This window comes from Lathamus discolor, chromosome 4 (assembly GCF_037157495.1).
Source record: "Lathamus discolor isolate bLatDis1 chromosome 4, bLatDis1.hap1, whole genome shotgun sequence".
In the NCBI taxonomy this organism is placed as follows: domain Eukaryota; kingdom Metazoa; phylum Chordata; class Aves; order Psittaciformes; family Psittacidae; genus Lathamus; species Lathamus discolor.
In genome coordinates, this window is record NC_088887.1 from 90747230 (window position 1) to 90819318 (window position 72089).

Here is a 72089-nt window from a genome sequence, read left to right on the forward strand (position 1 = left end):
AGAATTTATAGAACATTCTAACTTTAAAGGGATTACTTATTTTTTCTTGGTTGTGGGTTATTTTTTGATTTTGTGGCTTGGTTTTGGTTTTTGGTTTTCTTTTTGTTTTTTTTTTTTTTTTATTATGCTAAATTTAAAATTGGGCAAGAAGTGGAAATTCTTGTGATCTGTCTAAAAGGCTCAATTTTCAAGTGGGCAGAAGAAAGCTGTGATTAATAGAGAGTTTTCACTGTTTATTCTTTTCCATGGTATTGATTGCTATTATCCTCTCTACTGTGAATCCAAGTCAGTGACTGAGTCATAACTTCAGCATATGCTATGAAAAAGAACAAGTCAAAAACTGCTAGGCTGGGCAAAAAGCCACCAATCTCCCAAATGCCTTATCCCAATTTTTTTTTCAATCTTCATCAGTTATTTCGGTTCATGAAGCTAACCTTAGTTAAAGGAGCATAAAAACCATTTCAAATTGATCTCTGCTGTAATTTCTGCTCTTCCCAGGGACAGTAATTTCCAAAGAAAATGAGCCACAATAAAACTTACAGGAACAAAAGACTATGCAGTCTCAAGTTCTGCTCAAGTTGTTTTAAGAGAATAGTGAGCCCAGAGCAAGTTCACATACCTGGAAAGCTACAAAACCTTCTCAGGCTTTTTAGAGATTAAATCTTAAGGATATTTTTAACAGCAAAATTGGAGTGGTTTTTTTTTTTTCCCCGCATAAAACCAAACTTTGCTATTTAAAATAAGCCAAGACTATTCCCAAAATAGCATACTTTATATATATTTTTTACAGATGACAATCTCAATAAAAACTTCAGAGATCCATTTTAATTTTCATGAATTCCCCCAAACTATGACTTTTTAAATTATCTTAAGTCTTACAAGCAATTTTCATGGAAAAATTTGCAACTGGATCCAAGCCAAAGCCACCCGATTGTAACCAAGAGCTAGCAGCATTGAACTAACACTTTTGCATCACGTGTAAGCTATTTACATGAGATGATGGCAGTATTCTCTTTCTAGAGAAGAAAACCTTCAGACTGTGGTTGTTCTGCATTCAGTTTAATCTCCAGGATAGTGGTGTTGGACTCCAAAAGGAAGGAGACATCATTTTTTACCGACATCAAAGATGTTTACTTTTATACTTCTTATAAAAGATAGATATTTTGAACAATTTTAATACAAATATTGGTGTGGTGCCGTTACAGTACTGCCTGTAATATAATAAACTTATTTCAAATAAAATTATTTGCAACAGAGGCATAGCATAACTGGGATTAAAGTTATCAACCTTTATTCAAAGTTTAGATGCAGCATGACAATTACAAGGGCTTCTTTAAAAACTCAAAATCTAACCGTATCAATCATTAAAGCAGGAAAAATTTAAGAGTTTAACTCTGTTTTAGAAGATGGGCAATCAATTAAGTGGTACTGTGGCAAAATCCAATGCACTTTTTGAAAAGTGCCTACAAGTTTCTGGAAAACTAAATAAAAACCAGATTTTTCGAATTCCAGCTAAGCACATCTGCTTATTACCACATGCTGTGCTGTTTTTCTCTTCACGACAAAATACATTTTCTTACAAAGAAGTGTATAACAAATTTGTATGAGTTACTAATATAAAATAGAAAGTTCTAGTTATTCCAGGCTTTGGTACTGGCACATTTGAAATACAGAGCAGTATTTTAAAATAATATTTTAATTAAATAATTGAACTTATTTAACTTTATTTTTATTAATTTGTTTTCAAGAAAAGAATCAAAATGGAAATAGGAAAATTAATGGTTAGTTACTTCATTTACCTCTATATGGTTATATAACATTTAATTTACATAATTTTACTGTACTTTTATATAGTTCTTGTTTCATTTACTAAAACATGGTGGGATTTAAACACACACAGAAAAACATTTCAGTCCCAAACACTGAAACAAAACCGAGCAAGTATGCCAAAACTATTCATTGAACAGTACAGGCTTCATAAGGAGGTAAACAAATAGCTAAAAGTATAGAAATAGATAAATAAACAGAGTAGATAAAAGAAATAAGACTGTAAAAAGTACTAGGTACCCCTTCATATAGTATCTTTTTATAGGTAATACTTGGGGATGTGCAGGGCATTGTCAGGTGCAAAAGGGTATATTGTATGAACAGGGCCAGCTAATAGATACAGAAAGATTGACTGTGTATGAGCAAGAGTAATGTAGGTTAAACATTTACTCATTCCTGCACTGCAAGTTTAGTAATGGTCACTAGCAAAATATGCTTATAACTACTGACAAAATTAGTCTCTTTGGTAAAGCGATTATTTTAAATGCAGTTCCCTAAGGAAAATATTGCCAATGATGTATTTAGGGGGGATTTTTTTTTACTTCTTTTTGTAATAAAATGCCAAAAATAGTTAAAAAAAATAATTTAGAAGTAAGGATTACTAAAAATTTTGAATGATAATTCTTCTGTCCTTGTTGGGTTTTGTTGTTATCATTATCAGTCCCAACAATTTCAAAGGGCAATAATGAACTAGTCAATATAAACAAAACTAGTTGAATTGCTTGTTGATGTATGTGCTATGTTCCTACTGACTCTATAAAATGACAGGGAACGTTGTGTATTTTCTTCTCTTCAATGTATTAATGTATTTAAAATCTTATTTTTATTGGCCATTTTGCTAGATTTACACATGAATAAAGTTGCCATTTGACCTGCAAAGCTTCTCCTGTCTTCTCAATTACAACAATTCAAGAATTTTACCGAAGTAATTTAGAGACGTTGAGCCTATTATAACATAACACAATATTCAATTTAAATAGTTTGCTTTTATTGCTTTAGGAATTGGTGTATCTTTTTATTCCCTAAAGAAGACACATAGGAAGATGGGTAAACTAGCAAAGATAATTTAGGAAAATGTTTTCGTATCACGCAGTGCACAAAATACAGATTTTCCTATTAAACAACTTACCAAGAAGTTAAACAAATAATTTGATCGTAAAATGAAAATAGCCAGGGATATTCCTCTCTCCATCTACCTCCCTGACTCTGTGCCTCTTCCTATCTCTTGGACAACTTGAGCAGAGACGACAGGTACATCAAAATGTGTTGTTTTTACATTCAATCTGCCCAATTACTTTGCCTGAAGCTTTAGAAAACTTAAAAGGGCATAGACCTTTTGCTAAGTCTTTTTTTCCCAGTAATCAATTTCACTTTTTTAATCTTGGAAAAAAATATGAGAATTAAAACCTGAAGTTATTAATAATAATAATTTGATAGATTTCAATGTATCCATAAGACTCACACTATAAGCTCTATACGTAAGATGACACTGAGATTGTTTATACCACCAGTGAACTTAGGACAGGTGGTATTTATACATCTGGAACCTTAACTCCGACAATTTAATTTTATATTTGCATTAAAAGAGACCTTTTAATCATTTTCAAGTGTTTAAGGGATGTCATGCAAAACCTCCAGATGGTAATAGCAGTTGTTTGTCTGATAAAAATAATGCCTGTTTTAAAATGGTATAAATCCTTAGCTGCGCTACTGATAGCTCCATTTGCTTTGTAAACTCTATCTGGAGATAAAAACTTACATTTACTTTTGAAAAAAAACCTATACTCTTAGTCTTTAAAAATCACTATGACTTTTACTATCTTCATTGAAGTGAGGATAGAAAAGAAACAAAAAAGCTGTATTTTTTTTTCACGTTCTTTCATAAAGGATGATATTTGGTGTTTTTTCTCTACCTGTCCTCATCCAAACTTAAGAGATCTTATGTCAGTCAGTCCGCTGCACCAGACTTATAATAAATGAAAACTGGAATGCTTTGATTGAAACCATCTGCCCTATTCCGTGCAAAAAAAGGGAATGCTGTGAAATAATGACATCTTATTCATGTATTTCATTTATGTCACTCACTAAGAGGATATGCATAACATGCTACCAAGAAGTCTGAGGATAGGTATCCAGGGTGACTTTTTTCTAAGGCTTTGCTGTTAACTGGAGATTTTCTCTTTACTTGACAGCAGCCCAATTCTCTTTGCATTTAAGTTAATCAAAGGCTTCCATTTCAATGAGTAAGTGCTGGAGTGAACTATCTGCTGTCCAGGTTACATCTTTGGTGAGGAATTATCTTCTGTTATGTAAATACTTTTGTTAATTCCTCTCAAGTTTTCATTACCTGATTAAGGTTAGTCACCCTGCAGAAGATCACAGCTGTATTCTACCATCTATTACAACAGTAACAAACATCTATAATCTGCAGCTATAGACTACAAATACTGGTGTCAGTAGCAATCTCTCTTCCCTGGCTATAGGATTAATTATCGCACACCCCAGTTATTACCCAGATCATGAAAAAGGCCTGCTAAGTTTTAACCACAATTCAACTTGGAAAAATATTGGTATAAGCTGTATTTGCACTGAAATGAGCCCAAGACTTCCACAGCAGAAGCCTTTGAAGAAGTATTGAAGTGTTTTGTTTTCATTTGGTATGCCTGAGATGGGCAGCATGAGAGAAAACTGTCAATTTTTCTTCAACTTCATTATTATAATACTCAAAAAATGCAGTCAAAGTTCAATTCCCTGCTTTTCTTTGTCTATAGAAGATCACGGAATCTCCAGCATGCCTGGAGAAGGACCTATACAGACTGTGGCAGTTCTCCTAAGTGTCTCTTCAGAACAAAACTCTGTAAGATATCTCACTCCTGGCTGCTACAGATGGGTCCTCATCCCTGAAGCTTGCAACAAAGTCAGGATTCTGTTTCTGTCTGTGTGCAGTAGGGCAGGGAGGATGTCTGGAAGTCTGAATCTGGAAAAGGGGTATATACTGCAAAGGGTTTACTTGTGGAAATGCCGTGCATCTGTGTGGAGATCAGACTAGTTATTCATCATGACACAGTTTTATTTCAGAAACCATTAAACCAGTGTTCTACGAAAAGCTTTGCAATTCTTTCTTTTTTTTTTTATGACAATTCTTAATGTAAACATAAATTCAAGGGTATAAAAAGAGAAGGAACAGGAAATCCAGCATTTGGTAAATCAGAGATATGTACACTGAAGAGAGAAAAAAAACTTTTTTCTCATTATATTTTTTTTCTCAAAACTAATGTAGACATAAATAATAATCTAAAAGCTATTTATCTGAAGTTCATAGAATGCTAGAATGGTTTGGGTTGGAAAGGACCATAAAGATCATCTAATTCCAATCTCCCTGCCATGGGACACCTTCAAGTAGACCAGGTTTCTCAAAGTCTCATCTAACCTGGCCTTGAACACTTCCAGGGATGGGGCATAGTTGTCTTATTATAGGAAATGGTCTCAAACCAGTCACAGATGTCACCTTCTGCACATCATTGTGAGTTAATTTTCTTCCTGTGTTTTCTTAGCATTCCTTATTTTTGTAGTAGCAATGGCATGTATCTCATTTTGTTCAGAATAACAGATCTCTGATATAGATTATACTTAACAGTCTCCTGTGAGTTTTAATTCTTTATTTCAAGCCAATGAAACATTAATAAATACTCCAGTGAATATGCTCTTTCTGCTGCCATCAAGCAAGGAATTTAACAGTCCAATTTCCTGGGAACATTTTATCTCTTTATCATTTCATATTGCCTTGGAAGCAAAAATTGAAAAAACATAATTTTATATTATCAGGTAAAATTGAAAAATGAAAAGTGCTAACTGTTATGTAAATAAAGTAAGACACTATGCTGATCTTGTTTTATTTGCTTTAGCCCTCAGGATACTTTTACCAACAATAATGAAATTTTATTCCTTAACACTAAGTGAAACTATGCATTTAGATAGTATCTAGCTGATACTGTGCTTAATATCTTCTCTGCTAGTAAAAGAAGCAAGCTGCCAATCTGGATTGAAAACAAAAATGCAGTGCAGTTTGTCATGCATGTTAGGAGAGCTGGGCAGAAACTGGATGATAATAATGCTGTCTCAGAGATTTGTTCATTTTGTGTAATGTACGGAAAAACAAATGTCCCCTCTGGAAAATAAGCCTTTGAAATTACAGTTTACCTCTCCAGCAACATTTTTCTTCTTATCCATGCTTGAAATAGACCAGTGATTTTGATAATTCCAGCTGTATAGTATGAGAATATGATGGAATTTCAAGGGGTATTTCAAAATTGCCATGTACTGGCTCTGTTTATTACGTGTATTGACAGTATCACAGAGATAGGATAAACCAAACTGTTCTAGATTAAGACAGTGTTTGTGATGTGCCTCCAGAGCTACCTATTGTAAATCTATTTTAGTTTTGGTGCTTAAAATCTCCCACTGTCAACTTCAGTCCTCGTCCTCATGCTGAGTATCACCTGATGTCATAAATATTAGTTTCTAGAGTGAAGGATCTGTGAATCTTATAATTTAGTCTTTCACAGTTTTGCTCTCTTAGAATCATGAGTAATTTTCAGCACTAGTTTACAAAATAGAGATGCAGCTCAGAGAGCAAGTGAGATATATTGAACCTCTGTGTAGGTGTATGCATCTCAGGAGAACTACCTGTGAGCCGGGGAAGAGTGGTGGAGATCACGTATGGCCAAAAATAAGAATCAAACCAAGCTAATAGAGAACTGTGCAGCCAGATTCCTAACTCTTTCCAAAAATCAGAGAAAATCCCTAAGTAGGCACAAAGATCCTTATATGTGGACTTTTATTTTGGAAAGAAAACAAGTAGTGAAAAAAACCCTGTGGCAATACTGCCAGATTCCTCAGTTTGGAACGCTGCAGTTTGGGGTAACCTTATAGACATTAGATTTAACAGATATACCAAGTAGTACAGATTTTTCTGTCTCTGTCAGTAGCAGTACATAGTTCTACTATGTGGAAACCAGTAGTCCAACTTTAATGTTAAAAAAATATATGTATTTTAGACAGAACAACCTAAGCTTAGCTATCAACAGCTGCATCACTAGCTGTTCTGTTTTTATTGAGGAATTCTTCATAACTTTCAAGTTAGCCATCATTTCAGGCATGAGGAGTTAGTCATCTCCTAAGAATAAGCATTTATCTGAAAATAACTTTTTTCATTTACGTAAAAATGGGAAGATTTTTCTGGACACATATTTATAGACACATCTGAAAATTAAATCCAAATATATCCCAAAGTGTCATTCAACAGAAAAAAAAAATAGAATAAAATCCTGTTACTCTAAATGCAAAATATTAACAATTTTAAACCAATATGATGACTGATCCTTGTTTATTTATTTAGTATATTTAGGAGTATGAAGCATTCTAAACCATTTGAAACATATGAATCATCGAAAGATAAGTTTCTTTTCAATAGCACTGAATCTTCTTCAGCTCCTTTCAGTATTACTTCAATATCCTTTCAATATTACTGGGATTTGTAAATTTCTAGGCAAATTGAGGCAACTCTTTGTAAATCCTATAAATTGGCCAAATATTTTTACAAGCATAAACTGAGTTTTCAAAAAGACATGATGTTGACCTATTTTGCTGGTTACTTAGCTTGTTCTGAGACTGGCTATCAGACTAGATCAGCACAGAGATCTCACTATCTAACATAATAGAAAAGGCCAAAACAAATTTCTAATCACAGAATCACAGAATCCCAAGGGTTGGAAGGGACCTCAAAAGATCATCTAGTCCAACCCCCCCGCAAGAGCAGGGTAACCTACAGTACATCACTAATCAATCATATGTTTTAATAATAATTTAAATCTACATTTTTCCAAACAAATTTAATTTCCAGTTTTCCCATGAATATACCTAACACTTCATCATTGTACTTCAGAAAATTTTGTTTTAATTAAATATAATTAAATATTGAGAATTTCAATTTAAAAAACCACAAATGCAATCAAACCAAAACCCTTGGATATTATTTTCAAGATGAAGTACTAATGCTTAACTGAGAGCTAAGTTTTCTTGTATCTGAACTCTGAAATTTTAAAATCAGCTGATACTTATTTATGGACAACATCTCTTATGTTTCATTACCATATTGAAGTTCTTCCTTGTAAGATACAGAAGAGCTGGAAGCTGTTAAAACTTGTTAAAAATTATTTTATAGTTCAATGAATTCCTAGACTTAATGTTGAATTTGCAGAAACTTGTGAGTAGAAAATACAAATGAAAGCAGTTTATAACAGAAATAATTCTGATACTTTAAATGCAGCTTATTTTTACAACCACAAATTGATAAAAATATGCTAATTGTTTAAAAACCATTCCAAGAGAAAATAGAATAGTAAATGTTCCCCAAGAATAAAATTAATTGAAATGTTGAAACGTGAAAAATTACATATGACTTGACGTAATAATAATTTTAGCTTTAAAGCTGCCCAGCAAGTTCAGAGGAACCCTGAGAGAGGCAACAGAATTTTTTCATATATGGCTATAATAATAGAATAGAATTCTAAAGGAATGCAATGACAGTCTATCATAGAGTAAGCCTTAATTAGATTTTTGTAATGTCTGGATATTATGTTATTATAAAGTTCTTAAAGAATCGCTTCTTCGGCGGCGAAGTGATTCAGAGCAGCCCTATGGGAGTACCTTAAAAAGGCCAGGTGGATTTCCTAGGCACACCTACAGGTTGGGCAGAGAAGGACTTGAGGGTATTGGTCGATGAGAAAATGAACATGAGCTGGCAGTGTGTGCTTGCAGCCCAGAAAGCCAACCATATCCTGGGCTGCATCAGAAGGAGCATGACCAGCAGGTTGAAGAAGGTGATCTCACCCCTCTACTCTGCTCTTGTGAGACCTCACTTGGAGTACTGTGTACAGTTCTGTTGTCCTCAACATAAAAAGGACATGGCACTGTTGGAACAAGTCCAGAGGAGGGCCAAGAGGATGATCAGGGGACTGGAGCACCTCCCGTATGAAGACAGTCTGAGAAAGTTGAGGCTGTTCAGCCTGGAGAAGAGAAGGCTGCGTGGAGACCTCATAGCAGCCTGCTAGTATCTGAAGGGTGCCTATAAGGACGCTGGAGATGGACTCTTCATTAGAGACGATAGTGATAAGACAAGGGGGAATGTTTTTAAACTTAAACAGGAGAGATTTAGGTTAGATATAAGGAAGAAGTTCTTTACTGTGAGGGTGGTGAGGCACTGGAACAGGTTGCCCAAGGATGTTGTGAATGTTCCAGCCATGGAAGTGTTCAAGGCTGGATTGGACAGGGATTTGAGCAACCTGGTCTACTGTGAGGCGTCTCTGCTCATTGCAGGGGGCCTGGAACTTGATGATCTTAAGGTCCTTTTCAACCCTATTCTATGATTTTATGACTCTAAAAAATCTAGATAAGAATTATAGCCTGGACAAGTTCCTGTGTGATGTACTGTAGGTTACCCTGCTCTTGCGGGGGGGTTGGACTAGATGATCTTTTGAGGTCCCTTCCAACCCTTGGGATTCTGTGATTCTGTGATTCTGTGATTATGCAGAGTATAGTAAGGTGAGCTATAAAATTAGCTGTGCTGAAAAGAAAAAAAAAAAAAAAAAGAAGGCAAAGGTTTCAAATTTAACATGAGATATGTGCAATTTTAAATGACATCAGCCTCAGCCAATAATATTCACATAGTATAGATAAAAGGTCAGTCAGAAACTCAGCAACTTAAAATGCAAAAGGCCAAAGGAAGAGAAAGGTAGAGGGAAACTGTACCTTCCACATAATTTTACAGTGTGGAATTACCAGAATAAAACAGGTGTCAATGAAACTAAATTACTCTAATATGTCACTGAAAAAGATGGAAAAGAAGAACATAAAATGCTCAAATTGGTTTTTAAAATCGATTTGTCCCCTTTTTTCCACTGATCTTTTGGCTCTGAAAATCATTGTATAAACTTGGCATCTAGGAAACTAGATGCAGGCAGTTTAATGAAAGGAACGCCTGCAACTTTTACACCTTACCTTATCTTTGAGGAGACCTTACAGCAGCCCTCCAGTCCCTAAAAGGGGCCCACAAGAAAGCTGGAGAGGGACTTTTTACAAGGACATATAGTGATAGGACAACAGGAATGACTTTAAGCTGAAAGGTCGTAGATTTAGTTTAGAAATTAGGAAGAAATTCTCAGAGTGTTGTGAGGCACTGGAACAGGGTTCCCAGAGAAGCTGGGGGTGTCCCATCCCTGGAATTTTGGAAGGCCAGGTTGGATGGAGCATTGAGCAACCTGGTCTAGTGGAGGATGTCCTTGCTCTACCACGGGGGGTTGGAACTAGATGATCTTTAAGGTCATCTGTTCCAACGCAAGCCATTCTATGATTCTAAGATTTATGTTAACTCAAGGTGTATTCCTTTGTATTATAAAGATGTATAGATATCTATAGATAGAATCATAGAATGGTTAGGGTTGGAAAGGACCTTAAGACTATCTATCTAGTTCCAACACCCATGACATGGGCCCGAACACCTCCTGCTAGACCATGTCGCTGTCATGGTTTGAACCCAACCACAAACCTCGTCCACTCACTCCCCCCCTTCTTGCCCTCCCCCTGCTCCTGGAGGGACGGAGAGGAGAATCAAAAAAGAATGCAACTCCCACGGGTTGAGATAAGAACAGTTTAGTAACTAAGGTATAACATAGATCACTACTGCTACCACCAATAATAATAATGATAAAAGAAATAACAAGAGGAAAGAATACAACACCTTAACACCAGCCGACCAATAACTCACCCCACTCCCCCCAGCCAAGCACCAACCGATACCTCCTCCAACCCTGCAGTCCCAACCCTTCCGGGTCACTCCAAGTTACATCCTGGGCATGACGTGCTGTGGTATGGAATACCTCTTTGGCTAGTTTGGGTCAGGTGTCCTGTCTCTGCTTCCTCCCGGCCTCCCCTCCTCCCTGGCAGAGCATGAGGCTCAGAAAGTCCTTGGCCAGACCAAACATTCGAGCAGCAACTGAAAACGTCGGCGTTATCACCACTGTTCCAAGGCCAAAAGATCAAAACACAGCACTGCACTAGCTCCTAAGAAGGAGAAGAATGACTGCTGCTGCTCAACCCAGGACAGTCGCCCAAGTCCCTGTTCAACCTGGCCATACGCAGATATGCAGATATGCCATAGCAGATTCACATAGCAGGATAATGTGGAGGTATCCACTGTAGATTAGATGAATTTAATGCAATTGTAAAACGGAACATGTGCAAAAAATTGAGAAAATTAGCCTCTACTCTTCAGTTAAACTTCAAAGTCAAGCTACCTCACACAAGAATTCTTTGGATGCCTTTGAAATAAATGACAAAATGAAAAATGACAGATGAAAAACTATGCTTATATTATTTTCAAGGGTGCAGGGAGTGTCAGGGCCCAATTGGTTAGATACTGTACTTAGAGAGAAGGTAGCATGCTACCCTAGAGTATTTGCCTTCCACTTTAGAAAGGTAAAGGCCTCAAGGAAATAAAAAAACTCTATTTGAATGGGTTCTACTAAGGATGTATAAAAGGAAAACAGGAGAGAACAAAAGAAAACCAGTATGTCACAGACAATACGTATTTCACCTCAGCAGAAAATCTAATTCTGTTCTTGTTTACATAGCAATAGCAGAAGATACCTTTCTGAACTGAAAAAAAAAACAAAACACTACCAAGTTTATTCTTGGCATTATTCTGTCAGTTCATAGAATGGTATACAGAATACAGTGGATCCAAAGTTGGGTTTTGTGACCTGTGGTGGTGAAGGAATTGACAACTAGGGCCAGCTGCCTGTGGCTGTGAATGTCAGAGGGAATTGTACTCACTCAATGAGTTTCACATGAATATCTGAGTTCACTATTTTGGCTTAAAGGAATAGATGTTGCCACAGCTGCACTGCTAGCTAACTTGTTTAATTTTAGATTAATAAGTTTGAAAGGCAAAAAAGGGGAAAGAATATATCAGCTTGAGAATAAATTATTAAAAAACAAGGTTAGATGCCAACTATCTCTGCTTTCTACAATGAGGCCAAAAATACTTTAAAATTTTAGAGATCATTTGAAAAATGCTGGATAGCTGTGGGTTTTATTCTTTGCCAGATACAATGAGCTGTGTTCAATAGAAGCTATTTCTGACTTTGAGTAGCTGCTGAGTGTAATATGTCATAGTTTCCATCACTATGAGTAGAGGCTAAGAAAACGATCCAGTGTCAGTGGGAAAAGTAAAAGCTATCCTCTCATTAAGCCTCTTTGCTTTCATGCTTCTCTTTCTCTTTTTGTTTTCCTTAAGTTGGAAAAGACGTATTAAATCCTGACTGCTCTTTCTCAGATGTTCGGATTTAAAAAAGCCAACGAAACAAGAACCCCCTCCCCCAAAACCTGTAATGGAGAAAAGGTTGTTAAATCCTGAGTTCTCTGCTATTTCTCAAAACTAAATAAAATATTAGGAGTTGTTTTCATTGTCCATGATTTTGAAGTCCATAAAGTATCCATAAGCTCATAAGCTTATTCTAAAGACCTCTGGAACTCAAGAGGCAGGGCATGAGGTTCAAACCAGAGACTTAATCTTTGTGACATTATCTTTAAATCCTGCAATCTCTTCCTATAAAGCTGCCAGAGGTTACGCTGGGAATTCTAATTCAATAAAATACTAGGATCCAGCCAGAGCCCAACCAGAGTATGTTTCACTCTCTAAACCAAAATTGCATTATAAACACTGTTGTAAGGTCAGGTTTACGGAGCTTGCTCCTTCTGCTCTGCTTCATGTTGTGTATGCATGATCGAACATACAGGATATATCCAACCTCAGACAGTTAACAAACATGCCACAGCTATATCACTAAGATAAAACTTTCCATTACACATTTGACAGTCATTTATTGTCACCTGCTCTTTGGCAATGACGGGAGTGCTCACTAAATACATTCCTCATGAAGATTGTTCCCTTAACTGTTTGAGAGATTCTCTGGCTGGCACAGCAGCTTTAAGAATACAGCGTGCATTTTCACAGTACTCTGTGGCTTTTCAGAAAGTACTGACTACATATTAAAGTTAGGCTTCAACGGCTTTCAGAACTATAACGATTTTATTCTTCCCTTGGCATTATATGGAAGCAGCTCCATCTTGTCTGGCTGATGCTGTGCTTCTCACAGAGATACTACCAATCATAAATCTAACTTTTGTAAAAGGCAGACAAGTGAGAGTCTTCTGAAAAATAATAGCTGTAAGTATTATTTTGCTTCTTATGTCAGAAGCTGGTTTGGTTGCTTGGGGTTTTTTGTTTTGTGGTTTAGCTTTGTGCTTTTTTTAAGGGTGAAATAACCTTCTGGGAAATATTCATATTTTGTAATGGTTGGTAACAAGAAATAAAAACATTATTTAATCCTCGTATTTTTAAAAAGTTTATCTAAATAAGGCCTACCATCTGAAAAGATCCTTCGGCTGATAGACTTTCTACAAAACAAGGAGCCTGGTTACCACGACGTAAATAGACTCATTATTCACTCTAACTTCATTGCAGTCAACACCAAAGAAACACTATCTAAGTATCTCATTTGTAGTTATTTATAACTCTGTGTGGCTTTTTCTTCTTACTTTTTATTCTTCAAAGCAATTTTTCCTCCCCTGTTCCAAATCTTTTTGAACTCAGAGGCATTTCTGTTTTGTTGGCACTGCAATTTTATCACAATACTCTTTAAAAATGCATGGAAAATGATTCACTGTTCCAAGGCTATTGAATCACCAGCCTTATACAGATAGACAGTTTTTCTCATCCTGTTGATTTTTAAGGTTTTAACAGAAAAATTTAAAATATTTTCTATTCAAAAATATTAATTATAAAACAATCAGAGCTGCTAGTTATCATCAGTGTATTTTCTTACTGAATCCCATAATAAATGAAAACATTTGTAAATAAAGTCACAATAAATTTTACTGTGTGATAAATGTGCTATTGTTACTGAACAAAAAAGAAGGCATATTTCATCTTCATGATGTTGACTCATTTAAACTTTTTAAGTATATGAATATTGGTCAGTTTTTAGGCACTTGGATTAAATCCAATTTCATGTCGATGGATATGTGCATAGAGAGCAATAGAGAGAGGAAGAGACAAGACAAAATACAAGACAGTGGCAAAGATAAGAACAGATTTAAGGGAGTTTGTGTTGCTGGTAGTGTACAACACTTCTATAAGCTAGAACTTAGATTATAAAGTTAAAAAATGAGGAGCACATCATTAACAATCATTTGTAAGCAGTTTCTTTGAAGTGATTTTCAGCCATTACATAAGGACTGTGTGGGTAAGGGCAAGAAAGAGTCCAAATTCAGCAAGACAGCAATGAAATGCAGTAAGGTTAAGACCACACTGTTTTCTTGCTATTTTCTGTGTTGTTCGTGATGTAGTAGAGAAATTCTGTGTTGTTCCTTGTGCAACATATAAATGAAGCAGAGATCCCTCAGAACTGCTTAAAACACAACACTGATTCATAATCAAAAGACATTTATCATTTGAAAAATTTTAGTTGTCATATAAGTGCGAAACAAATGGCCATGTAAATAAGGTCTGTCTCAGCAGTGACTGAATTCTTGACTGGAAATGTCTACATTAACAGCATGGCTAGCAATACTAGTGGTTCAGTACCAACAAGCTAAAATATAGCTCTGCAGAAGACCTATGAGATTGAAAGCTGAAAGTGAATTGGCAAAGGTGGCCATACACATACTGAGCTGTCTTCACTTACCTAGCATATAGCTAATTTATCTCCAGAAAGCAACTACAGGAAATCAATATTTCTTTTAGTCAATAGATTACTATCTAAATTTTGCTGTGCTTTAAAAAAATCAGTCTTCAAACATTGATATAAACAGATACGTATGTGTGAATATATTTAGCTTGGCAAGAAAACTGTTTTGCATATTTTCCTTTATAATAAAAAAGAAAGAATATAAATAAAGAAATACAGAAATAATCATTATTATTGCTTAGGGATTTGTTATTATCAATGAAAATAAAAATTTTAATTTCTGATAGAATTTTTTAAGAAGATTTTCTTTAGAAATAATTCATTTGAATTTAAGGAAAAGTGCTAAGGAAATGGAGCACTCACAGAATGAAAAAAGTGGTAGAACAAACAAAACTTCCTGTCAAATATTAAATTTTTTTCTAGCTTTCATAGAATATTTTCAACCAGCCCTGCTGACAAATCACTGATGATGACTGCTGCCCCTGTATGTTTTCAGGTGAAAGAAATAAAGAAGAAAGAGGATATCTCCTGTAATTAGATGAGTTTGCAGGGAGGCACAAATAGTCTATATAGGTTTTGGTGAGACATATGGTAAATACCAGTTATGTATTTTTATTTGTGCTTTAGATTTATCAGTCTTTGCTATACTCAAAAAACAATATCTTTTGCAAATTTGTAAACTCATTCAATTCATATTAAACATAGCAAAGTTAGCTTTAAAACATTATCTTGGCACAATTTCCTATGAAAGAAAACAATGCTTATCACGAACAGGTTGCAAAAGAGGACAAGAGGTAATAGGCTTAAACTGCAGCAAGAAGATTCAGTCTTGACATTAGTAAAACCTCTCTAACAGTGAAGATCAGAAATAGATTTCTTCTAGAAGCTGTAAAAAAGTTATCCTTCTTGGCTTTTAAGACTCTATTACACAAACATTTGTCACGGGTGAAGCTCCCATCTATGGTAGATTTGCTTTAGGGATGACAGTTAGAGCTAGGGAGTAAGCCAACTGTTTAGGAGTATGAAGGATCAGGATATAGGTCCAGTTGGGTTTCCTTAGCATAAATTTTGTGCCTAAGCTTTGAAAGTCTGCTGATAAAGATCTCATAGAAAAAATATCACACTTACTATGGAATACTTTAAATGTTCCTTTGTCAGATACTGAGTGACAAGAGTTTGGAGGTTTTTGGTGTGTGTGCTGCTAGAACACAGTGACTAAATTCCCACAGTTTATGATTAACCATATTTGGTAAAATTATAAAGAAAAGACTTGAAATTCAACAAATAAATGTATCAGCAAGTGCATTCAGCAATGCAAAATAAACTAAGAAACACTCATTTGATTTGCCTCTATTGCAGCAAAGAGGATTCCAGAAGAGACATGATGATTTGCTCTCACCCAAAGACAGAAAGATCTTGACAGAAAAGATAGAAATACTTAAACTGATGACTGATAGGGTGATCATCAGGGTAATTATATCCAAATTGCTTGCATGCTCTGTTAAAGAAACTGTTGTTCTGGCAGTCAAGTGTAGTTTGTGTGCTGCACCAAAACTCTTACTTAGGTCCATTGAGGGGTTCCATTCTTGATCTCACTGCCTGGCCTTCTTTCCATAAGTAACATAAGACTAACCTTGAGGTAGAATTCATGCTCATTGTTTGTGACTGCATGTCTTTTGAACAAAAGAAAAGGCTTTGTTTACTAAGGCAGGAAGAGAAGGATGACAGCCTTATGGAAATAATCTGCTTGTTCTCCCAGAAGAATGTTAACAGCTTTTATATTGCACCACATGTGTGCGTCATCTCTAAACCAGCAATTAATTTACTCTTCTTTCAGAAATGAATGTACTGTAGCAGGAAATTTATAAGAAGAATTTAAGGGGAAAGTAAATCAATCTTATCTTCAGCCAACAAGTAATATTATACACTAACAGGGGCCATAGAGGACTTGTCCAACATTGCTGCTTGCTAAAGAGGAAGGTATTGATTTGTGTTTGCCTTTTTATATTAACAGTAAAAAGTCTACAGCACTTTCACACATCATAGGATAAGGCTTAAGGGTGTCAAAAAGCAATATACAAACCTCAAAAGCTTTGTAGCTTTGATTTGTGAAAGCTATCTATTCTATAATTCTATTCTATGCACATTTTGAGCGCTTATTTAAAGTTTTTTCTGCATGATCCATCTTCCTTCAAACCAAGAGAACTTTCTTCTGTCATTGACCTTCTGATCTCTTCTTAACAGATTATTTTTCGCTTTCTAACCAGTCCCACTCACCTTTCTGCTCTATGATACCAGAGTATACCGAGAAGGATCTTACACATAACCTTTTTCTTTATACAACCCATTTATGTTTGATGTCCTTGGGCATGTAGTTACTGGCCTCAGTTTGTCAAGCAAAACACAAAAATACCAAGATATTTTACTACTGGTATAGCAATGTGTTTTGATATAAATTTCTAGGATACAACAAGATAGCAGGATTATTTACTATATGATATATATGTCAACTAACTAAACACATGCCTAATACTCTTACTTATTGTTCATAAGTCAGATATATATGCAAATGTTAGCCCTCCGAAATTAGTCTTCAGCCAGGACCATCTGTTTTCTTGCTGAAGAAAAATTATTTGCATTATTATTGGTAAACTCCCACATGCCCATAAGGTCAGGAATTTTTTAATGTATCTCAAGTTGTATATTTAGCTGAAAAGTATTCAATTTCCACTGTAAGCTGAATTACATGCTATGGTCATAGAGTAAGAAAGCCAATAAGCAGATTTACAAAATTCACCAATATATTTCAGATTGTACCAGGTGAAAGAAGATGTCTCCAAAGAAACTGCAGTTCAAATATTAATAAGTAAAGGTAACATTTTGACTAATGAATAAATATGAGAATGCATCCTTTAATATGCAATTTGTGAATGGAAAGAAAGAAAGAAAAGATTTCTCAATTAACAGCTTAGCTACAGGATATTCATGCCCTGGCTGAGAAGCTAACATGTTCTAGAGAAAAAAATCAATTTTGCAATCTTTGTCTTATACACTTTTAAAAACTTATGTTTGCAAAATCACCACATATTCTAGCAGGAATGAGTTTCTAAGCACCTCTAATGCTAGGAACAAATGGAACAAGACAGAACTTAGTGGGCATATCCTCCATCACAGAATCAACTAGAAGGAGTTGTACATGTATCTGAGAAACATTAAAAGTGGTATAAACTAGTGTTTTATTCTTTGGCTTAATTAATGAAAAAAATACAGGTTTATTTACTTAATTTCTCTAGCAGATGATAGTCACTGGTGCCTATTTTAGATAACAGCATCCTGTCTAGCCTTCAGCTGGTCAGGCTGCCTCAGTTTCCTAGAAATGTAGAAATCCCTTGTCATAAGATTTAAGGGAAAGCCGCTTCTGCAGCAGCTGGATGATGGATGCCATACTGTAAGGCACAGAAAATCGTAGAATTATAAAATGATTTGGGTTGGAAGGGACCTTGAAGATCACCTAGTTCCAATCTTACTGCCACAGGCAGGGGCGCCTTCCATTAGACCAGCTTGCTCAAAGCCCCATCCAACCTGACATTGAACACTTCCAGGGAGGAGGCATCCACAGGTTCTCTGGGCAACCTGTGCCAGTGTCTCACCACCCTCATAGTAAATAAATTCTTCCTAATATCTAATCCAAATCTATCCTCTCTCTCACTTTGAAGGCATTAACCCCTGTCCTATCTCTACCTGCCTTTGTATAAAGTATCCATCCAGACTTCTTTTTGGCCCCCTTCAGGTACTTGGAGGCTGCCATAAGGTATCCTTTGAACCTTCTGTTCTCCAGGCTGAAGAACCCCAACTCCCTCAACCTGTCTTCCCAGGAAAGGTGTTTCCTCTGATCATATTTGTGTCTCTCCGCTGGACCTGCTCCAACAGTTACATGGCTGCCTTATACTGGGGGCCACAGAGCGGGACGTAGTACTGCTGGTGGGGTCTCACAAGAGTGGAGTAGAGGGGAACACTGAAAACCTATGTCTAAGAACTGAGTCCTACCCTAGGTGATTAATTTAGGGTGAACTGCATTTTCCTTTAAGCTTGGGGCAAAATTCCACTGCCCTATGGCCTCCTAATGCCATTACAGGTATTTCAAAGCATCCTGCTTGATCTCTAGTGGCCACTCCAGAAAATTAATGGCTTTCTCTTAAGTCTTCTGTCACATTTGGTAGCTTATGCAGATACGTGTCCCATAACATCCCCCTACCCTACTTTATATAACTCGTTAGCTACATTGAGACAACTGAATCCTAACTTTGCTCTTCTGAGCTGGCTAAATTAGACAGATTCTCGGGCAGCTGAGTCTTATATTTGGTCAACTGAATTAAACTTTAATATGTCTTCTCATTCTTTCCATTTACTATCAGGAAACTGCAGCATTACTCTCGTGGGGTTCACAAGCTAATACCGTAGCTAACTTAATCTCTGACATAATAACTGAACGGCAAGACTCAATGTTTGTAGATGGAAGACAGACACATGGGAGAAAGGGTTGGTTGGGTACACTCATGTGAACAGGAACATAAAAGCAGCAAACTGAACTTGTCACTCATGTATCCCATCAGCATGATTTACCCTGTTGTCAGTAAGGGATGTTGTGATTGACAACTACAGGAAGCCCTCATAGCACAAGCAAGCTGCATGAAGATAGTATTTCAGGGAAATTTTCCAGGCTTACACTGGAATTACACTATGAAAATTGGAAGTCAAGAAGAGTTGATATACATATATATGAGAATGAAATTTTAAATTTTCAGGTAATGAAGCTACCATAATTCAGTTCACATCATCTGACCTTTGCATCTGAATCTTGGGCATTACTGGTGCATAAATGGTGTAGGTCTCAGTGAAATGAGACACAGGATTCATCATTTTAAACACATTTACCACAAAGTGGGAAAGCAACTGAAAACAAATTATTCTTCACTGTAAGACTCGGCTCTCACTCTGAGAACACCTAGTCATATACACATATTGTCCTTCATTTTGTCTTATAGAAGACATAGAGATTAGGCTAAAAAATGTGTTTCTTTACTTTTATATAATTTCAAGTTAGATATTCACCCTGTGTAGCATTTATTAAACATAGCCTTTTGCAAACTGTGAGGTAGACAGTGCATTCATTCCACTATATTCTCAAGGCTCAGAGGTTGTGTGTGCTTCAGCTCAAGAATGCTTGTCTTTGATTTGTCTGCATTTCTGAAAAGGTGACTGGCAAAAGATATTTCAATTTTGCAATGCTGATGAACTGAATTGGGGTTATGTTTGACTGATACCCCACTTAAAAGCACTGGGGTAAGTCACTGTTCTTTTAGACTGTGCTGGTATTGCTACAGCAGCTGCTGCTGGAACTTCTTTAGTGTTCCATTAATCCTCTAAAAGACAGGTGTGCTTTATAGTAACACCTACGCACATACAAAAAAAAAGGAATAAAAATAAAACTGTAAATCTTGACTGATTGTGATAATGTGATAGAACTATAAGAGGTGAAATCCATTTTATTTTATTAATGCTCATTTAAAATTAACGTGTTTGATGCCTTTTCGATATGTCCATTGTAAATAACCTATCTTATAAGGTTGTGGTGTTAGATTTCTAAGCACCTTATAAGAAACTATTACTCTCCCCATTTTACAGACTTGCAGACTGCAGCAAAGATTGGTGCAGTGACTTGCCTAGCATAGGGTCAGCTCTCTCAATATTACTGCTATAATCCATTTTGAAGCATTGGTAAATTTCTGTGTTGGAGTTGCCTGCAGCCATTATACATGAAAATTGCGCACTAATAGAGTTTTTACCAGCTTGTGACAGCCAAAGTGCTCCCTCTTACAGTGTTCTGGAAGCAATTTAGTAGGTAACTCCTCATGACTGTGACAGCCACAGGTAATTCCCATGTGGTAGTTCTGTTTTCCTTGCTACTTGCAGGAATACAAATACAAGTAATCAAAGGAAAGTTAGGAAACAGAAGCAATGTTTCAGAAAGTGTCTTGCAGTGCCCCTCATTACTGGATATGTCGCTTACAGGCAATATACTCATTAAATTCCCATTGTGAAACTCAACTCAACATGTCAGAGGAAATCTGCTGTATGAAATCAAAAATACAGTGTTCTAGCATGGTTATTTGATACTTTGTCTGAATGTTGACTTAGCATTTTGATGTTATTCCATGATGTTATAGTGCCAGTACTGAATCATATGCATTGCACCCCCTAAAACAATCATACCTATTTTTAGAGGTCAACTAAACCCGACAATGACTAATATGTAGTATGTTCTGTTCTAGTATAAGTTTAGGAATATATAGAGTGACCGTAGTGCTTTTTTAGTAGTTTTAAACTAAGACAACTAGTAATGTTTACTGTCATGAGCAAAGATAAAACTTTGGCTCCAAAATTGCCATCCAAACTAAAACTCCAGACCTGAATCCCATGTTACCACATTAGTTGAGGTTTGGCTCTAATTTCTTTTAAATTTGAACAAAAATTATGAGTTCTCCTTTAGAAACCTCCTTTTCCTTCAGGAAAATTTTACCTATTTTTTGGTAAATCCTAGTCACATTTGTGACTCAAGCAGTCATCCATTTTCATATTTCAATGAAGCAGAACTCAATTCCTCATTCTTTTTTCACATGGACTACATAGTTGGACCCCAAAACACTAATCTAGGTCTAAAAAGGCATACCTTCAGAGTCTTGAGTGACTGAAATATTTCATTCATTAAGCATAAACTGTGCTATCTTAAATAGTACATGAGTTAATGATAGACAAGATACCATTAAGAAAATACAATATTTCTGATGTGTCGTGATCTGTATTGGTCTGCTGAACATAAAGGCTCAACTAGTCTGCAGTTTCCACCACTTCTATGATTTTTGTCTTTGAGAAATATAAGAGAGTGCTAGTTCCACTCGTTAGAACAGCAATGTCTGCCTGAGTTCATCTGTAAGGTAGAATATATCTGTGGGTCTATTTGTAGCTTTAAAAGTGAAGTTGCACTTCCTGAAGAAGTTGCTTCTGGTCACACTACTTTATGTCATGACAGAGTTTGCCCAAGAGAAATAAAAAATTATCTGTTGATTGAAAACAGCTTGTGATTGCTGATCTCTTCTCCCCAGTATCCAGTGACAGAACTTGTGGGAAGTGTTCAAAGCTGAATAAGCTGAGTGTTAGACTTGACATCAGGAAGCATTGCTTTACTGAGGGGGCTGTCAAACACTGGAACAGGCTTCCAGGAGAGGTGGTTGATGCCCCAAGTTTATCAGTGTTTAAGAGGAATTTGAAAAAAGCCCTTGACATACTTTAGCTTCTGGTCAGCTCAAATTGGCCAGGCAGCTAGACTAGATAATCACTGTAGGTCCCTTCTAACTGTAAATATTCTAGTCTAGTCGAGTCTAGTCTATACATTTCCCCCTTTGTTTCTGAATCATATAATAGTTAGGGTTAGAAAGGACCTTAAGATCATCTAGTTCCAACCCCTCTCCCATGGGCAGGGACACCTCACACTAAACCACGTCACCCAAGGCTCTGTCCAACCTGGCCTTGAACACTGCTAGGGATGAAGTATTCACAGCTTCCCTGGGCAACCCATTCCAATGCCTCACCACTGTTACAGTAAAGAACTTCTTCCTTATATCCAATCTAAACTTCCCCTGTCTAAGTTTTAACTCATCACCCCTTGTCCTATCACTAGAGTCCCTAATGAATAATCCATCCCCAGCATCCCTATAGCCCCCATAGGTCTCCACGCAGCCTTCTCTTCTCCAGGCTGAACAGCCCCAACTTTCTCAGCCTATCTTCATACAGGAGGTGCTCCAGTCCCCTGATTATTCTTGTGGTCCTCCTCTGGACCTGTTCCAACAGTTCCATGCCCCTTTTGTATTGATGACACCAGAACTGCACACAGTACTCCAAGTGAGGTCTCACGAGAGCAGAGGGGCAGGATCTTCTGCTTCGACCTGCTGGTCACACTACAAATTTAAATTGGATCCTGTATTCTGTAGGAAGACAGTGCAATTAATAAAGCTCATATCCATACTCAAATCCAATTTATGAGTTGAATCCCACCAGTTTCCAGTTTCAGCATAAGTCCTTTGAAGTAAGCAGAAAGCAAAAGTTTTCGAAGCAGTAATAATAACAAAGCATATCACAGATGTCAGATTTCAAAGTGGAAAAATAAATTGAGACAACTGAAAACATAATTTTTTATACAAATAGATAATTTTATGCACAAATATTTGCTATGGAGATAACAGCATTGTACAAGTTAGTGCTGCAGACTTCCAATAGGTGACGCTGACAGATGTCTACAATTTATTCCTTTTCCTATGTTATTTCCCCTTGCATTTTACCAACTCTAATAAAAGAACTGTTTGATTTGGTTTGTTATTTTCTTTTTTAATCTATGAAAGCTCTTCATCTACTTTAACTAGACTTGAAGTTTTTTTCAGAAACCATTTTTTGCAAAGATGCTGCACCAAGAGCTAGAATCAAAGTTTGGGTTCTTATTTTATGAAATCTCAAATTATTCGAATTATTAAATAACAAGAAAAAGAAAACAGGACCACATTCTGTTCTTATTTATACTGGTTTAAACATGGAGTAACTTTGGAACATAAGGAACAAAGTCTGTCAGAGTAAGCCACACATTCTCAACCTCCAGACACTATTATTGCAACTTATTATGTCTGGAAATGAATCCAAGCAGGTGTTAAAATAAAAGATGTTTCAAAATGCATCAACCCATCTTCTCAGTAACACACAGTTCTCTGAACATCACCCTTCGCATAGCTATGTGCACTGTCTTCCTACTGAATACAGGATCTAATTTAAAGATTATCTTGACATAAAGAGCTTTCCATAGAAAAGGACTAGCTTTTCTTTTCAGAAATCATGACCTCCCTTGACAGCTGTTACAATCAAAAGAAACTATACAGTTTTCTGTCAAGAAAGAAAGACTTGCAAGCACAGAAGAAAGAAATTTTGCAAGAGCTGCACAGAGATGAAGGAAGTCTTTTACAAGTGATAGGAGCTTGTGAAATGAGCTCAGATTTCACAGCTTTCAGATTTAAATGCAAAATTCATTTCTTTCACTTAGTTTTCTCCAAATTGTCCTCTCACATGGTGTTTTTTTGCTGACCTAGCTTAGTTTTATTATAGTTGAAGTGGGAGGTTAGATGACAAGTATCCCAACAGATCCTTGGAACAGTCTTTATCTCTTTTCCTCATCTTATCCACACTTTTGAAGGTTTTCTCAGCATAAAGATATAGAAGCTTTGTAGCGTTTGGTTTTTTTTTTTTTCCTCTCCTCTTTTCAGAGTAAAATTTTATACAGGTGTCCATGCTGGCCCTTTCATTTATCTATCTCTGTGCTAGTCCCAGATCCATAAATTACATGGGTCTTTCTAGGCTCAGGACAGCTGGAGACAAATCTACCCTGTCTTGAGTAGTATATAGATCTGTTTGCATAAAATAGCTATTGAAGACTATGAAGCAGGATCTATTAGCTTTGATACAGAAGCACATACGGAGTACTTCTGTATTCAAGCAGTTTATCTGTTAATGTGCTAAGCCAAATAGGTTGAGTGTCTGATAACTCATGGAACACTACCCCAGATTCAATGTTGGAGACTAGGTTGTCATGTGCAACTGGTTATGAACTCATAAAATTGTAAACCAGGCACCAAGGTTACTTGATGTCTGTAAATCAGCAGCCAGATCTTTAGCCAGTAAATCTGATTAGGCACCACTGCCAGATCAAAAGAGCTATCCCAGGTTTATTCTTTCTATAGGAAAAAATAAACACACATTTCTTTCTGCAGTGCCAGAAAGCTACTGACAGGGGCTCTGAAAGTTGGTGGGTTTATTTCCTTTTTATGCACATTTACAGCATCTTTATTACCAACGATCAAATTATATTGCTAGTTGTAGTTGCTTAATGTCATTTTCTTTACCTTGATAAGCAATTTAATTTGTGCACAAGAACACAGTAAAGTGTTGCCTGTCTTTTCTCTCAGTCTCAGCCCAGTGGAATCAAATCACCTTGCAGGAAAAGTTATTTGATTCATTTCACTAAAGAAGTTATAACCATTACTATCAGCAATAAAAAGTTATTTTCAGAGAATAACTTTCCACATTTTTCTGTCAAGGAAAATGTAATTTTCTCTATGATTATACCACTGCACTGTCCAACATATCCTGTGTAGGTGGGAAACATCTTGATATACTTGATCATTTATAAAAATGAATACTTTTAGTGCATTTGAGTTTAGGAACTAATAATCACAGAATCATAGAATCATAGAATAGTTAGGGTTGGAAAGGACCTCAAGATCATCTAGTTCCAAACCCTCTCCCATGGGCAGGGACACCTCACACTAAATCATGTCACCCAAGGCTCTGTCCAACCTGGCCTTGAACACCACCAGGGATGGAGCATTCCAGGGAGCAACCCATTCCAGTGCCTCACCACCCCAACCGGAAAGAATTTCCTCCTTATACCCAATCTAAACTTCCCCTGTTTAAGTTTTAACCCATTACCCCTCGTCCTGTCACTACAGTCCCTGATGAAGAGTCCTTCCCCAGCATCCCTATACGCCCCCTTCAGGTACTGGAAAGCTGCTATGAGGTCTCCACGCAGCCTTCTCTTCTCCAGGCTGACCAGCCCCAACTTTCTCAGCCTATCTTCATACGTGAGGTGCTCCAGTTCCCTGATCCTCCTCGTGGCCCTCCTCTGGACTTGTTCCAGCAGTTCCATGTCCTTTTTATGCTGAGGACACCAGAACTGCACACAACACTCCAGGTGAGCTCTCACAAGAGCAGAGTAGAGGGGCAGGATAACCTCCTTCGACCTGTTGGTCACGCTCCTTTTGATGCAGCCCAGGATACGGTTGGCTTTCCGGGCTGCGAGCGCACACTGCTGGCTCATGTTCATTTTCCCATCGACCAGCACCCCCAAGTCCTTCTCTGAAGGGCCTCTCTGAATCAGTTCTTGGCCCAGTCTGTAGCTGTGCCTGGGATTGCTCCCACCCAGGCGTAGAACCTTGCACTTATGAAGTTTAACCACGACAAGGTTGGTATCAGCCCACCTCACAAGTGTGTTAAGGTCCCTCTGGATAGCATCCCTTCCCTCCAGCATATTAACTGGCCCACACAGCTTGGTGTCATCGGCAAACTTGCTGAGGGCGCACTCAATCCCACTGTCCATGTCACTGACAAAGATGTTGAACAAGACCGGTCCCAACACCGATCCCTGAGGGACACCACTCATTACTAGTCTCCAACCGGACACTGAGCCATTGACCACAACTCTTTGTGTGCAGACATCCAGCCAGTTCTTTATCCACCGAGTGCTTCATCCATCAAATTGATATCTCTCCAATTTAGAAAGAAGAATGTCATGTGGGACAGTGTTGAATGCTTTGCACAAGTCCAAGTAGATGACATCAACTGCTTTACCCTTGTCAATAAATTCTGTAGCCCCATCATAGAAGGCCACCAGATTGGTCAGGCAGGATTTCCCCTTAGTGAAGCCATGCTGGCTGTCACCAAGCACCTTGTTGTTTTTCATGTGCCTTAGCATGCCATCCAGGAGAATGTGCTCCAAGATTTTGCCAGGCACAGAGGTGAGACTGACTGGTCTGTAATTCCCCGGGTCTTCCATTTTCCCCTTCTTGAAAATGGAGGTTATATTTCCCTTTTTCCAGTCGTTGGGAACTTCACCTGACTGCCATGATTTTTCAAATATGATGGCCAGTGGCTTAGCAACTTCATTCGCCAGCTCCTTGAGGACCCACGGATGGATTTCATCAGGTCCCATGAACTTGTGCACGTTCAGATTTTTAAGATGGTCTCGAACCAGATCCTCTCCTACAGTGGGCCCAATGCCTTCATTCTCACTGTCCCTGCATCTACCTTCTAAGACGTGGGTGGTGTGGTCAGAGCATTTGCCAGTGAAGACCGGGGCAAAGAAGTCATTCAGAACCTCAGCCTTCTCCAAATCCTGCGTAGCCAGTTCTCCCAAAAGCTTCCTCAGGGGGCCTATGTTTTCCCTAGTCTGTTTTTTGTTTGCTACATACCTGCATACCCTGTTATCCTTAACATCCCTAGCCAGGTTTAATTCTAACTGGGCCTTAGCCTTCCTAAACTGGTCCCTTGCTTCCCAGACAACATCCCTGTGCTCTTCCCAGGCCACGTGTCCTTGCTTCCACTTTTTATAAACCTCTTTTTTCATTTGAATTTTCCTCAGCAGCTCCTTATCCATCCAAGGAGGTCTCCTTGCCCTCCTGCCACACTTCCTTCTAGTTGAGATGCAGCACTCCTGAGCTTGTAGCAGGTGATCCTTGAATATCAACCAAGAGCCTTGGGCCCCCCTGCCCTCCAGGGCTATATCCCATGGAACCTTACTAAGCAGGCTCCTGAAGAGGCCAATGTCTGCTCTTTTGAAGTCCAGGGCAGTGAGCTTGCTATACGCTCTTCTCACTGTCCTGGGGATCTCAAATTCAACCATCTCGTGATCACTGCATCAAAGGCTGCCCTGGAGTACTACGTTCTCAACGAGCCCTTCCCTGTTGGTGAGCACAAGGTCAAGCATGGCACCTCTCCTTGTCGACTCGTCTATTACTTGCAGAAGGAAGTTGTCTTCCACACAATCAAGAAACCTCCTGGATTGCTTGTGCCGTGCAGTGCCATCATTCCAACAGATGTCAGGGTGGTTGAAGTCCCCCATGAGAACAAGGGCCTGCGAGCGTGAGGCTTTTCCTATCTGTCTGTAGCGTGCTTCATCCACAGGTTCTCCTTGATCAGGCGGTCTGTAACAGATTCCCACAGTAATGTCTCCCATGGCTGTTTTCCCTTTAACCCTGACCCACAAACTCTCTGTAAACTGCTCACCTGTCCCCAGACAGAGTTCCATACTCTCCAGCCTATCCCTAACATAAAGGGAAACTCCCCCTCCCTGCCTGCTAGTCCTGTCTTTTCTAAAGAGCCTGTAACCTTCCATTCCAACACTCCAGTCATAGGAGCCATCCCACCATGTTTCTGTGATGCCTATCATATCATACCCCATAGACATGCACACATATCTAATTTGTTTGTTCCCCATTCTACAGGCATTTGTATAGAGGCATCTGAGCCGATTTCCAAATGAAACCGGCTCATTGGCTGGAGCAGCTGAAATATATGTACATTGTTCTGAGCATTTATTATAGGTGTTGGCAACTGACTGTGTGTGTTGGGATGGAATGATGCCCCCCTCCCCCAACACATCTGGTTTAAAGCCTCCTTGACCAGTCTGGCAAGCCTCCTACTAAAACTGCTCTTCCCCTTCTTTATCAGACCAGCTCCACCAGCCCCCAGTAGACGTGGCCTACAAACTTCAGTCCCGTGTTCAAGACTCCCAAACCCCTGACTATGACACCACCCTTTTACCCATTTATTAACCTGGCTAATCCTCCTAGCTTTTTTTAGGTCCTCCCCTGTATCCTGGAGAATTGACAAAATTACTATCTGAGCTCCTGTAGTGGTTTAAACCCAACTACATAGGCCATCCACTCACTTCTTCCCCCCCCCCCCCCTTGCCCTCCCCCTGCTCCTGGAGGGATGGGAAGGAGAATCAAAAGAATGCAACTCCCATGGGCTGAGATAAGAACAGTTTAGTAACTAAGGTATAACACAAATCACTACTGCTACCACCAATAATAATAATGATAAAAGAAATAACAGGAGGAAAGAATACAACACCTCAACACCAGCGACCAATAACTCGCCCCACTCCGCCCAGCTGAGCACCAACTGATACCTTCTCCAACCCTGCAGTCCCACTAGCCCTTCCGGGTAACTCCCACTTACATCCTGGGCATGACGTGCTGTGGTATGGAATACCTCTTTAGCTAGCTTGGGTCAGGTGTCCTGTCTCTGCTTTCTCCTGGCCTCCCCTCATCCCTGGCAGAGCATGAGGCTCAGAAAGTCCTTAGCCAAACCAAACATTTGAGCAGCAACTAAAAACATCGGCGTTATCAGCACTGTTCCCAGGCCAAAAAATCAAAACACAGCACTGCACTAGCTCCTAAGAAGGAGAAAAATGACTGCTACTGCTGAACCCAGGACAGCTCCAGAGCCCCTAACCACCTCCTCCAGGGCTCTGTAGTCTTTCTTTAAGGTCCCCAGTCTACTACTATCTGTATCCCTAGCACCCACATGGATCACCAGGAGCGGGTAATAGTCCATGGAACTTAGTAGAGCAGGCAGCCTCTCTGTAACATCCCTGATCTGTGCCCCTGGTAGGCAACATACCTCCCTCGAGATGGGGTCAGGCCGACAGACGAGTGCTTCCGTGCCTTTCAAAGTAGAGTCCCCTATTACTACGAACCGCCACTTTTTCTTGGTAGCGCCATTAGAGATCTTTACCTGTGCATCACCTGGCTGTTTGTGGTGCAAGTGCGTTTCCTCCTTAGCCTCCTGCAGGACAGCAAAGCGGTTCTGCATGGGGACAACAGATTTAGGAGGAAGCCCCTCGCTTTTAATTGTCCTTTTCCTCCTTCTTTTGTTATTTTTCTTTGTCACTAATTTCCAGCTTCCCGGGATAACGGCCTCCTTCTTTCCTTCATGAGCTGGAGTGGTGCTTGAGGCCCCGGCACAGTATGGGGCTGAAGCAAGCAGCCCCGCTTCCTCTCAGCTACCCTGACATCTTGAAGCCCGCTAATAGCACCCCGCAGCTCAGCCCCTGCTGCAGGAGGACCTCCGTCAGGGAGCACCGAGCGCAGCCCTGCCCATCGTGCTCCTTTCCCTCACAAGCCCAGTGCAGGCACCCTCTACACCCCGAGCTCTGCACTGCAGCCTCCCCTCTCATCGCCTCTGTCTGGGTGCCTACGCTGCCACCGCCGGGGCAGCCAGAGCAGAGGTCCCAGACCGGGCCCTGCCCATACGCCGGGTGCTCACCATCCCGCTAGCCTGCCCGCGCAAACTGCCTCGCCCCGCTCCTGGTCGCTCGCGCTCCCCGGGGCAGGTTTTTATCCACTCAGGGCTGGTGCCGCTGCTCCTGGCTCCGCCCCCTGTGAGTCCCTGCTCGCGTCCGCGGAGCTGCCGGCTCCTGGGCAGGTCCTGTCGAGGGCTTGAGGCTCCCTCGGTGGCTCTGGCCGCTCTGAGTTGAGGCTCCTGGACGCTGATCTCTCCCCAGCTCCGGTGTTGAAGGCGTCCTCCCTCGAGCTACTCACCTCAGCAATTTCAGAATGTTGCATATTACATATAGTTCTTAGGGCTGCAGTTTTTACACCATACCAATACAGAAAATAGCCATAGAGACCAAATATGTGAATAACCTTTATGACGATTCGTTGTTTTCTTTAATAGACACTGAAATGCAAATTTTGAAATCCATGCAACTCAGCCCTTTCTAGATCATCTCTAAATCTAACACCTACCACAACCAGAAGAATGCTGTTGAATGTATCAACAGTCTTATTCATAGAGAAACCTGTCAAGATGGATAAGGTCAGAACTACAGAGTTACATTATGAGCATGATTGTTCAGAGTAGAAAAGATAGCTAAATGTTCTCTTTTATTCAAAACTGATGACATATCTGGTAACATATCTGACAGTAATTTGCAAACACTGTACCAGAAACACAGGTAAAGTTCCTTTCATTATATCTGGGTTTAGGGGGTGGGTAAGGGAAAAGGATACTGAAAAGTACAGGAATCTTGTTCTCTGAAGCATTTGTATATCTAGGTATACTGTACCTTATAGAAATAGGCAAATAGGCAGTGTAGAAGAATGCGTAAATATGGAAGTAAACTATAATACTTCTAATAAATGCAACTTTTTGTATTCTACATTGCTAAAAATAAAAAAAACCCAGGTAAATAAAGAGAAGCTTTCTATTTACTGAATCTTGCTTTTTGTTCTTGCTGAACAGTCAGTACATTTAGCCACTGAGGAAAAATACAAAGGGGTACCATAGCTCTTCAAAATCATTCCAGCCCTACATTGCTTTCATTCTCACTCACCTCTCTTGTTGTGTTTGGCATTCTTTTCCATATAGCTCAACTCTATATATATATATATATATATATATATATATTTTTTTTTTTTTTTTCCTTAGGAAAAGATCAATAATGCAACTAATACTTTGTCTGCTGTCATCATAATATTATTGTGCAGTGTGTTTTACATTCCATTCTCCAATTCCAGTATGTTCTTATCTTTACTCTTCCTGACAGGGATCATCAAGTAATCTCCATTTATACCAGGCTTATCTCAGAGTAGTTCTTTTCTTCTTCAGTGTTTGGATACTGCTGTAACAAATGTGATCAATAATAATAATAATCATAAATACTAATTATCACAGTTCATTTTCAACAGATTTGAACACTGGATGAAATTTAATGTCCCACAGTATATTCCTGGCTTGCAATATGATCTAATAATCCCTTTTGCCTTAATCTCTATGAATCTGTGAAGATAATTACCTACCTCTCCTAACTTTAGTTGCTTGATACAGCATCAATACAACGGCTATGGAGATTAGATACAGACACAGAATGAAATCAATTACTGTGTGCAGAGAACTTGGTTTTAAGAACACGATATACAGTATTGCCAAATTTCTGTTAAAAACTCCTAAAGTTATCAAGATCAGTATTCTATGTCTAGTTGTATTTTGAAATTAATGTACGTGAAGTGAACTCCTCGGGCAGAATGTGCAAGAAAGCATTTCTATAGCACTATGCTGTTGAATCTTTATGTAATGCATTATTTCTGGTTTAAAATTTGTAAGAGGTGTCTGTAGCTCCTACTTGTTAAAATTGACTAATCTCAAGTTAGTTGATAGGTTTATTCCAGTAATAACCTGAAAAGAGTACAACTGTATTAATACGAGTCATTGCTTGTAGTAGAAGCAGAAATTAAAATTTACATTGCTGCTGTCTAAATAGTAGCTGACTGCCTACCTAGTTCACAGTAAATGATGATGTTAATGGAGTAATCACAGTGGAATCAAGCAAATGAAGAGCAAACATAATATCTTCATTTAATGAAGTAGGAGAGTGATCAGAGTCATTACATAGCTGGTAATTTGATGTTAGTGGTTTGCAAATATTCAATAAAAGCTTTAAAAGAAAAATTAATTAATAAGAAATCATAGAGTCATAGAATAGTTTAGGATGGAAGGGACCTGAAAGATCATCTAGTTCCAAACCCCTGCCACAGGCAGGGACATCTTCCATTAGATCAACTTACTCAAAGCCCCATCCAGCCTGGCCTTCAACACTTCCAGGGGTGAGGCAGCCTCTGCTTCTCTGGGCACCCTGTTCCAGTGCCTCATAACCCTCACAGTGAAGAATTTTTCCCAATGTCTAGTGGTAATCTCCCCTCTGTCAGTTTAAAGACATTCCTCCTTGTCTTGTCACTACATGCATTTGTACAAAATTCCCCTCCAGACTTCTTGTAGGACCCCACTAGGTACTGGAATATTGTTGGGCCTCCCTGGAGCCTTAGATGTGACATTTAGATTGTGATAAACTAGTTTGACATCAGTTTTGAGAAGATCTATTGAATTTCTAGGCATCAGGAATATAAACTTGTTATTAATCTAGCGGCACTTAACAAACGTTATGGAGCTACATGAAAATCTTTTAGCCAAACTGGGCACAAGGGCATACAATACTGACTTTTAAAGGGAAGCAGTGACCAGTGCAGAAAGCAAAAGCATAATTGCACAGGGAAGTTATTTAACAGTAAGCCTTAGGATTAGTTTTATTCTGTAAGATTATTCATTCATTTGATGTGAAAAATAGATCTGTAGAAGTGAAATTCCTATTGACTCAAAGCGGGTTACTGTTGATATAAGGAAGGGAGAGTTGTAAAATAAACAAGAACTCCCTTATTGTAAAATACACTCACTTAGATAAAAAGAGAAAGTTTTGTTCAATTACAGACTCTCAGATTTCTTTTTCTTTATATATATCACACGACTTGAATGGCATTTCACACCAGAGCCAGTGCAGAATTCTAGTACCTTTTGAGAGTCATATACGTTAATGAATGGTAGACATGATCCTGAGATTTCTGGAAAGGCAAGTTCTCAGGAATGCTAGCTTGAAGTCAGGTGAGGTTGAATATTTCAAATGACAAGTCATAACTGTGTGTTATCATATTTCATTTCTTGCTATTGCAAACCCAAAGCTCACCTAATTTGCATACAGGCTCTTCCATTTAGATAAAATTGGATTTGGGTGTCTAGAATATGGAAATTAATCTTACTCCTTTGGCTTCTTTCTGTTGCCCACATAATGATGTTTGGATCATCTGAGATGCCTGTCTCAAGATGTCACTTCAAAGTTTGGGTTATATCTGCCATCACCCTATCATGTCCATGATAACCAATAGCATCTCAAATGGCACAAAAGTCCTGTGTGGACAAGTGAATTGAGTCATTTGAGTCCATCTTACCACTACCTGCCTGATGTGTAATAGTAAAGAGGGATCCACATATACTTTTGCTTAGATTGATTAAAAAAATGGAAACAGGATGATGTAGAAACATCTTTTGTTACCCTATACAGGATTTATAGGAAAATAAATCCATATGATATTTCTTCATTTTCTTTGTTTTTTAGAATATTCTTACCTGCAACAACGTGTTTTGAGAAAAAAAAATTACTTCTTGGATCCTGTAACTTTCAGAAGAAACTCCACTGCAACAAGTACATGTGATACCTTTATCAAAACTTTAATCTCCATACAAAAATAACACAGCTGCCAGAATTGTCCTCATCAGTCTTGTATAAAGGATTCACTTAAATTTTGTCCATGCTGGACTGTAGAGTTCAGTTTTGGCTAGTTGATCTCATAGTCCCATATCAAATATTTTTTTAATTTTTTAAAATAAGTTATCAATTGTTGAAATGTTGTCTCAGTAGTGGGCTTATTACATAGGGATGCATTTTCTTTCTTGATCTTTAATTTTGACCAAAACCTTCACTCTGTATTTCCATCAGAAATGGAAAATCATTATTTTGCTGCTGTGAATATGGTGTTTTGAGGCCAGGGGAGCTTGAATTTCTTCCTGTTTTTCACTGTCCAGGCTTTTTCTGCTGCACTACAAAACACCGCCATACTTTATTTCTCATGTTTGTTATCTCTCTGGAATTAATACACAAAATCTGTTCATTTCTAATAATACAAGCCCAAAAATTGATTATTTTCAATCATAAACAGTATTTACTGCAAGCAGAAGATTATAAATAAACGCTGCATGGTTTAAATCTGGCCTAACAAAACCAGTAAATAAAGCAATTTTTTTTCTTTTTATCTGATTTGGCCAGGCTTAGTGTCAGGCTTATTTCTGCTTGCCTCTTAGAGATCAGAAAAAAAAACAAAAAACAAAACCAAACCCTAAAGACCTCATCTTATATAAATATTCCTGTCTTGTCTAATACCACTGCATTTGATTAATATTGGTTTTGTCTATCTAAGGGATCTTTAACAATCACAAAGTCATTTATTTCACAGATAAGTCAAGATTCAGGTTAATTGCTATTGCATAATTCATAGTTGGTAAAATGAATGGTATCTAAAACCTCTACATCAACACAAAAAGCCTTTTCATAAGCAACAGTTTCTTAATAGAATTCAGTGATCTTTTCCTATGTTGGTGTCCACCCATCCACAGCATGAGATCCACTGAAGCACTTATGTGACTGTCAGCAACAGAATTGAGCTTCTTATTTACCATAACTGATGAAAATACAGCATAAAATATGCTTCAGTCTCTCACAATTAGGAAAGGAGATAGGAAAAAAAAAAAAAAGCAGAATAGAGGTTCTTTCAAGGGTAGTAATTTTACAAAGGTTGCTTGGATTTTGAATAAGCCTCACAGTTAGGAAAATTTTCCAAATTGTTGTTGCAAATCCTTTTTTCTTCAAATCTGAACCCTGTTCTCATTCTTCTCATTGAGTGGAGGGAAAACCAAACCTCTCTTCTAAATCCTTTCTGACCCAGAAACTCCAGTATGGCTTGCCAAGGAGCTGCCAAAAGCAGGGCAACCAGGAGCAGCCCCAGGCATCAAACACCTCCTGGGGAGCTAAAATGGTGTCCTGGGCCATGGGCAGGGTGGGGGCAGCCCTGGAGAAGGATGGGAAGCCATGAATGAAGGATTTTCTCAGCCCAGTCTAATAGGCTGGGCTACTAAAGTTCTGCCAGATTGTCTCTTCCTTCCTGTATGCATGAGGAGAGCAGGTAATAAAAAATACTTCTCTCTGAAGTAAAAGAATAGTGTAGGAGGTGTGTAGGAGGAATGATCATTATACTCAGAAGAGTCTGAGAATATAATTCAGTTGCCTAGCCACATAGTAAAAGGCTTTGTATATTTATATCTATGATATTTATATAGTACATTAATACTATTAATAGATACTAATATATATTAATGTTATTAATGTATCTTAAATTCACTTTATTAAATATAATACTTATGTATATTAGATGCACAATATTTATATAATAAATATAAATAATTATTTGTGTGATCAAAGCCCACAGATACATGACAGATAGATGTGACACAGGTTGTTTGTGAAGACCTTTCATTTCTTGGACAGACAGTGAGACTCTAAAGAATAACTTGAAGCATCTCAAATAGCAGAAACCATCCAATTGAACAAAGTTGAAAGATTCACGTGTTTCCTCATGTGAGTTATGGAAATAGAATAAAGCACAAGGAACCATTTCTATAGCCCACTACCCCTTATACAGTACAGGTAAGAGAGACAGAGCTTCTATATTACAACTCACAGTCTATATCTAGATATGTCTGTATTGTTGCATGGGAAGGAGCTTAATTTTATGTTACTATTTTCAGTCTGGATCACTTACAAATTGTGGGATTCTGTTATTTTGAATAAACTAATTGAAGTATGTGGAAATAAAATGCAATCAGTGGTTGATGTTTGTCAATCAAAATAGCGAGGTGTAAAATAGTAACCATTTCATTTGTTACATACAACTGAAAAAGAAATGAGAGTGACACATAAAGGTTGCTGGTCATGTTTTCAAACAAACAAACAAACAAAAAACCAAACAAACCAAACAACCCCCTCCCCGAGCCCCCCCCCCAAAAAAAAAAAAAAGTAACAAAAAAGAAAACCAAGCACAAAGCAAACACAAAAATATTAAAACAAAAACAAAAAAACCCAACAAAATAACATATAAACTCCCCCCCCCCCCAAAAAAAAAACCAAACAAACAAACAAAAAGGCCAAACAAAAAAGTCTGTTCACAGATCTTATGAAAAGAAGCAGGATTTGGTTTGTTGGGTTTGTTTTTTTTTTTCCTCATTTAGGCAGGTGGAAACATACCATCTATAAAGTTATGTTTATGTTTCGTGTATTCTGTTTCTTACCTAGCAAAACCTTCCATTGTACAAAGTATGAAGAAAAACAGAATTGAACAATCATGCTCAAATGAACTTCCTTCTACTCAACTGGGCTTCCAGTTGTCCTTGTAGTCAATACAGATTAGGATTCTAAAAAGTAAATCTGATTATTTTAATACGCTTAACCATAAGTACCCAGCATATATAATTTACAAAATGTTAACAGACATGACACAGAGTATGCAGGGTGTACAGGAGATCCGCTCTTTCTTGGAGTAGCAGCAGGAGGTGTGGTGGGATACTCTATGGCATCCCAGATAGCATCTGTTGCTTATGATTAGGCAATTAAATACCTGCCTTCATATCTATTAGTCATATAAGCTACCTTTTTGGAAAATAAAAATCAGCATCTCCAAGGGAGGAATTCCATCAGAAAATAAATACGCACGGGAGGTGGAATGACTCACCCTCTTTATATACTTATTTCCTTCCATCAAAACTAGAAGGAAACGAGATGGATAGAGTTAGATTGGTTAACTTCCACTTACTGTCAATTTACAGGAGATATGGATAGACTAAGTTCAAAGGCAAACTAGAGTGATTCATCTTAAATATTTATTTTTGGTGTTTTAACTTCACAGAGGTGAGGTGTTTCATATCTGTGGGAGAACATACAATGGAATTTATGGCTGTCATCACTATTATGTGAAATGCTGCTGCGGATGGTTTTCATGACACTCTTAAAAATATTTTAAAAAGTAGTGTAAGCAAAAAAAGTATCATCTGCATTGTAATCTTGAGCAGCAGAGATATTCTCTTTTCTGTGTTTCATGGAATCTTAATCATACACTATTTATCATAAATTAAGCATTAACATCACTTTAAAAGAATGCATTGTCTTTACAAGGACTGTGTGCCTAGATGTGTGAAAACAAGTCCTAGCACCAGGGAGGTAATTGTAATTTTGGGGAAGGTTGGCTGCAAAAGTGTCCCCTACTAATTGCCAGGACTTTTAAATTGGTTTAAATTAATCACCAAACTGTAAACTCACTGATCTCAGGATATATCTGAAGATATTCCAGGAACTTCAGTAAAGCTGATTTGTTTAATAAGTGTCGAAAGCAAATATGGCATCTAAGTAATACAAGATTCTTGTCTCTTTCAATACAAATGATTGGTAAAAGCAGGTTTACATCCCAGTCTCCTCTCAATCAGACTAGTTGTTTCAATGAGAGTTTGAGTCAAAATCCTGAATTAATGTTTGAAAGCATCATAAAACATTAGGAATTCTGACTTCATGAAATGGTGAAAGGACAATGAATTTTCATTAATTTTTCAGTTCAAGATAATAATTGGTTCATCTCTATGGCTGAACAATAAATTGCAAAGTCAAGTTGCAGTCTTCCAAAAGCAATAAAGGGTGACAAACTGGAGCATTTTGTGAAGAAGGAAGCTTGGGGATTTTTGTGAGTGAGGAAGTTTTCTGCTGTGCATGTATGTATGTGTGTGTGGTTCAAGTGTTCACCGAGATCTTGTGTCAGAAGACAACTTGAGCAAACAGAAGCAACCATGGCTCAAATGCTTCCTCTTTCCATTTTCTGTTTTTTTCTCACAATGTAAAGGCAGTGGTGAAAAGAGCCTGACAACAGAGACAGGGGGGCAGATCAGTGTTCCCCCTCTGGAGGTGGCCACTACCCAGTGTTCATATAATATTATGTTTCTCCCTCCATGTACACTTCCAGAGAGTTGCAGCTAAGGCTTTTTTGAAACAGAAGTGGTATTGTTGCCCTGATACTGGTCCTGTTCATTATTTTTTTCCAATCATGTATAGTGTTGCTAACAGATCATTGTACAGGTGTTGGCAGAGGCAGTTCTGTGAGGAGGGGCCAGGGCTGCCCTGGGCTGGACACAGCCGGTTCCACCAAGCTCCAACCACCCCACCACAGGGCACGGCTGAGCCCCACAGACAAAGGGGTGGCACCTTGGGGAAAACGTGTTCTAGTAAGAGCGAAACAGCAGACAGGCAGTAAGGAGAAGGAGATCAATTAGCTAATCAAGCCACTAGGTGGGCATGTGGCTGTTAGCCCAATCTAACCTGCCACATAGGCACTAGCCCATGCTGTGCTATGCTGCAGACTTTCAGGGCTTTCAGACCTGTGTTTGCTGCACATATTCTTTAGATGCAAACTTTAAGCTAATTATAACAGAAAGAATTCTGAAAGAACCCCCTTTGGGCACTGGCAATTATCCCACCTACATGCCCTTGCCTCTACCTTGAAGTGAAGCAGTGGGTTCACATGTGAACATCCTTTTGTTCAACAGTCTAATTGATGGATAAAATCATATTCTATTAAGAAAATCCTGTAAAAGCTGTAAAACCCAAAATGTCAGTAAACTTCCTCATGGAAGAAGTCTACACAGTATTATCTGCATCTCTAGGAGGTTCATCTGATGCTGCACAACCTGGGGCTCCCAAGCATCTGAAGAAACATAGGTTTTATCTATACTGTAGCCTTATTTATCCTAATAGCCCCAATATATGGTATTTTAAACAGTACCTTACGAAGTCTGAATACCTTTCTCACTGGGATTATAATAAGCAGTAGTCCCCGTCCATTAAATTGCCTTTTGAGATGATGAAAATGGTGGCACCAATAGAGTCTACAGCACAGTTCAGTGATTTTACTGTAGGATAGTATTTTAATGATACAGCTGGCAGAATTACCTCCTGTAAGTCCTAGATGGATAACTGTCTGTCTTTCAGTGACAACAGGCAGATTGAGTAGCATCTGAACTCCACCAAAACCAACTGGAAAACAAAACTGATTTGAGTTAATGTGATCCTTACACTTCCAAAACCAGGCTGAGCTGAGTTGCTATAGTTCAGGGTGTAGCCACAGAACTACAGAGTGAGTGTGGAATCTCTGCAAAGTGCACACAGTTCACAAGGGTGGAATGAAGGCCTAGCTTTGCCAGATTTTTCCTGCCTCTGTAACAGTAAATATTAGACATCCTTCAGTGAATTCTGTCCTGAGTTTCTCAATTCTTCATCCAAATGAATTAAAATACGAAATATTTAAATCAGTTTGAATATTTTGCATAATAACAAGAAGTTATTGACCTTTTTTTTTTCTTTAGTCTAAGTTTCATGAATTAGTAAAACAAGAATCCTACATTTTAATTTACTGTGAATTCTTGCTTCCAAAAAACTCTTTACCTGATCACAGTCAGTATCCTCACAAAGATAGCAAAACCCAAGGAACCTACAATTTAGGCTTTTTTTTCAGTTTATGTCAGAAATAAACAAAAAATACAGAATACCAGCTAGTGTGAGTTATGAGTGTAGTAAATGGTAAGATGTGTACTAAGTAAACATTTTTGACTGTTAAAGTATATTTCACCATTTTACCTTAATTCTCTCCAGAGGAATCATGAACTTTGTCACTGGTCCCAAGGGGAGGCAGATCATCCTAAACAACTCCTTTTGGGTTGCAATAGTAAGGATGTTATGTATATTCCAAGGTGGCTGCTCAGAAACTGGCTGGAGATTCATTGGCCTGGGGTGGGCAGTGAGTGGTGGCGTGTTTAGCTGTTTGCCTGGGTCAATCCACCACAGTGGGTTGAATTCTAGAATTTGGGGAATTCTTTTTGGGTGTAGTAAGCATTAATCTTTTATTACAGGATTAACAGTTTATGATTTGTTACTAAAAGACTGATGGAGATCTCATTTTAAGAGATTCTGAGCAATTTGAATGTGCTAAATTATGTCCATGGGGGTTTATTCTGGAAAAGTAATTTGGACATTGACATTACCCTGCATTTTGTGAGCTACTATTGGATATTAGCAGCCATCTCATTTATAAGACCTTATTTTCTGCTAGAGACCATGAATGCTGCTCAGTAATATAGGTTTGTTCCTCATATTTGTGAAGAGCATGGAATTTTTTTGTTTGATTGGTTCAATTTGTATTAATAATATTTTTTTATTAATTTCATTTTAATATCCCCACAATAATAATGAAAAAACAGGTGTCAAAAATGGACAAATAATTTTAGGCTTAAGAAGCTGGACAAAGAGGAAGTCAGTAACTGATGGAAACAGTCAGGGGCACAGTAGGAAAAGAGGTTAAAGAAATGCAACCCTAGCAAAGGTTCAGCACTCACTAAAAGCAAAGGTTATGTATATATCACAGTACAGTATATACTGTACTGTGTACACAGTATGCATATATTACAGCTTATTTTGAATTAATCAAATTGAGAAAGTATGTCTTCAAGAAAATTAACAATCTATACAATGTCTTAAAAATGTAATAGAGGTGCATGTGCATACTGCTATAAGATCTCAGAGCAATCTACCTTCCATGCAATGCCCTGATAGGCTTTGATGGCTGCTGTTACAAAGTAAATAGTAAAAGATGCTGAAACTGCTTAACATTCCAGTCCAGACAAGTAAGAGCATATTTCTACATTACACGTTTTGTTTCCCTTGCTCCTATGTTTATCTGAACTATGCTACTCCAACATGCAAGGATAGAAAAATAATATAAAGGAAAGGTAGATATTGAGCTATTTTAGGGATAGATAACTCAAAAAAGATGGGGAGGCAGAAGAATACCAAACATATCACAAAGCTATAGGTAAAGGAACTAATGAAAGGTAAGCACAGGTGACCCAGATAAGGCCAGATTTTATGAAGGAGGAAGCAAATTTTAATAGGAAGAAAAGGTTTTGAGTTGACATCGAAAGATTGTAAGGGCAAATGAAACACTGTGGAAATGCCCCTCCTTATGAAAGGTTTTACATTTATTAATATTAGTATATTATAGGTAGAACTTTCAACTGATTTACCTAAAGGTTTATAAAAACTTTGTTTCCTTTTCTTTTTCTTTTTTAAAATATTGGATCATTTTCAGCAGTAGTTAACAGTTCTTTCTCAAGTGAATTACATTATACTACTGATTAGTAGGCCATGCAGGCAGCAACAAATAACCCAGATCATGAAAATGTGTTTGAGAATCCTTATTGCCAGTCTGTTATTCACCTGTTAGTGCTTACCACAATGATGAAAGGAAATTTGAGGTTAGTTTGAGTTCAGACAATGCAGTGATCACAAATTAGCTTTCAGACTAGTAATGACAGTGATTTTTGTGTGCTAGGATTGCTTTGTGGGTTGCGGAGGGTTTTATTTTTTTTTTTCCTTTTTAATGAAACAAGTAAATTTTAAAACATTATGATAAAAAAAACAAATAAACAAACAAAAAAAAAAAAAAAACAACCCAAAACAGCAATGACAACCACAACATCCTTAAAAAAACAGGAACCAAATAATAGAAACCTGAACATTAATAGGCATTGTAGAGGGAGTAATTTCTCCTAGGTAATCAGCTTTAACAGATATGGGTATATTGAGAAATAAAGGATAACCAGACAGTATGACTTATTCACAGGCATGATAGCGGTAAAGTTAACTACACCTTATCAATTAAACAGAAGATGTAGAAGGTAGGAAAGTTGTCAACTAGGCTATGGTACAAAGTAATGTGCAACAGTGAGCCTGACAAGGAAAAGTATACTGTGTATGAGAGAGAGAAAAAAAAAAATCTTCACAAAGAAGATCTTGAAATCACTTTCTGTGCTTGCTCCTGTGAACAAATATTTATTGTTCATGCCCAAATACACCTTTGAAGTCTACCTTTAAATTTTTAATGAGCAGGAGTTTAAAAAAATTGCCCAGGGTTTTTGGCTGTGTATGTATAAAGTGTCTCACCTTGAAGAACACATGGGGAGGAACACAATGAAGCAATCATATGCATGTATGGTTTTTCTTCAATTTACTAAATGGGAAGTCCTAATAAGGAATTAGAAGGAAATTAACATCTTGAGAATGAGAAATTCTGTTAGTTGAATGCCTGAAGATCTGAATAGGTAAAGCCTAGACCCTTTAAAGGTAGGACTTACATATCCCAAATTTATACCATACAGTGATATTTGCCTAAACCTTTTTACTCTGTTCTGTAAGAGGAAATTTTGATTCACAGGCTTCCCTACCTCCCCATCTGACACTTCTCAGGCTCCAGCTGCCCTTTTCTGTTCTCCCTGTCACAGTAAGTGTGCCTTTATTTATCCTGGATGACGAAGGAAAAGTTTGTGAAGCTTTGTTTTTTTACAGCTTAACTCTGAGAGATACAGCCAGGGTATCCTTTGGCCCTGTTTGGAGCTCTGGTCTTAAGCTCTCTAAAGTTTTAAATTATATGGAGGTTCCTAATTAAAGTGTGTGAAAATTCTTTACAGCCACTCCCGTTGACGCAGATAATAAATGTGTAGCTAAGCAATCGCCTTTTTGAAATTTTCAGTCCTTTCACCTCCGAAGAAAGGTAAAATAAAAGTCCATTTGTGTTTCTGGCATAGAAAACAGGTTGCATCAGATGTGCTGTCAAATCTCCAGTGTGACTGACAGATGACACAATGAAAAAGAAAACTCTGGGTTAAGGTAAAAAAAAGTTCAGATATTCATATCCATATCTGTATCTACATTTTCATGGATCTAACTGCTCTCAGTAAAAAAAAAAAAAACCAAAAATTATAAAGAATAATGGTCAGAGCACTGAGCTTCAGGGCACTGTGAAGCAGCTGCATGCTTTTATTATAACAAAGCTTGCTCAGTATGGCTTTGCTAGCACAGGTGGGACTGTACATTATTCTTCCTAGAAAAGAGTTATTACATTGCATTATACCCATCATTCAGAATTACAGCATTCTTTTTTTCAAAGGATGCAGTCGAGATGAGGTTTGTAACTTGAACTGAGAGGGTGTATACTGTTACCTAGAAGATGATTAACAGCAATTTGATGCAACATGCAACATTTGCAAAAGTGAGAACAATAAAATCAGCGAGGCAAACAAATGAGCCATATGCTCAGTTATCTATCACCCACAAGGTGTTCTACGAAGAGAGTGCTGATATTTGACGGAGCATTTCCCAAATACATCCATTACCAATCTAAGGTTAGGATCTTTACATGAGATGATCACTCATGGTTAGCTTACACAAGCATTTTGAGAAATTAACTTTTTCATTATTATTATTTCTTACTGCATGGATGGAGGAATGTGAGCATTTCTTGCCAATCTGTAAGCACGACTAGAAAATTAAGGAGATTTAACTCGCAGAAAATAAAATTCTACTTTAATAATCAAGAGTTAATTTTATGTCAAGATAAATATCTTTATGTTGTATCAGTTACAAGTAGAATGTAATTAATAGAAATTATAAATTAAATGGATGCAGTTATTTCCTGTTTGTTTTTTCAATGCTGATCCTTGAAACAGGCTGCAAGTACAGAAAACTCCAAATTTTTTGGATGCTTCATGTTATTAATAGATTATAAAAATATACAGAAGTTTTCCAAACCTGAACAGCTTGAACTTGCCATAACTGTTCTACTTAGGTAGAAAGAGTGACAGCTTTTCTTTTTCCTTTTCCTATGTCATTGTGTGATTTGCTTTTCCCTGAAAAAAAAAAAGGTATTTGAGGCAGAGCAGCTGATGTCATCTACCTGCACTTGTGCAAAGTGTCGACACTGTCCCACACAGCATCCTTCTCTCTAAATTGGAGAGACATCAATTTGACGGATGGACCACTCAGTGGATAAAGAACTGGCTGGATGGCCACATGCAAAGAGTTGCAGTCAGTGGCTCAACGTCCGGCTGGAGACTGGTATCGAGTGGTGTCCCTCAGGGATTGGTGTTGGGACTGGTCTTGTTCAACATCTTTGTCAGTGACATGGACAGTGGGATTGAGTGTGCCCTCAGCAAGTTTGCCGATGACACCAAGCTGTGTGGTTCAGTTGATACGCTGGAGGGAAGGGATGCCATCCAGAGGGACCTTGACAGGCTTGTGAGGTGGGCTGATGCCAACCTTATGAAGTTTAACCATAACAAGTGCAAGGTCCTAAACCTGGGTTGGAACAATCCCAGACACAGCTACAAGTTGGGCAAAGAATAGATTCAGAGCAACCTTGTGGAGAAGGACTTGGGGGTGTTGGTCAATGAGAAATTGAACATGAGCCAGCAGTGTGTGCTCGCAACCCAGAAAGCCAACCGTATCCTGGGCTGCATCTAAAGGAGCATGACCAGCAGGTCGAAGGAGATGATCCTGCCCCTCTACTCTGCTCTCATGAGACCTCACTTGGAGTATTGTGTACACTTCTGGTGTCCTCAACATAAAAAGGACATGGAACTGCTGGAACAAGTCCAGAGGAGGGCCACGAGGAGGATCAGGGGACCGGAGCACCTTGCATAAGAAGACAGGCTGAGAAAGTTGGGGCTGTTCAGCCTGGAGAAGAGAAGGCTGCGTGGGGACCTCATAGCAGCCTTCCAGTATCTGAAAGGGGGCTATAGGCATCCTGGGGATTCATTAGGAACTGTAGTGATAGGACAAGGGGTAATGGGTTAAAATTTAAACAGGGGAAGTTTAGATTGGTTATAAGGATGAAATTCTTTCCTGTGAGGGTGGTGAGGCACTGGAATGGATTGCCCAGGGAGGTTGTGAGTGCTCCATCCCTGGCAGTGTCCAAGGCCAGGTTGGATGAAGCCTTGGGTGGGAAGGTTTAGTGTGAGGTGTCCCTGCCCATGGGAGAGGGTTTGGAACTAGATGATCTTGAGGTCCTTTCCAACCCTAACTATTCTATGATTCTATGATTGCCTGTTCAGTTTTTCACATGGACAAAAATTAGGTATAAAGCTTGTGGCCGTCTTTGCAAATACTTCTGAAACCCCTTTTCCTTTAGGCACAGGGGCATGTGCTCCAAGAGTCTGTGGCCCAGCTTTGATTTGGCCCAGTAGCATAACCTTGCCTTTGACTTCCGAGAAAATCATTAAGTTATGAGAAAGTTATGAGCTGTGAGAAAAAAGACAGAAAAATAGGGAAGATAAAATTACAGCCAGCCAGAGGTAACTATATTGAGACAATATCATTAGTAGCTCAAGCATTCAAGGACAAAAGCACCAGCATGGAAAAATATAAAATATTAAACAAGGAACTGGGAAAGCTAGTTGAATACATAGCAACCGCTGGGGCTTTGGATCAAGCCATCACTGTCATCAGTGGTGACAGAGCTGGTGGGAACTGGCATCTTGGAAGCACTGAGGACTTTTTCAAGGAGTGATAAATGCTGCCCCTGCACCTCCTGACTGAGGCTGGCCTGTGTGGCCAACAGTGACATCTTTGGGTGCTTTAAGAGTATTGGTGAGCAAATTAATGCTTAGCATAAAATCCTAGCTATGTTTTTTATCTAATGAACTATTAGATAAATGATTTTTACTTTTCAAGTTGTGTATATATCACTTATAAATTCTCTTTGCACCATACAAAAGATGACTTAATAATCTAATCCTAAAGAGGAGAGATAGCAGGGTGCAGTGAAAAACAATCCCACATCACATATTCCTCAGGAAACACTGCATAAGGAAATCAGGATACTTGTGGGTGGTAGCCAGAGTATCAGAGGTTTGGCCTGCTATGGCAGAATTTAGTCATTTATAAATACAGATTTTTTCTTCATGTTTATTTTCCATGAATGTTTGAATAGCTGAGATTAACTAGACTAAACAGGTAGAAAAGCAAAATTTCATACAAAAGATTATCAATGAATTTTGGCAGGATTATGATATTTGAAATTCATATACAGTTCATTGCTTTCTGTGTCTTAGAGCCATGGGGCACAGCAAGATGCCAGCAGAAAAGCAGAGCCAAAGCCTATGTTCTGTGATCACAACTGTCTGCTATAGAAGAAGAAATCCCTAAACATTATAAAATCTGGTTTTCTGCACAGTTTGGCCTTTAGGCTAGAGATTATTTCCCCAAACAGATGATTTTTTTGTAAAGTGTCTTTCAGAAACCATCCATACATGCCAGTTAAGATTGGAAACATCTACATTTCCTGGGCTGTTACATATCTGCAAGCCAGGTTCCCTGAACCTGTGCCACTTTATAAACACCTGCACAATTTCCAACATAATATAGCAACTGGCAGACTTTCTAAACTGTTCAGCAAGATGCTGTTGGTTAGGTATTGAGTATCTTATCTGTAGTGTGTGATATTTTTTTTTTTTTTTTTCCAAAACATGGGCTTGTCTTTTGAAAAACTAAAAAACCAAACAAACTAAAAAAAACTGCCCAAACATGGCCTGAAATATTATAATGTACCCAGACCCAGCTTCCTGCTGTTTATGATGTCAGGACAATTCCCCTTGATGCTATTCTCACTTAAAAGAATTCCTCAGCTGAAGGCTATTTTAATCATAGTGTTTTATTTGTGGCAATGATATGCTTTCAATTTCACCATTAGAAGATTCTATATTTGATGAAACATTTACTGCACCAAAGAGAAAATTACTTGATAACTTGTTGGTTACCATGCTCTTACAGGATTTTGAGGTTTTGCTCTAATGAATACAGTAAGTAAACTTAAATAGATGGAATGAGAAAGAGCAAGACAGTCTCACTTCAGGATTGCTTTTCATATAGTGTCTCAAACTTTCTTCTCCTGATTAGGGATATCTCTACTTGGAGACCTTACTGTGGCCATTCAATACTTAAAGACTTATAAGAAAGATGGAGAAAGATACTTTACCGAGGTTTGTAGTGATCATAGATGTCCTGGTTTCAACAGTAGCAGTTATTTTTCTCCTTCTGAGTAGCTGGTGCAGTGCTGTGTTTTTGACTTTCAGCCTGGGAACAACACTGACAGCACTGATGTTTTCAGTTACTGCTCAGTAATATTTACTCTGACCAAGGACTTTCTGAGTCTCATGCTCTGCCAGGGAGGAGGAGATGCCGGGAGGAAGCAGAGACAAGACACCTGTCTCAGACTAACCAAAGAGGTATTCCATACCATAGCATGTCATGCCCATTATATAAACTGGGGGCAGTTACCCGAAAGGGTTAGATCACTGCTGGGGTCAGTCTGGGTATTGGTCAGTGGCTGGTGAGCGGTTGTATTCTCTCCCATTGTTATTTCCCTTATTATTATTGGTGGTAGCAGCAGTGGTTTGTGTTATACGTTAGCTACTGGACTGTTCTTATCTCAACCCGTGGGAGTTACATTCATTCTATTCTCCTCCCCATCCCTCTGGGAGCTGGGGGAAGAAGGAGGGGAAGTGAGTGAGCGGCTGCATGGTTTCTGGGTTGCCGGCTGCACTTAAGCCATGACAATAGAATAGAAACATGTAATAATTTATGTTAGAAAAGAGCCTGAAGATCAGAGTCCAACCATTAGCAATGCCAAGCCCACCACATGTGTCTAAGTGCTACATCTACATGATTTATTAATCCCTTCAGGGATAGATACTCTACCATGTCACTGGACAGCCTGTTCCAATGCTTGACAACCCTCTTAGTGAAGAATTTTTTCCTAATATCCAATTTAAACCTCCCATCATGCACCTTGAGGCCATTTCCTCTCATCCTGTCACTCGTTACTTAGGAGAAGAGGTTGACACCTACCTCACTAGCACCTCCTTGCAGGTAGTCATAAAGAGCGATAAGGTCTCCCCTCAGCTTCCTTTCCTCCAGGCTAGACAATCCCAGTTCCCTCAGCTGCTCTTCAGAAGACTTGTGTTCTAGATCCTTCACCAGTCTCATTGCTTTTCTTTGGACACGCTTCAGCACCTCTATGCCCTTCTTTCGTTAGCGCCTCAAAATCCAACACACTATTTGAGGTTTGGTCTTGCCAGTGCTGAGAACTAGGGGACAATCAGTTCTCCAGTCCTGCTGCCCACACCATTTCTGAAACAAGCCAGGATGCTATTGGCCTTCTTGGTCACCTGTGCACACTGACAGATCATATTCAGCCTGATGTTGACCAACATCCCCAGGTCCTTTTCCACCATCAGGTTATCAGCCACTCTTACCCAAGCCTGTAGCATTGCATGGGGTTGTTGTGGCCCAAGTGCAGGACCTGGCACTTTGCTTTGTTGAACCTCATACAATTGGCCTCAGCCCACCAATCCAGCCTGTCCAGATACTTCTGTAAAGACTTCCTACCTTCCAGCAGATCAGCACTCATGCCCAGCATGGTGTCATCTGTGAACTTACTGCGCTTTATCACCAAGATAGGACAAGAGATAATGGTTTTAAACTAGTAGAGGGTTGACTTAAAGTAGATATAAGGAAGAAATTCTTAATGAGGGTGGTGAAACAATGGAACAGGTTGCCCAGAGAAGCTATGGATATGCCATCCCTCAAAGCGTTCAGGGGCAGTTTGGATGGGCCTTTGAGCAACTTGACCTAGTGGAAGATGTCATGCCTGTGGCAGGGGGATTGGACTACATGTTCTTTAAAGGTTCCTTCCAAACCCAAACTATTCTATTATTCTATTTAAATCAATATTACAAGTCAGGTGAATGAAAGCTATCTTCATGATAGCATGAAGGTAGAGAATGAAAGGACTCACGGCCTGACTTTAGTTGCTTACTGCATGAGAGCATGTAAATCTAAATCCTGGGAAACAGACATGTCCTCTTTCATCTGAAACTCTGGAGACCTGAATGTAATTGTATTGTGCTTCCCCATTCCCCTTAGTGTCTTGCTTTGATTAGTTTAAATGTCCTGCCCGGTCCTCTATTTATCTTTGAGTAGAATTCCACATGACTGACTGGACTCATTCATTCATGAGTTCATCTAAATATCTGTAGGTCATATATTGAACACAAGCAACCATGTACATAAGAGGTAATGATGAAAACAAAGCAAAACCTTGTTTCCCTTCGCTGATTTAATTGTGAATTCACAGTGCAGCCTTCTGAAAAATGGCTGAAATGAGTGGTCTGTGAAGAAAAGAAAAAAAAATGTTGGGAAAGGTTGTCTGAAGGTAAGTATAAGTCTCTTTCTTTGGATACTGAGCATTCACAATTCACTAAATGTGCTGCTTTTTGATTAAGCAAGAGGAAAGTGGGAGTCTCTGGGCATGTTGCAAGATGCACTTGTTCCGCTAGCTTCTCTTGGCAGCAGGTGGTTGATTTGAGAGCACAGTGTAGAAAATGCTGATCATGAATATTCATTTAACTTTGTAAATAAACTTGCTTGACTATACTTATGTCTGAGTTCATGTCTCACAAGCATTCTAATAAATAAGTTTATTCAAAATAAGTTTGTTGAAACTGTGATTTGTTGCTGTCTGTTTCATCTATGGTCTCAGAAGCTGAGTTTCAAACTTTAATCTTAAATGTTTAAAGCAGAACAACGATCAGAATCTCTACCATGCTGCTGATATATTGAATGAAAACTTACTGAATGATAAACACATGTCAAGAAAATGGGGTCAAGAGGGTGACTGGTCAAAAGAAATATTTTGCAATTAATAAGGTCATGATATTTTAAAACTTGTTGCTAGAAAATTTAGAGATCAAATTACTGGCTATTTTGCCATTATATGTTTACTTTCTTTTTTAAAAATATCCCCAAAAACCCCAAACCACTGGAATTCTGAGAAATAATTTGTTATGAGGTAGCACAGCTATGACCCACGTATTTGCTTTTAAGGGGGATTTTTTCTTGTTTTGGGGGTTTGTTGGGTTGCTGATATTGTTTTCTTTTATTTCACTCTACGAACTACTGCATGAATTGCTAAAAAGTAAACAAACAAGTATTAACAGGAAAAATGCTAATGTTTAACTTAATTTTGTATCTACTCATTAAAATAGATTTACCTCCAATAAGATTAATTCAATGGGAAGTTACAGCAAATGTTGAATTTTACATTAATTTTTCAAATGAATGATGGAGATCTACAAAACAAAATGTGTGTTTTACTGCATTGTCCTTGGGATTTTTTTTAATAGATTTTTGGTTATCTATTCAATGTAGAGATTTTTTTTTTTCTTTTATTAAGTGCAAAATCTTCTATTTAAACTATGCATTTTCTCTTCGTCAGGGACTGTAGTGACATGACAAGGGGTAACGGGTTAAAACTTAAACAGGGGAAGTTTAGATTGGATATAAGGAGGAAATTCTTTCCTGTTGGGGTGGTGAGGCACTGGAATGGGTTGCCCAGGGAGGTTGTGAGTGCTCCATCCCTGGCAGTGTTCAAGGCCAGGTTGGATGAAGCCTTGGGTGGGATGGTTTAGTGTTTGGTGTCCCTGCCCATGGGACAGGGGTTGGAACTAGATGATCTTGAGGTCCTTTCCAACCCTAACTATTCTATGATTCTATGGTTTTATAGTTGTTCTTCCTTCAAAACAATCTCTATGAAATCAGTTCTAAGGTGTCAAGGAGGAAGTTGATGTCTTAACTATTTTATTACTATTCAATTTTCCTATATAGAAGAAATTTACTGGACTTAACAGTATAAACTATATATATATAAACTATATAATTTATCCCAGTCTCTCTACTAAGGGTAGTTTCTCTGTTAAAAATTTTTTAATGTCTTTTGTCAGGAAAAACAAAAGCAACAATGGCAACAGCATAAAACAACACCAATAAATAGGCAGATGGCTGATTTGATCAGCTTGAAGTCCAGTTTTCATAGGCATGAATTTTGCAGTATTCCTTTCCCAGACTATATTAACCAAGTATAAACTGGAAAAGGTACTGGTCTATTATTCTTTTCAGAAATACCCATCTTATGTGTAATCTAATCAGCTAATTAACAAAGCTAATTCTCGGAGAATTTCTGAGATCTATTTCAGCGTTTCTCAGCTTTTTGGAAATACAGCCAAATTTTGATGCATATGACTTTGTATGAATGATCATCCAGAAAGCAATCTTCCCTCTCTACCAGCTCATGTTTAAATCAAAATTCAAGTTCAGTCATGAGTGTAATGTTTTAAGATATGAAAAGCAATCTAATTATCTCTAAAGTGAGATGGGGGAGACAGTGTTAATTACTGATAACTGTCAGTAATTAATTAGCTTGTATGCATGGTTTCAGTAAACTAATAGTAACTGGAGATGTTTCTGTTCTGGAGAAGCTGAACTAGTGTTTTATCAAAGAAGTTAATCTTTCTGTATATATGGGGGTTTTTTTTGTCATTTTCAACTTCTTGAGAATCAGTGACCTAAACATTATCGACCAAATCACTGCTATATTAGTCCCAGAATCTATCAGCTACTATCTGCTCCTTTGCAGGTATCTTCTTATCTGACAACAGCATTTATTACACATATATCTAAATTTTGTGCTTCCAAATGCATAAAAAATATACATTATTTTGGCAACTTTTAATCCGTGTTCATAACTATCAGTAATAGAATACCAACATCCCTGATAGAACTCCAACAGGCATAATCTTTACCTTCCTACCACTGAACATCGGTACAAAGGTGACGTGAGTGAATTGACTGTGCTATCCAGGTAAAAAACAGATCTTGCATTACTTTTATATCAACCATAAATTGAATACTCTCTATGTTTGGGTGGTTTCTTTCAGTATGTATCTTAGAAAAATGTTTAAAGGAAAACTGTGGGACAAGGTAGAACAAGGTAAACTTGTCTGACGTTAAAAGCAGCATGGATAGTAGAAGTTGCTTAAGTTATACATATTTTCCGCCACTGAAACTCCTCCAATGCTTATCGGGCTGCCTGATTCCAACTGCTCTGTATTTCCAACTCTGTATACCAAACACTCCGTGCCCACCCCCTGCCCCGTTTGTTGGGGGTTTTTTTTAATTTTGCTTTTCTCATCATCAGGTAGAAATCATCATTAACTGTCTCCTTTAGGCATTCTTTGATCACCTTTTACTGTGGTGATAAAGTTCTTAGGGCAGAATGGGAACTGAATTGAATTTTGCAAGTGACACCTATTTGTTTCAGACCAGAAGTAGCCACAGGGTTATCCTTAGTTAACCCAGCCACATCAGAACAGCACCTGTGAAATTTTTCAATAGTGTGTATGAAGCAAAATGCAGTGATACAAAATGTCACAGATTCTTATTGCTTTAACAAATTATGACCATGTTTATTGTTCCATTTTCCAAGACAAACAATTCATAGCATGTCAGCTTCCCAGCTGTCATGGTAACCTTTTTCTTTGCCTTTAAGTTACCTTAACAGTATAGTGTAGATAACAACATGTAATCCAGTTAAAAGCTTTTTCATGTCCTCTATTCAGCATTTTGCTTTCAGAGTTTCCATCATGTTCTCCAGAAGACATATCACCGAGATTATGAATGTCAATTTATAAAATTGTTTATCCTATTTGATTCCCTTCCAATGCAATTTATTTGAAAAGAGAAAATTTGAACCTCTTTTTTTTTACCCTGTACTCTCATAAACTGATTGCTAGTCTTTTAAAAAAAGAATAAAGTACAGATACAGACACAGTCTTTCCCAGTCCTCTTTTACTTTCCAAAAACATTCTTGAGTTCCGAAGATCAAAATATTCTATTTTGAAATATAGTTTTAGCTGTCCTTTCAGCTACTATGAACATTTGCATAAGCATGGGATATGCTTTTGGTTAAAGAATTACAATCTCCTTTGTTATTATGCTCAAACAGACTCTACTCTGAAGTAGTTTCCTGTGAGTCAGTTTACATGGCTCACTTCATAATCTGTGGAATAAAGATCTCATTACAATTAACTGATCTTGTGAATAAATTAAAAGCTGTTTCTGTATTATACACTAATTCTACCACTTATGGATTGCATATGTTGCTAAATGATCTCAAAAATAATCATGAAGAACCAAAGCTGATATTCAGTCTCATGAAGTCAACAATCAACTTGTTCCAGCCACAGTATTTGACCCTGCTATAACTGCCATACCAGACTGCTTTCAAATTCAAGTGAAGTTAACGCTACTGCAAAAGTCTCTCTGTGCTAAACTACCTTTTATTCTAATAGAAGTGGTCTCAAGACATACGCAAAGCTGTGTTTCATGGTAGTATACATCAGGGAGGGTGGGCTGCAGAAATGAAATCCTTGAATTAAAATCAGGGTGTTTATTCAAACTCATTATGGAAGTGGGTTCATATATAAAATCTGAATATCTAAATTTTTACTTGAAAGTTGCTTACATGTGAATTGATTCTTTTTAATCTGTTCCATGTGTCTTTTTCGAGAGCTATCTGCTTGTATTTTTAACTAAAAACAGAGCTAAAGAAAGAAAAGTATAAGACATTCCCTTTTTGTTATGTTTGCTTTATACTATAACTAGAATGTATAATATTGCTCAAATATTGCATGGTTGCAGAGCTATTATTGAAGATACTGTTTAGAGTAGTAGTTGTCATCTGACTGTGAGGGATTAATTTGATGGAAAAACACATATTCCTGATCCTTGCTGGCATTTTCACATTATGTTTCATGATTCTAATCATGGACAGAGCTTTGACGTTTTGATTAAAAACTACATAGAAATACTCCAAATATCTGTTTCCCGTGTGTGAAATGGTAATAGTAAAACTTCTTTAATTCAGAAGGTTCTTTCAATTATTAATTCAGACAAATAACTTTGAGGATTAATTATATTTCATGTAATAGGAACCATATAAATATTTAAGTATATGACCATATAGGAAATTAAGCCAGTGAAAGGTGAATACGATTGCTTTGTGTATCTCTAGCCACATAAGCATGATTCTGTGCAGGCCTTAACTTTGTCCAACTAACAGACTGACTTTTAGCAAACCCACAAAATGTAATAGCATACCTTTTGTGCTTTCTGTGTGCAGGAGAAACACACAATACAAGCACAATGAGGAATTTATATCAGTGAATATTCTTTACATTTGTCTTCTCCCTTACTATTGGGTTTTTTCCATACGGTTTCTAATACCAGCTCCTTAATTGGTCTTTGATTCCACTTTATATTGAGTCTACTTTATGTAGTACGTTTTCCATATGATGGGTACTTATTCTTCATTTTTCTTGTTAACTATAAAATGAGCTATACCCAGCTATCAAGGTTGCAATCCAGAGGCGGCCACTAATTGACCGCTACTGTAGCGCTTATAACCCCAGCCCTCTGGTATCATCTTGTACCTCTGCATTCAAGCACACTGCCATCCTCCTGTAATGTGCTCTTCTATGCTGCATTTAAATTACAGATTCATAGATTACTCACACTGCACACAATGGCATAGTAAGTCAAGACAAAAATTGGTAAATTTTAATTCTGAAGTTTAGTGGAGATAAACCAGACCTGTGGCCTTTTACTAGCAATGATGAGATGTAAACCTCCAGAGATACATGGCTGCGATAAACACAGTGTAACATAAAGATTACTTGACCTAACCAGATGGAATTAAGATCATGATACTCTAAAAGATATGCTACACATCAAAACATGGATGTAATCCTAAAACTATGCATAATTCATTATTGTCAAGCTTAAAATTATTTGAATTCTAAATTCTCTGCTGAGATCAGTGGCAAAACTATACCAAAATCAATGGGATCTGTGCCACCATGCACTCCACTTCAAATAAAGTACCTCTTTCGTATTCAGGATGAGGACCTGTCTGCTGCACCCCTGAAGTATCACTGCAGAGCCTGAAAAACAGTACTACAGCCTGAATCTCAGAATGCAAGAATTTTCCCAGTTGTCTCTGTCTTCCACTGCCTTTCTTTAGATGGACAATATTCTGAATATAATGATGGCTATGCCTTTTAGAAAAATGCTTTAGGATAGGTTTTGGTTCTATTTATGCTTTTAGAATCATAGAATTACAGAATAGTTAGGGTTGGAAAGGACCTGAAGATCATCTAGTTCCAACCCCTGTCCCATGGGCAGGGATACCTCATACTAAACCATCCCACCCAAGGCTCTGTCCAACCTGGCCTTGAACACTGCCAGGGATGGAGCATTCACAACCTCCCTGGGCAACCTATTCCAGTGCCTCAGCACCCTAACAGGAAAGAACTTCTTCCTTATATCCAATCTAAACTTCCCCTGTTTAAGTTTGAACCCGTTGCCCCTTGTTCTATCACTACAGTCCCTAATGAATAGTCCCTCCCCAAGATCCCTATAGCCCCCTTCATATACTGGAAAGCTGCTATGAGGTCTCCAAGCAGCCTTCTCCTCTCTAGGTTAAACAGACTCATCTTTCTCAGCCTGGATTTATGGCTGTCTCTACCTTGTCTCTTTCAAATGATTTTAAAGACTGAATTTGGATGTTTGTATTAATATGTCAATTTTTAATGCAGCTTCACTACATAGCATTAGCTTCTGTGGACTTCTATATACATGTAGTCTTATGTAAACCACACAAAACCTCTTTGCATTGTTGTTTTTAATACTGACTATTAAAACTATTATAAAAAATAGGAACTAGGCTATAGTACTTTGTGTTATTCATCTAAATAGAAGTACTGAAAAGAAGTCTAGAGCCCATTAGCTGATGATTTTTAGTGTAGATGGCATAAATTCACTTCAGATCAATATTACTTGCAATTTGTTACCCTACAGACAAAATTAGAGGTGTTTACTCATTCTCTGTCATAATATTCATTTCTGTTTGACCTATAATGAGAAAATGCCTTTTTGAACTCAGCAAATTAAAGAGAAAGATGGGCAGCTTTCATTAACACTATTTTTCCTCTTTTGTTTCTTCACAGAAATTTTGGTAACCAAAATAATTTGCCTTTTTTCTGTAATTATCTTCTGTCATTTTGTGAATGGCTCAAAAGAAGTTAATTCATGTACAGCACAGCTAATATTTTTTAATGCATAAAAAGATGCATCAAAGAACCCTGTGTTCAGTTCCTAACACAAGTGCATATTGAAACTAGCTTTCCGTTTTGGGGGGAAAAAGGAAAGAAAAAGAAAAATCCAGAAGAGATCATGGCAGTGTGAGCATCAATTTTTTTCTCAGCAGAAAAAAAGCTGTGTTTGCCTACATCCAGTAATTGAAATATTCACTTGCTGTTGCACTAGTATTTTCCTACAAAGTCATTTATGACTTTTTCCTAGGATACCATAAAAAGATTATTAGTTTACATATGCATCTATACTGTTTTTCATTTTCTGAACCTCAGTTATATTATAGAAATCGTCAAGTATTGAAGTATGTGTTTCATTTAGTATTAACTGAGTGACACAGCTGCAGCATAAAACAGCAGAGGGTATGTACCTCCATGATTATTGCTATTCTTAAATTCCTGTTTGAATTAGTGCTTGACAATTACAGCCTAAGGCTGATATACAGAGAGATATATATTTATAAAGTACATATCTCATAACCATTCAATTCCAGCATGTCCCTAAACAAAAAAAAAAAAAAAAAAAAAAAAAAAAAAAAAAAAAAAAAATCTGGGATGATCTTGGTGCAAAATTCCACTATGTGGCTAAGCAGTGACTTCACCTGTCAGATCCAGAGATGATTATGTTCTTTAAGACAGCTTTACCACTGCATTTATAAACTGGCTTGTAATCAGATGCCAAGCTGAACGGGAAAAATAAAGACAGAGGTACATAATCTTCCAAATCAGTTCCCAGAAGGATAATTGTGTTATTCATGTCTATAGGCACTTACAGCAATAATAGCCATCTCCTGAAGGGGCTAAAACCTTCAGTCAGAGACAGTACTTTCCATTTCTTTTCCCCTTTACATTTAATTCTTTCACCATCTTTATTTAGTTTTGGCTTGTCAACATGTAATATATATTGCTGGTTCTCACATTTATTTTCCTATCTTAAATTCTGTTAGCTGCATTGTTTTTTGAAGCCTGTTCTAGCTAAATACTGGTCTAAGCAACAAAAATATCCATGAATAAGGATCTTTTTTCTGGGCTGAGGCATTTGAATCTTTTCCATCTTTTGTTGTAGATATGTTTCTGTCACAAGCCTAAATGCCTGAGCATAACAGAGAAGGGACATAGTTATTGAAAACTTTGTATGCTAAAGTTAGTCCTCATGATGCTTTCATCACTTTTGTGCTGACTTTGAAGTCAGAAGATAAGGGTCAGGTGAGTAAGAAATGCATACAAATAGGAAGGTGAGTATGCTGAAGCACTAAATATTTTCAGTGCACTTTAGAGCAATCTCTAATAAAGACACATTTTAGAGATTAAAATCACTCATACAGCAAATCTTCTGAGTCCCAAATAGCTCCACCAAGTATGAAATTGTCTTATGGCCTGCCACTGCAACCTGTTCTCCTGATCAGCAAATAGAGGTATTAAATCCGGGCCAAATGCTGCAATACCCAACTGCCAAGTGTCGCACAGCCTTCATAACTTTCTGTCTTTTCCTGTGTAAAAACTCAATATGGATTTTGAGATACAACCCATTGTTACTAATACTGGCATTAGGGTATTTCTAGGAAATTTTTATGAAGGTCAAAAGAAAGAGGTATCAAAATGTGTTCCTTTAGTTTACAAGGGATTAGGACAATTTGGTTTAGAAAGAACTGACAAGCAATGCATAAATACATTTTACAAGTTTTAACAACCCAAATAAGTCTGTAATGCTGAAACAAATGGTCCCATTTTGTAAGCTTATTACATGATATTTCATTGTTAATGGACCTTTTAGATATCTAGAAAAGGATCATGATGCTTTTTTCTTCTATTTATTGAGTAGGCAAATAAAATAGCATAAACTAAGTTATTATCTCACCACAATTTAAATAAATACACATTTTCTGTTACTATTAAAAAGACTGTTTCCTTTTTTTCTTTCAGCTTTGATAGTACCTAGAATTGGGTTTGCACAGGAACTGTGGAAGTGCAGGGCATAAAAAATCATTTCTGTAAGCAAGAGAAAGACTAGCATCATCCCATTTACAATTTCTACATTTTCACTTCCATAGTAGGATCCAGGTTAGTTACCCAAACTTGACTTAAAATGATGCTTGACAAATAATGTGAAAGTGACTCCTAAGAATGCATCTACATTAACCTCTAAAAAACATGTGAATATTCATGACTGAAAGGTAACTTAACAGCAAATACTAAAAAGCTTCCTGTTTGAAACACCTTAAGCAAACAAGAATATGACAGTTTCCATAGGGAGCCTTAAATATACTAAGTTCTTCCAGTGGAAGACCTCTAAAAATTTCATTTTTTTCGGTACATGCTGACCCTTCTGAAGCCAGGTAAGCTTTGATATACTCTCCCAATGGCTAAAAAATTTTGTATTAGATACCCAGGTTCATTCTGATATGAGCCATAAGAGAATATTTTTTATCTTATCCACTCATTTAATGATGATATAATTATATATATATATGTATTTAATTCAATAAACAAAACCACATTTATTAGTTCCTTCTGAGTGGTCCTGTAGATGTAATGTTGAATTGCAATTTACCACTCAATAATATTGCTATTAACAGGACGAAAACTAATGTTACTATTCCTTTTACATTGTTACTTGTTCCTAATCTGTACTAACTGAAGACCTACATTTTTGCGATTAGAATTTCATGTAACTAGATGATTTATACACACAATATTTCATTGTTGTTTTGCACTGAAGCATTCAAAATAATTGGATAATCAGATTACTAATTAGACTGACAAGAAGAAGAAATTAATTTTCTGACTATCAGGAACAAAATTTGCTCATGGAAGGAAAAGCTATTAATCATTTGTAATAGCGTGTCTTCTTTATCAAATTTGAATAATAAATATCACAGAAGAAAAGTACAGTTCTTCTTTAATAGAATCATTGAATCATTTAGCTTGGAAAAGACCTTTAAGATCAAGGCCAACCATTAACCTAACACTGCAAAGTCCACCACTAAACTATGTCCCTAAGTGCCGCATGTACACCTTTTAAATGCCTCCAGGAATTTAAAACTCAACCACTTCCCTGGGCAGCCTGTTCCAGTGCTCAACAAGCCTTTTGGTGAAGAATTTTGTCCTGTTATCCATTCTCCCCTGACACAACTGGAGGCCATTTTCTGGAGAAGAAGACAACACCCTTGCAAAATTGACATCTTGCCCCATCCCTCTTCTAGACAGTTGCAGAGAGTAATAAGGTCTCCCCTCAGCCTCCTTTTCTCCAGGCTCATACTCAGTTGGACTCTGACAAACACTTCCAGGTCCTTTCTAGGAGGCAGCTTTCCAGTCACTCTTTCCCAATCCTATAGCGTTGCACGGCGTTGTTGTGACCCAAGTGAAGAACCCAGAACTGACCCTTGTTTAACCTTATACAATTGGCCAACAAACTTCCCTTTCTCACTAATTTTATAAGAGTATAAAAGTGGATTAGAAAAACTGTTACGTGCCTTCTTTGTCATGTACCTAGCCTAAGTGAGCCTTCAGACTGGTTTATGAGAAGTTTCTGTTTGCAGACTGTGATGAGTTAAACTTAGCTTTAAGATCCTTTCCAGGTTACAGCTCCAAAACAATAGATGGAACAATATTTGGACAGTAATATTCTGAGAAATCACCAAATTATATATTTTCAACTCTTTTTCATTAACAATACACTGATTTCTTTAGCTATTTACACCAACGTAACTATATTTAGCATGCATTTTTAGGGTTATACATGGGCAAAAAAGGAAAAGCAGATGTCCTGGTTTTGGCAGATTTAGAGTTAATTTTCTTCCTAGTAGCTGGTGCAGTTCTGTGTTTTGGCTTTAGTCTGAGAATAATTCTGATAACACACCGATGTTTTAGTTGTTGCTAAGTAGCACTTACCCTGATCAAGGACTTTTCAGTGTCTCATGCTCTGACACTAAGTAGGGGCACAAGAAGCTGTGAGGGAGTAGAGACAGGACTCCTGACCAAACTAGCCAAAGGGGTATTGAATACCACAGCATGTCATGCCCAGTATAGAAACTGGGGGGGAGTTACCCAGAAGGGACCAATCCCTGATTGGGCTGATCCTTGCCTAGTTGGTCAGCAGGTGATCAGCAACCAAGTTGTGCATCACTGCTGTTTACTTTTTTCCTTTCCCTTTTTAGTTTTATATTCTCTCCCCTTGTTAATTCCCTTATCATCATTATTAGTAGTATTATACTGTACTTTAGTTATTAAACTGTTCCTATGTCAACCCACAGGGTTTACGTCCTTAATTTTCCCCTCAGGGAGGGGGGAAGGAAGGGGTGATTGAGCGGGTGCATGGTACTTAGTTACAGGATGGGTCTAAACAGTGACTCAGACAAGACAGATAAGACTGACTTCAATACAAAAAAAAAAAAATTATAAAGTATTTCTGACAATTGCAGAATATATAACCATATACAGTTAGGTCACAGGGTCAAAGATGTGCTTGTATTCTTACTTTGAGGGGGAAAACAAAGTTTAATCTTACAAGTGGAATGGCAATAGAGAATAAATGGTTTGCACAGAAATAAATGTTGGGTTTTTTTTTTTAAATTACTATGCAGATTACTTTCTTGTAGTCTTGCATCATCAGGAACACTGTAATTATGTTTTCATTACCAAAAATATCTTTTCCCTTGCTACTCCTTTCAAGACTTTTGTTTTGCTGGTTTTAACATCCACTAGCCGGAAAACATGCTGAAGCTGTTCATTTCATGTTTTTAAAACACATATTCTGGGAATTCAGGCCTCAGGTTGTAAGTTATCCAGATAGTCCAAAATTTTGGGGCTTTATGCCATGGCTTTAGCAGTACATATAAAGTTAACCATTTTTTATTTTAAGGCAAAAGCAGTTATTTCCAGCAGTTGGTTTCCAAGGGCAGTGTGCCGCCAGCTTTTCAACATGAATACTTTTGTATTCTTGTTGTTTCCAAGGTCATCCTCCTGCATCTTTCAGCCTGTTCTCTCCCTGAAAATCCTGTCTAATTAATGGAAATTAGAAAAAAGGAATTCCAGGGTATATATATGTTTTCCTACATTGTGTTCCTTCCAGAAATACAGCAAAATATTGCCATATAGTTCCCAGAGTACTGGAGGAACTGGGATTTGAGAGTGACAGCACAGCTGTGTTTCACCTTTTCAGAACTGTTTGGCTGGATCACACAGGAAGGACATATAAGCCTAAGCAAATGATATTCTTGATACTTATGCAGAGAATATGAAGTTTGGCAGAATATCTTTGAGGCAGTGTAGTTGGATATGACCAGTGAAAAGTGAAGTGAGTCCACTGAGAAAAGCTGACTGAAGGTGTTTTAGTTGGGAGAAATCAGGTATTTTATCTGATGCTCTGATGGACTGTAAGGAAAAACAGTGGGATGGCCTGATGGAGAACAAGCTTGCCTCATTCACTGAGAGCTTGTGGTTTGTTTCTGACACACTGTCATCAGAGTATTTAGGTATTCCTATATGACACTTCTCATGCGTCTAAGCTACAACTTTGCAATCATATCTGTTAAATTTACCCTGTTTTCTGCAAATTTGGTTCAGGTTTAAAAAATTATGCATTTATTCAGTATTTCCTAATTTTAAAATATATAGTTTTATTATAGCTAAAGTCTCACAGGATACCTAACATACGTTTATGGTTGGCACTTCAAAAATATATTGCAAGAAACCAGTCCCATGTCACAGGCTTTATAATCACAATGTGGTGTGTGTGAGTTATATCAGAGACTCAGGGAAATTTGTTCGGAGAAGAGCGTAGTTTTTTCTTTGTTAGTTGCCAGAATTTTATCTAGAATTCTTCAATTCAGCAAAAGAATATAGAAGATTTCTACACAGAAATAGCCATTCTTCCTATAACATTCTTCCTATTTTTATGTATAGTGACTATTTAAAGCTACTTAAAAGATCGGCCATCTCCACTAGCTCTTCCTAATTGTTTCAAGTTTTATAATGCATACACAAAATTAAGATCAGGTTTAATACTGGGTTTTTTTTTTTTTTCCTCTTATTTGTAAGATGATGTCACACTTGAAGATGTGTGTATGTAGGGATTTATTATTATTTTCAGCTATTTCTGAAGGAACTGATTTAAACTGCTATACTTTTTCCAGTTCCTATCTAACCTTACTCTTCAGCTAAATCAGCAGAAAAGTCCATGATGTTTGAATAATTTACTAAATGGGAGAGATTAGTTTAGGTGTTTACTTTATTTATACATTTATTTCCTAGCAAAATAATTGCATTCTAAAAATCAATTCCTTTTGGAAAGAGTTCAGTGGGCTGAGTTGTTTGGTTTTTTTTTTAATACAAAAGAGGGAACACTGCAAGGATCAGTTCAGTGTCTAAAACTGGAATCAGGTCTCCAAGTAAAACTTCGTTAGTGAAAGATATTGTCTGAATATTATCCTTTTTATACACACAGTATCAGTATTTTGGGTTGATGTCAGCACTTGGTTGTATGGTCTTCCCATGGGCATTTGAGTATTAATGAGTAAGTTTGTTACTTACCTGTAACAAAGACAACAAAAGAAGTCAGTAGAGATTTTATGTATAAAGGGAATTATGAGTGAGCCAGTAAGGATTTAAAAAACAACAAAGCAATTTCTTTTTTCCTGGACAACGGACAAACAGTAAAAAGAGAAAGGTCTTGGTTCCTTAGCTAACCATTTTGGTTTATTATCTGTGTTTATATTAGGTTAGCAATCTCAGATTGCCTTCACTTGTAACAAAGAGACTATAGGATTTCTGATTGAGCAATTTTGTCAAGGAGTTTGTGAACAGCATAGAAGAAGAACCTAAGCAGTCATTTTGCCACCACTACACAGAAATTTCTCAGAATCTCAACTGGACTACTGGACTATAATATCCTCTCCCTTAAGTCAGAGGGACTCATTAAGCAGAGTGCTGCAGGTAATTGACTCAAAGGGAGAGAAACCGCTGAGGGGATCCCATTATCAGGCTTACAGCCAGGTAGAGGCATGACTTTTGATGCTTTCCTCTACTAAAAGGAAATGGAATTATGTAAGTTATTAGCTTACTATATTTATGCTAAACCATTGAAATGAAAAAGATAATGATGAGAACAAGATGTTTTCTTTCTTTGTGAAATCTTTAAGCAGCCATTTCTGATGAGAAGCACCTTTGTTGTTCTCACCTTCCCCATCATGTTTGTCAGCGAACAAATATCAATTTAAAATCCTTTTTTCCTCATTACCCCAAGAAAAAGAAATAAAAAAACCTTCCTGTGGTAATGAATACATTTGTATAAATGTTTTTTGCTTTATGTTCTTCTGAATAAGAAGAAAACTTCTGCAAAAACTAAAGCCACAGAATATTCAGAGTGTAGGTCCAGACTTCAAAACCAAAAGTGTAAACAAAACTCTAGGACTGGAGTGTCCATTATTAAACTCTATAGTCGTGCTAACTCCTCAGTCCTTCTGCAGGTTATTTTAAACTCCCCCTAGAATTCTTGAGCATTCTTGCCATTTATGGCATTGCCTAGCTTTCTTTTACCACCTGTTTCTGTTACCTAATATTTCAAGGTTGTTAATATAATTCTTAGATAAAATTTGGTTCAGAATGCCATTTTTTTAAAGTAAATGTGTTAATTTCACTTTATTTTTATTGTTTATGCACCAAATTAAGATTCCCTTAAAAACATTGCACTAATCCCTGTAGCCTCCAATTTTCCTAAAATTTCCCCGGTGTCACTACCAAGTGAGATAGCATCTGCATCTGCAGTGGATGTTTAAAGCCCAACTGTAGTAAATGAAGAAATAGTGCAGTTTAAGCGTAGAGCCTATTCACTTTAAAGTAGACAAGGAAAGTGGAATTTGGTTGTATTTCATTTGTAGCTTTCTCTGGAGAAGAGAAGGCTGCGTGGGGACCTCATAGCAGCCTTCCAGTATCTGAAGGGGACATATAGGGATGCTGGGGAGGGACTTTTCATCAGGGACTGTAGTGACAGGACAAGGGGCAATGAGTTAAAACTTAAACAGGGGAAGTTTAGATTGGCTATAAGGAGGAAATTCTTTTCTGTTGGGGTGGTGAGGCACTGGAATGGGTTGCCCAGGGAGGTTGTGAATGCTCAAACCCTGGCGGTGTTCAAGGCCAGGTTGGATGAAGCCTTGTGTAGGATGGTTTAGTGTGAGGTGTTCCTGCCCATGGCAGGGGGGTTGGAACTAGATGATCTTGAGGTCCTTTCCAACCCTAACTATTCTATGATTCTATAACCTGAACGCACACAAGTCCATGGGACCTGATGAAATCTATCCGTGGGTCCTCAAGGAGCTGGCAAATGAAGTTGCTAAGCCACTGGCCATCATATTTGAAAAATTATGGCAGTCAGGTGAAGTTCCTGATGACTGGAAAAAGGGAAATATAACCCCATTTTCAAGAAGGGGAAAATGGAAGAGCTTGGGAACATCAGATCCGTCAGTTTCACCTCTGCGCCTGGAAAAATCTTGGAGCACATTCTCCTGGACAGCATGCTAAAGCACATGAAAAACAACAAGGTGCTTGGTGACAGCCAGCATGGCTTCGCTAAGGGGAAATCCTGCCTGACCAATTTGGTGGCCTTCTATGATGGGGCTACAGAACTGATGGACAGGGGTAGAGGAGCTGATGTCATCATCTACCTGGACTTGTGCAAAGCGTTCAACACTGTCCCACACCACATCCTTGTCTCTAAATTGGAGAGACATCAGGTTGACAGGTGGACCACTCGGTGGATAAAGAACTGGCTGGATGGCTACATGCAAAGAGTTGCGGTCAATGGCTCAATGTCCAGCTGGAGACCAGTAACGAGTGGTGTCCCTCAGGGATCGGTGTAGGGACCAATCTTGTTTAACATCTTTGTCAGAGACATGGACAGTGGGATTGAGTGCACCCTCAGCAAGTTTGCCGATGACACCAAGCTGTGTGGTTCAGTTGATATGCTGGAGGGAAGGGATGCCATCCAGAGGGACCTTGACACGCTTGTGAGGTGGGCTGATGCCAACCTTATGAAGTTTAACCATACCAAGTGCAAGGTCCTACACCTGGGTGTGAGCAATCCCAGGCACAGCTACAGGTTGGGCAGAGAAGAGATTCAGAGCAGTCCTGCAGAGAAGGACTTGGGGGTGTTGGTCAATGAGAAACTTAACATGAGCTGGCTTCAGTGTGCGCTCGCAGCCCAGAAAGCCAACCGTATCCTGGGCTGCATCAAAAGGAACATGACCAGCAGGTCGAAGGAGATGATCCTGCCCCTCTACTCTGCTCTTGTGAGACCTTACTTGGAGTATTGTGTGCAGTTCTGGTGTCCTCAACATAAAAAGGACATGGAGTTGTTGGGACAAGTCCAAGGAGGGCTACGAGTATGATCAGGGGACTGGAGCACCTCCTGTATGAAGACAGGCTGAGAAAGTTGGGGCTGTTCAGCCCAGAGAAGTGAAGGCTGCGTGGAGACCTCATAGCAGTATCTGAAGGGGGGCTGTAGGGGTGCTGGAGAGGGACCCTTCAGTAGGGACTGTGATAGGACAAGGGGTAACGGGTTAAAACTTAAATAGGGGAAGTTTAGGTTAGATATTAGGAAGAAGTTCTTTGCTGTGAGGGTGGTGAGGCACTGGAACAGGCTGCCCAAGGAAGTTGTGAATGCTCCATCCCTTGGCGGTGTTCAAGGCTGGGTTGGACAGAGTCTTGGGTGACATGGTCTAGTGCGAGGTGTCCCTGCTCATGGCAGGGGGGTTGGAATTAGATGATCTTGAGGTCCTTTCCAACCCAAACCATTCTGTGATTCTGTTGTTCTGTGATTCTCTCAAATCATAGACTCCAATGTTATAACATTTTGGTTGTGACATCAAAGGTAATAAGGATCTTGTGCATTTCCTCATGAAAGACACTGCTTTCAAAGTTTCAGGTCAGTTAATGTGGCATTTGTTGCAGAACTTCATATGCTGTATGCAGGGATCACTGACAACAATTAAAATTTCAGTTTGTTCAATTAATTTCAAGTAATTTCTCATATACGTTCTTAATAATCAGGCTTAACTTTATCAAATAAACTTTTACTGTGTTTCGTGACAATGGATTAAATGTTTACAGTCAAGGGTACTATGAAGCAGCTTAGAAAAGAGAAAATACTAAGGCAAATTATGTCTTACCTTCAAAACATGCTGCAAAATCTGTTTCCCATACCCTTCTTACTTTCATTAAAGGCAATGGACTTTACTATGATGTATAATTGTAATACAGTATTTTTTACATCAATATGCATATAACGTTTTCTTGTTCAGTGCCCCATCTCTGCTATTGGCCATACCATGCACACTATAGAAATCCACAAATACCTTAAAGCATATACCTGCTGAATAATTAAGTTACATTAAACACTTCTTAGTTTCTGCAAATAAAATTAATAATAAAAATATAGCGAGCAGTCAAAAAATAAACATTTATCTATCTGGATATTTCATAGCATTTTACTGGATAGTTTCTTTAGAGTATGGCTTCCAATTCTGTCTGATTTTCCATCCACTTATTCAAAGAAATGCTTGACAACGAAAGAGAGTAGCTGCATGACAACCTGCTGAAGTGTGTTAGAGCCAGAAATTTCAGCATTTTTTATCTTTTTTACAGAAGACTTAGAAATTCTTGTATTTTATTCCTAACTGGGGGTGGAATGGGAGTGGGGAAGAGGGGGAGAGAGTACCACAAAGCTTAATTTCTTTATTACAAACATCTCTATCCAAAAATATGTGAGTTTATCTATTTCTTTTTCTGATATAACAGGGTAAGCTTTGTGATTATCTACATAAATGTTCAATTAGCCTTAACGATATTTTATGATGATTAGATTCACAGGCTGAACAGTATTATTGTTAGTGATACTCATGGGAAAAAATAAGGAGAAAAACAATTCTAACTTTGTATGCACAGTGAAGGTCTCTGAACTAGTATGTACTACAGAGGAAAGACATCTTAGAGTTATAATACATTATTCTATGAAGATAGAGTAATCATCTTAATGTTCAGAAGCAGTCAAACAAGCAAATTGTGTATTAGGATTTATTAGGAAAGGAATGGCAAACTAATCAGAAAACAATGTTGTGGCACTGTAGAACACACAATGTTCCTGGAACATGAATATTGTGTTTATTTATGTTCCCCTGATAAAACAAAACAAAAAACAAACAAAAAACCCCAACCAACTAAACAAAAAAAAAAAAAATCTCACAGACTTGGATGGGGTAGACTTGAAGGTAACAGAATGTCCAAAAGTAGAAGATCTTCAATATAAGTAATGATTAAAATCACTATATTTTTCTCATCTTAGGAAAGAGTTACATAATTCTTAATATGATAAAGATCAATGAAGCCACAAATGTCCCAGAAAAGTTGAAACAGGTTGTTTGGGGTTTTTTTTATGGTGTCTCAGAATTTCAGAAACAGGAGGCAGCAGATGAAATTATCAGCCATCAGTGGCACACTTTTCCACATAAAGCACAGTTACATGATGGAAGTCACTGCAACAGGACACTGTGCATGAAAAATTTTGTGAGCTCAAAAGCAATTATCAAAAATAATGGAAGAGCTACTAAGAGTTATTAAACACAGTTCAACAACTCATACCACTGTCTCAGATGGACCAATCAGTGGAGTCCAGAAAACTAACACAAAAACAAGCAGAACACTTACTTGGTTATTTAATGATATTTCTTTTATTATAAATTACTTTATAATAATTATAACAATGCTATTGATAATGATACTAAACTGGGAAGTGATGTTGACTTTCTCAAGTGACAAGAGGCCCTAAAGTGCGATCTGGTATATTGGAACACATCAATGGCATGAAATTTGACAAGAACAAATGCTGGGTTCTGCACCTGGGATGAAGTAACACCAGCCACGAGTTATATATTGGGAGAGGAGTGGTTGGAGAGCAACCCTGCAGAGAGGTATCTGGGTGTGCTGGCTGACAGCAGGCTCAGTGTGAGTCAGCAGTATCTCCTGGCAGCCAAGAAGGCAAATCACATTTAGGGGAAATGGGGTTGTTTAATTTGCAGAAAAGGAGGCTATGGGAAGACCTTATCCCTCTCTACAGGTACTTGCAAGCGGGTTTGTCGTGAGATGAGTGTAGGTGTCTTCTCCCACAAAGGATAGGACTAGAGGAAATGTACTAAAATTGCGTCAGAGGAGGTTTGGTTTGGATATTAGGGCTATTGAGCCTTAGAGTAGGCTGCCCAGGGAAGCGGTTGAGTCCCCATTCCTGGAGGTATTTTCAAGTTGTGTGCATGTGGCACTTAGGAACATGATTTAGTGGTGGACAGTGTTAGGTTTGTTAGATTTCCAACCTAACCAATTATATGATTCAGTGATTCTAAGAACCCTGGACATGCAGCAGCCTCCACTGCACCAGAAGTAGATTAGGACAGCAGAGTAACTTTCAAACACCTTCTGTGGCAGCGAGAACTGAGCACCTCTGCACATGGTTTAAGCTGCTCCCTAGGATGCTGATTTTCTGTCCTCATGTTCTGTTAACATTTTTGAAAAACGTGTCAAGAACTTCCAATTAGTAAATGCTAGAAACTAATTGTTTCATCACTGCTATTAAACGTAAGTGTATGTGGTTTTACTCTCATTGGTCTTATACTGATCCTCAGGCAGGTCAAGACTTCTCTATAGTAGATGTGATAAACAAATATTTATCACATCTATGTTACATCGCATCTATGTATTCCTTATGAAGAAGGTATTTTCTGATTGTTTTATATATATATTCCTGTTCTCAATTCAAACATGAGAAGAGTGATGACATATGTATATATGAAGATAAATGTACATATCATCACTGTTCTCATTTCTGCATTTACCTGCAACAGAATGATATGAGAATATGCTGCCTCAGCCTTATCTTTCTTGTCAATTAGCTCTTTTATTTAGTGTAGCAAATGTTTTAGCGGAATCTTTCTTTCATTTGCTAGTTCATAGTTGTTACAAAGTCTTGAACACTGTGCTGTGCTTTATATCTGCTTCTGGTGATGTATGACTGGCACTGTGCTGTGTGCCATTTTATGTTTAAATATCAGCAGAGTATTTATTGTAATATAATTCCATGTCTCTTGCCAAAGAAGTAATGTTTTCCCTATCTTGCCTTAAACCTTCTTACTTGGATTCCATGTTCTCTGGGAGAAAATGTTTTGCTATCTTGAAGTTTAAATCCAGATATATTTGAAATTTAATGAAAAATATGAAGTAGATAATACGAACAAACCAATTTTTGAGCTTATCAAAACCTGTGTAACACTAGTCTTCTCTATTTGCAATTAACATTCAATCACAATAATTTGCTGAACACATCAGCTGCAGTGGAAAATGTTTGTGATAGCAAGTGCATGGATTAAAACTGATGTCCTGATGTGGAAACAAGTGTTTACTTTACCAGAAATTTCAAATTAAGAAAGACTTTCTTCAGGTATCAAATCCACTCCTGAAAAATACAAAGTGAAATCCATGAAAACACCTTGATTATGCATATCTGTCTTCAGGGATCAACAGATTTTACTTGTTGGAAGCATTTGTAACAAATATTTAAGACAGTAAAAGGGCCCTAAAATGGTATAAAAATTGCATTAACATTTGAAGAAAGGTATGCAAGCAAGCCAAGAAATATACTACAAAGTAAGATAAAGTGACATAGTAAGTAATAGGTTGTTTCTAGGGGACAAGTCTGACAAGATACATAATGGAATATTGAATTTCTCAAATTTAAGGCACTAATTTTCCCCCACCAATTTAGTGCAATTACTTTTATTTCTAGATTGTGGGAACGTAGGTATTTCATTGCTTATTACCTATATCTACCTATCAGTATGCCTATAGAACATGATTAAATGCAGAAAAATTAGTAACTGCTACTAATATACAGAGAAATAACATAATGTAAGCAATAGTTATGTTTTTATTTTAACATCACTAAGGGAAGCTGCTGCTTAAAAAATTGAAACAGCCTGTCATATGTGAACTAATATAATGAAACAAGCACATAAATAATAAAATAAAATAAAAAGGTTAACTGCTCCTAGAGGCAATCAGCTGTAAAAGTTCATGTAGCAAAGTAAATTTAAATGTATAAAAATAACATACAAATCAAAATAAAATAAATGAAATGTTGAAATATTATTACATTAAAACATCAAGGCTGTAGCAGAAAATAAAGCTTACATTAAAATCCAAGTGTGTTTCCAAAATATGCATTCAAAGAAAATGGAAAACTCTACTTTCGGAAAAAGTTAAGACAATCAATTTTGACAGTGTTCTGCTCTGGGAGAAGAGAAAAAGTCCTAGCTCTTGAAGACCACTGAGTAGCTTCTGTTGAAGAAAGAAAAACTTCAGTCATGGAAAATCCCTCCACTACAGAGCTCTGGGACATGCTCTGGACTTCTCTTACCATTAGTCAGAAAAAACCTGCCAGATCCAACTAAGGAGTTGCATGGGCATACATAAGGGAGAGTCCTCTTTCTCCTGTTGGAATGTTCCTTTTTCAACTGTGTCATTTTAAGATTGCAAAATGATTGTAATAAAAATTAGAATGAATACCAAGATATCATGAAATACCTAGAAATATAGACCATAGATTTATCTTCACTACTGTATTTAGTTTATGTTTCCACTGAACGAAAATATATAAGACAAGTTGGTTTGGGAAAAATAAAAACAAATCTTAATTTAACATTAAATAACTGTGGCTTTTTGTTGTTGTTGTTGTTGTTTTGGTTTTTTTTGTTTAAAATGATGATAAGAACAATGCCAAGAATGCCAGCCTCAAAAAGTTCAACAAAGGGCAAGATCCTACGCCTGGGTCTGGTCAATCCCAGGCTAAGCTAAAGGTTGGGCAAAGAAGAGATTAAGAGCAGCCCTGCACAGAAGGACCTGGGGGCGTTGGTTGGGGAGAAAATGAAGATGAGCTGGCTTCAGTGTCCGCTTGCAACCCAGAAAGCCAACCGTATCCTGGACTGCATCAAAAGAAGCGTGACCAGCAGGTAAAAGGAGGTGATCCTTCCCCTCTGCTCTGCTCTTGTGAGATGTGACATAGTACTGTGTGCAGTTCTGGTGTCCTCAACATAAGAAGGATATGAAACTGTTGGAACAAGTCCAGAGGAGGGCCACGAGGATGATCAGGGGACTGGAGCGCCTCCCGTATGAAGATAGGCTGAGAAAGTTGGGGCTGTTCAGCCTGGAGAAGAGAAAGCTGCTTGGAGACCTCATAGCAGCCTTCCAGTATCTGAAGGGGGGCTATAGGATGCTGGGGAGGGACTGTTCATCAGGGACTGTAGTGATAGGACAAGGGGCAATGAGTTCAGACTTAAACAGGGGAAGTTCAGGTTAGACATAAGGAAGAAGTTCTTTAAGTTCTTTACTGTGAGTGTGGTGGGGCACTGGAATGGGCTGCCTAAGGAAGCTGTGAATGGCCAGGTTGGACGAAGCCTTGGGTGGCATGGAACTTAGAATCATAGAATCATAGAATAGTTAGGGTTGGAAAGGACCTTAAGATCATTTAGTTCCAATCCCCCTGCCATGGGCAGGGACACCTCGCACTAAAACATCCCACCCAAGGCTTCGTCCAACCTGGCCTTGAACACTGCCAGGGATGGAGCACTCACAACCTCCCTGGGCAACCGATTCCAGTGTCTCACCACCCTAACAGGAAAGAATTTCTTCCTTATATTCAATCTAAACTTCCCCTGTTTAAGTTTTAACCCGTTACCCCTTGTCCTGTCACTACAGTCCCTAATGAACAGTCCCTCCCCAGCATCCCTATAGGCCCCCTTCAGATACTGGAAGGCTGCTGTGAGGTCTCCATGCAGTCTTCTCCAGGCTAAACAGCCCAAACTTTCTCAACCTATCTTCATACGGGACGTGCTCCATTCCCCTGATCATCCTGTTGACCCTCCTCTGGACTTATTCCAACAGTTCCATATCCTTTTTAGGTTGAGACACCAGAACTGCACACAATACTCCAGGTGAGGTCTCATGACAGCAGAGTAGAGGGGCAGGATCACCTCCTTCGACCTGCTGGTCACTCTCCTTTTGATGCAGCCCAGGATATGGTTGGCTGTCTTGATGATCTTATCCAGTCCCCCTGCCACAGGTGGGTTGGAAATTAATTCCAACCCTAATTATTTTATGATTCTGTGATAAGTTCTAGGAAATTAAGTGTCACAAGGAATGGCTAGTTTTCTTAGTAATTTTAATTTAAAATTAAAAGATTCTAATGTCTTTTTCTTTTGCATTTTTCATTCCTTTTTGCAGTTTTCTATTTAAATT

The 72089-nt window shown here is 38.0% G+C and overlaps 1 long non-coding RNA gene across 1 annotated transcript; it reads left to right on the forward strand.

Moving 5' to 3' along the window:
* Positions 1–12881: 12881 nt before the first annotated feature.
* Positions 12882–35603, forward strand: LOC136012761 (uncharacterized). The gene is made up of 4 exons (XR_010611944.1): positions 12882–13114; positions 17447–17508; positions 33298–33384; positions 35215–35603. It is a non-coding gene; the product is annotated as an uncharacterized LOC136012761 (long non-coding RNA).
* Positions 35604–72089: the final 36486 nt, after the last annotated feature.